Here is a 51,819-nt window from a genome sequence, read left to right as displayed (position 1 = left end):
CCAGAGATAAACCCATGCACCTATGGTCAACTAATCTATGACAAAGGAGGCAAGGATATACAATGGAGAAAAGACAGTCCCTTCAATAAGTGGTGCTGGGAAAACTGGACAGCTACATGTAAAAGAATGAAATTAGAACACTCCCTAACACCAAACACAAAAATAAACTCAAAATGGATTAGACACCTAAATGTAAGACCAGACACTATAAAACTCTTAGAGAAAAACATAGGCAGAAAACTCTTTGACATAAATCATACCAACATCTTTATTGATCCACCTCTTAGAGTAATGGAAATAAAAACAAAAGTAAACAAATGGGACCTAATGAAACTTAAAAGCTTTTGCACAGCAAAGGAAACCATAAACAAGACCAAAAGACAACCCTCAGAATGGGAGAAAATATTTGCAAATGAATCAATGGACAAAGGATTAATCTCCAAAATATATAAACAGCTCATGCAGCTCAATATTAAAGAAACAAACAACGCAATCCAAAAATGGGCAGAAGACCTAAATAGACATTTCTCCAAAGAAGAAATACAGATGGCCAAGAAGCACATGAAAAGTTGCTCAACATCACTAATCATTAGAAAAATGCAAATCAAAACTACAATGAGGTACCACCTCACACCAGTTAGAATAGGCATCATCAGAAAATCTACAAACAACAAATGCTGGAGAGGGTGTGGAGAAAATGGAACCATCTTGCACTGTTGGTGGGAATGTAAGCTGATACAGCCACTATGGAGAACAGTATGGAGGTTCCTTAAAAAACTAAAAATAGAATTACCATATGATCCAGCAATCCCATTACTGGGCATATACCCAGAGAAAACCATAATTCAAAAAGACACATGCACCCTAATGTTCATTGCAGCACTATTTACAATAGTCAGGTCATGGAAGCAACTTAAATGCCCATCGACAGACGAATGGATAAAGAAGATGTGGTACATGTATACAATGGAATATTACTCAGACATAAAAAGGAACGAAACTGGCTCATTTGTAGACACGTGGATGGATCTAGAGACTGTCATACCGAGTGAAGTAAGTCAGAAAGAGAAAAACAAATATCGTATATTAACGCATATATGTGGAACCTAGAAAAATGGTACAGATGAACCAGTTTGCAGGGCAGAAGTTGAGACAGAGATATAGAGAACAAATGTATGGTCATGAAGGGGGAAAGCCGCGGTGGGGTAGGGATGGTGGTGTGATGAATTGGGCGATTGGGATTGACATGTATACACTGATGTGTATAAAATTGATGACTAATAAGAAATGTATAAAAAAGTAAATAAAATAAAAATTTAAAAAAAAAGTGTGGGACACGTAGCCAAGGCTCAGATACATGTGCTGGTGTATAGTCAGATGATTACAGGGAGAAGTAACATGGGTATTGGGGTTTGTAGGCACAAGCAGAATCTGAAATAAGTTTAGAAGGGAATATTCAAGGTTTTTTACATCTTGCTCTTAAAAATATATTCATTTCTTGAGAAATTGAAGAAGTTTTCTTGTCTTTTTCCATTAATAATCAAAATAAGATTATATTTATATATATTTTTTTATATAGGCCATGAATTTAAACTGCAGTGAGTTAGCTGTCTTTTTTGATAAACTGAATAATCTGTTGTAACTTGTCTGGTGTTCTGTTAATTTGGTGTGAAGACAGTCTTCTGTTCTTTCGTTTACAGGGTCCTTTTAATTTTGTGGCTTCCCTGGAAGTAATTCTTTTTTTTTTTTTTTTTTTGCTAAAAGGTAACAGAGTTACAAGTGCAAAACATTTATTTAATTTGTTTAGATTTATTAAACCATGCCCGTTCTCTAGGCCTTTGGGGGCATGATCTAGATAAGAACATATGGCATAATTTATTATTTTCTCAACTCTAGTTATGTGGTAAAGCATTGTTTAACTGTCAATGAGAAAATCTCATATTGCTCTCCTTGGAAAAGTGATTTTTTGGATAATGTTCAATTAAATTTAATAAAGGAACATTTTATTTTCTTTTAAAAACAAATCTAGAAACAATAAATGCTAGAAAGGGTGTGGTGAAAAGCAAACCCTCCTGCACTGTTGGTGGGAATGTAAATTGATAGAACCACTATGGAGAACAGTATGGAGGTTCCTTAAAAAACTAAAAATAGAACTACCATATGACACAGCAATCCCACTACTGGGCATATACCCTGAGAGAACCATAATTCAAAAAGATATATGTAAAACAATGTTCATTGCAGCACTATTTACAATAGTCAGGACATGGAAGCAGCCTAAATGTCCATCAACAGATGGCACATATATACAATGGAATATTACTCAGCCATAAAAAGAAACAAAACTTAGTTATTTGTAGTGAGGTGGATGGTCCGTCATACAGAGTGAAGTAAGTCAGCATGAGAGAATGGACTTGAGGACACGAGGTGGTGGGGCAGGGGGAAGGTGGGGGGAAGTGAGAGTAGCATCGACACATATACACTACTGAATGTAAAATAGATAGCGAGTGGGAAGCAGCTGCATAGCACAGGGAGATCAGCTCGGTGCTCTGGGATGACCTGGAGGGGTGGGATAGGGAGGGTGGGAGGGAGGCTCAAGAGGGAGGGGATATGGGGACATACATACGCATATGACTGATTCACTTTGTTGTACAACAGAAACTAACACAGTATTGTGAAGCAATTATATTCCAATAAAGATCTAAAAAAAAAAAAAGTAAACCCAAAAAAGAAAAGGAAAGTAGTATTTGGAGAATTAATGGAAAGAAACAAAGTATCACTGGTTCAAAACATTTTCATTGATATCCTATCTTCCTTGATGCTACCATTAAATTTTTATTTGTAATTAAAAATAGCAATTTTTAATTACTTAATATTTATTCCTAGTTTTTTTCCATCTCCATGTGAATAAAAGTATTCCATATTACGTGCAAAAAAAAAAAAAAAAGGAAATAGTTTCTGGGAATTCCCTGGCAGTCCAGTGGTTAGGACCTGGTGCTTTCACTGCTGAGGACCTGGGTTCAATCCCTGGTCAGGGAACTAAGATACCACAAGCTGCACGGCCAAAAATAATCACTATCATCATCATCATCATCCCTTTCCCAGACTGTGTAAATGATGAGGGGAATAGTTCCCAATGCCCCAAGCCTCGCTCTGCAATGCTCAGAGAGTCAAAAAGAAATAAGGGGAGCAATGACACTGTAAGCTCCCCCTTCTCTTACCAGTTCAGTAATAGACAAATGTGCAACAAAACTGGCTTTCTGCTTTTACCTTCCAATGCCATGATCTACCCCAACAAACCATCATATTTCCTCACCTCTAACTGACAGCCAAACACATACTCATACAGGAGAGATGTCCCTGCAACCTGTTCTTACTGTCAAGGCCTGGTCAGCACAGAGCTGCCCCTTCTGGGATCCATGGCAGGAGTGGGGGGCCTGCATGTTCTCTTACTCATTCTTTTTTTTTTTAATTTCATTAATAGCTTTTTAATATGATTTTTTAATTTATTTATTTATTTTATTTATTTATTTTTGGCTGTGTTGGGTCTCTGTTGCTGCGCGGACTTCTTCTAGTTGAGGCGAGAGGGGTCTACTCTTCGTTGCAGTGCGCGGGCTTCCCATTGCGGTGGCTTTTCTTGTTGCAGAGCATGGGCTCTAGGGTGCGCAGGCTTTAGTAGTTGTGGCATGCGGGCTCAGTAGTTGTGGCTCACGGGCTCTAGAGTGCAGGCTCAGTAGCTGTGGCGCACGGGCTTAGTTGCTCCACGGCATGTGGGATCTTCCCAGACCAGGACTCAAACCTGTGTCCCCTGCATTGGCAGGCGGATTCTTAACCACTGCACCACCAGGGAAGCCCTCTTACTCCTTCTTGATTCTCCTTTTAATGGCCCTTCATAGTTTCACCTAGTAAATCTTTTTTCACCTTTAAATAAATAGTATAGGGATGTCCCTGGCAGTCCAGTGGTTAAGACTCCGCACTTCCACTGTAGGGGCATGGGTTCCCTACTTGGTTTGGGAACTAAGATCCCACATGCCCCACAGTGCAGCCAAAAAAAAAAAAAAAAAAGTATACAAAACAAACACTTAAACTTTAAAATATTTTCTCATTATACTATCAAAAATCATTTTGGACACCCCCAATGGTTACCACATACCACATGTGGTAGGCTGAAAAATGGTCCCCCAAGTCCTAATCCCCAGAAACTATATGTTACTTTATATGGTAAAAGGGACTTTGCAGATGAGATTAAGGGTCCTGAGATGAGGAGATTATCCTGGATTATGCAGTTGCCCCCACTGTTATCACAGATTATTTATAAGGAGGAAGGAGGGTGGGAGAGAAAAATGTGACAACAGAAGGAGGGTGAGAGAGGGAGAGTTTGGGAGATGCTATGCCGCTGGCTTTGAAGATGGAGGATGAGGCCATAAGCCAAGGAATGCAAGCAACCTCTAGAAACTAAAAAAAGGAAGAAAACAGATCCTCGCCTAGTGCTTCCAGAAGGAACACAGTACTACAACCCATTTTATTTATTTATTTATTTTTTATTTTTTTTTGCGGTATGCGGGCCTCTCCCGTTGCGGAGCACAGGCTCCGGACGCGCAGGCTCAGCGGCCATGGCTCATGGGCCCAGCCGCTCCACGGCATGTGAGATCTTCCCGGACCGGGGCACAAACCCGTGTCCCCTGTATCGGCAGGCGGACTCTCAACCACTCCGCCACCAGGGAAGCCCTACAACCCATTTTAGACTCTGACCTCCACAACTATAAGAGAATAAATTTGTGTTGTTTTAATCCACTAAGTTTGTGGTAATTTGTTACCGTAGCAATAGTAAACTAATATACTACCATTCAGCACTTAACTCATACCTAATAAACTACCCCCGTCCTGCTCAAGACACTTTACATAACAGATTCTTAACTTTTTACATAATAGACTCTAAAATATATTATTAGCTGTTGGAGGCTGTCATTGAAAGGACATGATCAGGACTTCCCTGGTGGTCCAGTGGTAAAGAATCCACCTTCCAGTGCAGGGGATGAGGGTTCAATCCCTGGTCGGGGAACTAAGATCCCACATGCCAAGGGGAAACTAACTCCTTATGCTACAACTACTGAGCTTGTGCACCTCAACAAGAGAGCCCGCCGCAAACTACAGAGCCCATGTGCCCTGGAGCCCACGCCACAACTAGAGAGAGAAAACTCGCACGCCACAATGAAAGATCCCGCATGCCTCAGTGAAGATCCCAAGGGCCACAACTAAGACCCGAGACAGTCAAAAGAAAAAAAAAAAGAAAGAAAAGATAAATAAGTAAATAATTAAAAAAGACATGATCATCCATGGAGCCATGAGCTGGACCCTGGCAATTGGATACTACACACCGCCTCCTCTGTCCTGGTAATGTACACTTTGCCCACCATGCCCACAGTGGGAGCTATTTTCAAGGACAAGAGAGTAGGATGTTGTTGAGACCACCTGGACAGTATACGTGACTGGCCCTGTTCTGGGCTCCATATAAACTTTTACGATTCTGGCAGGCGGGTAAGGAGATCTACTTGCTTGCGGCTGCCCAAGACAAGCCCGTATGTAAGTTCTCTTGCTCTGTAGGTACTTCCTACCACCTACCAATCTGGAGTGGCTGCCTCTTTCTTCAGTCTCTCCTTGCCCTCTGTGTATGGGGGGCCAGTGTGGGAACCAGCATGAGCACGGGCCATTTATTTATCTTGTTAATGAGAGAACCGGCAGGATGTTAAGGCTGGTTCAAAAGAGTTATAAGAAACTATGAACTATAACTAGTGTGGAAGAGAATGCTGGAGGGGGCTTCCCTGGTGGTGCAGTGGTTAAGAATCCGCCTGCCAATGCAGTGGACACAGGTTCGAGCCCTGGTCCGGGAAGATCCCACGTGCCGCGGAGCAATGAACCACAACTACTAAGCCCGTGAGCCACAACCACTGAAGCCCACACCCCTAGAGCCCATGCTCCGCATTGAGAAGCCACCACAATGAGCAGACTGAGCACCGCAACAAAGAGTACCCCCCGCTCACCGCAACTAGAGAAAACCCTCGTGCAGCAACAAAGACCCAACTCAGCCAAAAATAAATAAATAAATGAATAAATAAATAAATTTGTTTTTTAAAAAAAGAATGCTGGAGTAAGACTCAAATGTTAAATATCATACCAGTTAATATCCGGCAAGGCAATAAAACTGTCCCCTTTGGGATTATCTTTTCTATCAAAATGAAATCATCTCAACTGGACAAAATTAATTTGCAATTTAGCAATCTTCTACAAATTAACATCTAACTTTACTGAGTCTGGTACCTCACTAATAGTAAATACTAAGTCAAATAAAGTTGCCTCCCCTAGAACTTCAAATTATCCTGAAGCAGGCTTGTTAGACAATGTTCTTGTTATAACATAGAAGGGGCGCACAATAACCTTTTTTCCTTATTTCTCAGTTTTGTACAATTTTTCTAAACACACTTGTCCCAGTTACCTATTAGTGAGTAATAAACTACTCCAAAATTTTGTGGTTTAAAACCACAACCATTTGATTATAATACCACAATTTTATGGGTCAGGTATCTGGGAAAGGCTCAGCTGAGTGATTCTTCTGCTTCACATCGTGTTGAATGGGGTCACTCGATGACATTCAGTTGCTAGCTGAGCTGGTCTGGACAGCTTCATTCACATGTCTGGTGTGGCTGGTAAGCTGGGTATAGCTGGACCCCTCTTCCTCTTCACGTAGTCTCGGGGCCTTTCCACATGACCTCTTCAGCAAGGTAACTGGACATCTTACATGGACTTACACAGTCAATCTTCTTAAAGACTAGACACAGAACTGGCATAGCATCACCACCCCCCGCCCCCTGCTCCATTGGTCAAAGCCATCATAATCCAGTCCAGATTCAAGGAATAATGGAAGTAGAACCCACCTCTTGATGAGAGAACAAAGAATTTGTAGCCTTGTTTAATCTACCACAAGTTTCATCTTATACATTTTTATTTTCATTATATTGCTAACGCTTTTGTCTAAAGTCTGCTGCACCAAGAGTTCCCATAGCTTTCTGGGATGTCCGTCACAACTTTGTTGGCTACATGAGAAATGACCCTCTGGGCAGCCCACCATTCTTTTTCTCCCTCTCTATAACCCTTTGCAAGCACTCATGGACAATATCTTAAAGCTGCGGTATGCAAAGTGTAGTCCTAGAACCAATAGCATCAGCATCACCTGGGAACTTGGCATAAATGCAATTCTTAGGTCCCACTTCAGACCTACTGAACCAGAAACACCAGGGATGGGGCCCAGCAGTCTGTTGGAACAAGCCCTCTTGGCGAGGCTGGGAACCACGGTTGTAGAGCTGTACATTACTTAATGAAAATTAATACAACATCTGAAACTAGTCTCACAAGAAAGTACATTTTACGTTCTTTTACCATGGTCTAAAAAAAGAGAAGCATGTAGAGAATCTGTAAATACCACAGTGGATTATTTACAGCCTCTGGAGAAAGGACAGACAATACCAAAGCACAGTGGCTTTCACTAACTGATGTTCTCTCTCAGCTGTGAAAAGCCTTTTCCATATACCCAGGCTCACAGGAAAGACTTTTCTTCCACCCACTCGAGGGACACTCTCCAGGGGCCTCATATCTTATTTCTACAGAATTACTTGTGAAAAGAATTTGTATCCTCTCCATCTTAATAAGGGGCCTATTACACAGCTCAAAAAAATACATTATTCACCTAAAGGGACTCTCATTAATCCCCCTCAAAGACAGTTGGTGCATGGGAAAAACAGGTAATTTTATTGATTGTCTATATGACACCTTGTTTTCTGTTTCCTTCTCTGCTCTGTATTTTCTTTCCTTATCTTTTCTTTAAAATTATCCTACAGTTCATTTATATTCAAGCTTTCCTATTTTCTTATATAAACTGCTTTAGCTGTATCCTAAAAGTCTTTATATGTTAATAAGTTTATCATTCAGTTCTAAATATTTTCTGCTTCCCATTATGTTTTCTCAAGTAGTCCATTAATCAGAGGCACGGAGTTTTTTTTGTTTTGTTTTGTTTTAATTTCTGATCTCTAACATAATGATCAGAAAACAGGATCTGCAACATCAGGAATCAGCAAACTCTTTGTGTAAAGGGCCAGACAGTAAATATTTCAGGCTTCGCTAGCCAAATGGCCTCCATTGTAAGTATACAACTCGGCCTTGGTTACCCTAAAGCAACCAAAGACGATACGCAAAAAAATGAGGGTGGTTGTATTCCAACAAAACTTTACTTACAAAAACAGGCAGCTGGCCAGATTCGGCTGTGGGTCACAACTTGCCAACCCTTGGCCTACGTGGCACCAGTTCTTTGGTCATTGTGCTGTTACCCGTACTACATGAGGTTTTGTAATGTTCCATGCATGCTTGAAAGCTAATTATCATCTTACCCTTGGCCTGTTCCACTTTAAGCTTTAGGCCTGGCCCATGCAAACATTCGCTTTTGTAAAACCGGCACAGTGATTAAGAGATTGGATTTTTGGAATCAGAGAGAACTGGTTGCCACTTTCCACTGGGTGGTTTAGGATAGATGAATTAACATCTCTAATCCTCAGGTTCCACATCTATAGGGAAAATAACAGTACCTACCTCACAGGGTTGGCATAAGGCAGACTTCAGTCATTAGTAGAAGTAGTATTAGAATCATCACTGAACCACTACTCTGTGAGGCAGGTTTCATTAAACCCATTTTACAAAGAAATTAAGCCTCAGACGTATTTAGATAACCTGCTCCACATCTGACAGCCAGTGACAAAGTACTGATTCCCACCCATAACTTCTAGTTCCAAATCCAAAGTTTCCACTACTCAGACTCTGATTAATCAATCTGGTCATACTAACATGTAAGGAATTTATGCCACTCCTAGGCGAGGCTGCATTTTAAGACACCGCGAGAAAGGAGTTGCGAAATCCACTCCTCAATTCTTCGAATTAATTCTTTGTGGTCCAAGTTTAGTCCTTATGGGGAAAGAAAGAGTTCTCCAGGGCCGAAAGGGCATGCAAGGTGCTAGCGGAGGTAAACCCCCCAAACAGACTTCTGGAGGCAGGCTGCCGAGGCTTACACCCAGGACAAACGTTTTTCTGGGCTTGATCCTCTAAGCAGGTGGTGTCACCCAGCGGCGCACTCAGCCTCGATGACCTTGCTGCCCACGGCTGTGCTGCCCTTCTTGGCTCTCCCACTTCACCTGCCTGGAGCGCCTGGGACCTAAAAATACCTCCCTGGTGGAACCTCCCGGAACATGCATTCGGCTTTATTTTTTTTAATCGCCCTCATCACTTTGAGACACACAAATCACAACCCTGACCCGCTGTCGACTCAGCGGGTGACGTGCCGCTGAAAGCGGCGACGAATTCTGCCCATTTCAATGACCTGAACTTTTATTTTTTCCCCTCCACTCGGCGCATTATCGTATGTCGTGAGGAGTGCCAAGCAAAACCCGCGAAGACCGTGTTGGACGCTGGCAAAACAGTCTAGGAATCTCCATTTCTCCCAGTCCAGGCTAATCCCGGGACTCTTCAAAGCCTTACCCTGTGACAATCACAAGGCTTTTCTCCGCCCCGTCGGTGACGGAAAACTCGTGACTCGAAACTGAGCGCCGGGCGGGCACACAGAAGCCAGGGGCGGAGCTACAAGTCCAGATCGCGAGGAAGCCCCCGACGGGCGGCGCGTGCGCAGTGTCTCGCCATGGGACCTCCTTCCCGCCGCTGAAACTAGGAAGCGGGACGCCAAATCTGTCCCCGCGCAGCCGCCGCCGCCGGGCGCCGAACGGGGCGGCCGCCCTCCCCGAGGCGCGCCTGCGCACGTTCCCACGCACGCTCCGGCGTACGGCGGCGGCCAGGGGTCGCGAGCCGGTGGAGGACCCGCGCGCGGAGGAGCCCGCAGAGTCAGCGCTTCTTCCCTCCCTCCCCTATTCCCCTCCCCGCTCCCTCCCCCCCCCAAGAATGTTCCGCTACGAGGTGAGTTGTTTCGACCGGAAGTGACCCCTCCCTCCCTCCCTCCCGCACGCGCCCCTCTTTCTCCCTCACCCTCCGCGCGTCTGTCCAGCGCTCTTGGGGGGAGGGGGCGGGCGGCGGGACCCGCGGGACCGAACGGAGTGCGTTGGGTCTGGGGTCGCGGGTTTAATCCGAGGGCTGTGAGCTGGCTTCGGGGGGCGGGACTGTCCTATCAGTTGCCACTGAGGAGAGCTGACCTATGTTTTGGGGTGGGGAGGGCCCCTTACGTGCCTTAACCAGACCACCCCCCACCCCCGGAGGAGTGAGGAGTAGAGAGCGTTGCACCCACCCTCGGTGGCTCTTGAGGAAGCTTCACCCGAGAAAGCCCAGAGACGCGTTTCCCGCCCTGGACCCGGAACCATCTCCTCTCCAATTACTTATACACACCCCCTTACAAACCGGCGACCGTCAGGTCCCGGGGGCCTGGACTCGCCCTTTGACTGGGGCCAAAGACCGTTTACTAAAGAGGACTCCGAGTTGGGAAGGGGCGTGTCCAGCAGAAGTTCCTTCTGGGCGAGTGGAGGGGGACGTGGGTTTGGTGACGGTCCGGGTATGTAGCAACAGTCGAGAGTCCTGACAGTGTCACTGGTTCGTTGTATGACCTTTAGCGATTCCTAATCATTGGACAGGGTTTCTGGATTTGAAGAACCAAAGGGTTGGTTTAGATGACCCCTAAGAGTCTTTCCAGTGTAAAAAGCAGTGATTTGGTTAAGTAGATCTTTGTGATTTGGGAGTGCTTCTGGAAGTTGCCTGTGATGGGGAGGCAGTTGCATGCTTGCTTTGTGTAAGTTTGGGACACTTAAGATGGGTAGGATGGCCGTTTGACCTAACCTTTCATTTGGGAACATCCTGGCTAAGAGGTAGCCAGTCAGGGTGTATCCGAAATGTGACTGCAGAGAGCGTGTGGAATTCCGATCCTGAGTCTTTGAAAACTGGGGACACATATACTTGGTATTTGATAGGAATGGTTCAAGATCAAACTAAACTGCCTTTATGTAAACATGGAGAGAGATGATGAGATGCAGTAGGCAAAGTTCCCAAAAGAAAAGAAAACTTGGAAAATAAATCAGTTGAAAACTGAAATGGGGTTGGGAGGGTACGTTTAAGATAGAACACACCTAAGTGGTTAAACTGGTGATATCTAGCGTTGTTTAACAATACCCAATGTTTGCCTAAATCTTTGCCTCATTTGATCCTCACAACAACTTTCTGAGGTAGGTGGTATTGTCCCTGCATTACCACTTAAGAGATTGTGGCTTAGAGGCTAACACAGCCTGAGACAAAATAGATGCTCAGGGGGTATTGAATGAATTAATCAGGAAGGAGGTGACTTGCCCAAGTTGGTATCACTTGTAAGAGTAGAGACACAACTTAAACCTGTCACATCACAGCTTTTCAAGAGTTCACTTAATTGTGACTGAACACTTAGCTTTCTCCTTTATCACCAGAGTTTGGATCTGTAGGAAAACAGAAGGGGAAAAGGAAAATGAAGAGAAAGCTTTAAAAGGGAATAATAAAATAGTTGAAAAGGTGACATGAATATGGGGAAGATGAGAATTTCATTGAAAAATGTAGGTAGAACTCAAGCAAAATAATAAAGTGTTCATTTTCACTTGTCATTATTATTGTAACCAGTGATGGAAAGGAAGTTGGCAGGCCTCATTTCTTGGTTGCATGAGGAAATGCTGTTATTATATTCTTGATAAATAGAGAAATGGAAGTTTGGGGGAAGAGGTTAAATAAGGAATAGGAACGAGAAGCTGAAGGAAAAGGTACTGAAGTCTTCCAGTGTCAGGGAAATTGGGGGATAGAAAAAATGCCATGTGCACAAAAAGTCATAATGAAGCTATTGTGTTGATCGGGAAGATAAAAACATTTTTTTAGAGCGAGGTTGTGAACTTCATGAATAGCTGATCTCTTTTTTCTCTTTTTTTAGTCTTTGGAGGATTGTCCTCTGGATGAAGATGAAGATGCATTTCAGGGCCTGGGAGAGGAAGATGAAGAGATTGATCAATTCAATGATGATACATTTGGGTCAGGTGCAGTTGGTAAGTGATGTCTTTCTTTTATAATGTCATCTTGGTCTCTTGCTGTTTTCAAATGCTCTCTTTTATAAGTACTTTTGTCTAAGTAGGCGTAACCTCATTCACAAAGTTGGCAAACTGTTCTGTTCTTCAATCCAAGCATCTACCCTCCTCCTCTGGGCTTCTTTTTGCCTCACTTATAAAACCAAGTGTTTTCTAAGCCCTGTCCCTTCCAGCTTTATGATCTATGGCTCTAAGTTGACACTATAAGGAATTCAAATGATTAGAGAAGTGGACATTTTACAAAGGTTTAAATAATCCTAGAAGAAGGAAATTTTTATTTGTGGAACATGGAACTTAAGGAAAACTAGTGGACTAGGAGAAAAGTCAGATTCAGATGTATATGTTTTAAAATTCAGTTGATCAGTAATATATTGCATGACCCTGCTATTGCCCTATCGTATATTCAATAAATAAAGTTTTTTATTCCAAGAATTTTGGTGATAGAAAGTCTTCATAAGTTAGAAAAGTGTTGTGCACAGGTGAAATTTTCTCATCCTTGGGTATAGATAAATATTCCTGGTGTTGGAAGTGGTTAAAAAATTAAAGAGCCAAACTAAACTAGAGGCCACAGTCATAATTACTGAGATGAAAGGTTTAGGGAGCAAGCTTACATAAGAAAGTTTGAGAGTTAGAGATCCTGGAACACGTATACTAATAAGTTAAAATTAAACTGTACTTCGGAAAGATGAATAGGTAAGGGAAGTCCCTGGTGGTCCAGTGGTTAGGACTCTTTGCTCTCACTGCCAAGGGCCCAGGTTCGTCCCTGGTCGGGGAACTAAGATCCCGCATACCCCGTGCAGCCAAAAAAAAAAAAAAAGAATAGGTAAGGCCAGAAACTATAAAACCCTTAGAGGAAACATAGGCAGAACACTCTATGACATACATCACAGCAAGATCCTTTTTGACCCATCTACTAGAGAAATGAAAGTAAAAATAAACAAATGGGACCTAATGAAACTTAAAAGTTTTCCACAGCAAAGGAAACCATAAACAAGACGAAAAGACAACCCTCAGAATGGGAGAAAATATTTGCAAGTGAAGCAACTGACAAAGGATTAATCTCCAAAATATATAAGCAGGTCATGCAGCTCAATAGCAAAAAAACAAACAACCCAATCCAAACATGGGCAGAAGACCAAATAGACATTTCTCCAAGGAAGACATACAGATTGCCAAGAAACACATGAAAGGATGCTCAACATCACGAATCATTAGAGAAATGCAAATCAAAACCACAATAAGGTATCACCTCACACTGGTCAGAATGGCCATCATCAAAAAATCTACAAATAAATGCTGGAGAGGGTGTGGAGAAAAGGGAACCCTCTTGTACTGCTGGTGGGAATGTAAATTGATACAGCCACTATGGAGAGCAGTATGGGGGTTCCTTAAAAATCTAAAAATAGAACTACCATATGACCCAGCAATCCCACTACTGGGCATATACTCTGAGAAAACCATAATTCAAAAAGAGGCAGTACCACAATGTTCATTGCAGCACTATTTACAATAGCCAGGACATGGAAGCAACCTAAGTGTCCATCGACAGATGAATGGATAAAGAAGATGTGGTGCAGATATACAATGGAATATTACTCAGCCATAAAAAGAAATGAAATTGAGTTGTTTGTAGTGAGGTGGATGGACCTAGAGACGCATACAGAGTGAAGTAAGTCAGAAAGAGAAAAACAAAAAACAAATACCATATGCTAACACATATATATGGAATCTAAGAAAATAATGGTTCTAAAGCACCTAGGGGCAGGACAGGAATGAAAACGCAGATGTAGAGAATGGACTTGACACGGGGAAGGGGAAGTTGGGATGAAGTGGGAGAGTGGCATGGACATGTATACACTACCAAATGTAAAACCGATGGCTAGTGGGAAGCAGCCACATAGCACAGGGAGATCAGCTTGGTGCTTTGTATCCACCTAGAGGGCTGGGATAGGGAGGGTGGGAGAGACACGCAGAGGGAGGAGATATGGGGATACATGTTTATGTATAGCTGATTCACTTTGTTATACAGCAGAAACTAACATATCATTGTAAAGCAATTATACTCCAATAAAGATGTTAAAAAAAACCCCAAAACATTGTATAGAGGTAACATTTTAACGACAATTCTGTCAGTATTGTGGGGTTTTGTTTTAGTATTGTTTTAAAATAATTTCTGTAATTGTTTTAAAATATTATCTTGTAGCTTTAATTTTGTCCATTCCGTCTCAATAAGATTTGATGAACACATTTGGAAAAAAAAGAGATGAATAGGTAAGAGTCCATGGAACTCTCTTTGCTTTGACTGTTGGTGTTGAAAAGCAGCAATGACCACATTTATGTTGGGATGTGTGAATATGTGGGATTTCAAATATTCAAGTTAAGTAATAAGAAGAGGAAATTTATCAGTAGTGGGTAACCCTAAAATGGTCAATATCAAAAACAAATAAGAGGTCTTAAAAATGTTGTATTAGGACTTCCCTGGTGGCGCAGGGGTTAAGAATCCACCTGCCAGTGCAGGGGACATGGGGTCAATCCCTGGTCGGGGAAGATCCCACATGCTGTTGAGCAGCTAAGCCCGTGTGCCACAACTATTGAGCCTGCATGCCACAACTACTGAAGCTCGCCCGCCTAGAGCCCGTGCTCCGCAGCAAGAGAAGCCACCACAGTGAGAAGCCCGCACACTGCAACAAAGAGTAACCCCTGCTCGCCGCAACTAGAGGAAGCCCACGTGCAGCAACAAAGACCCAATGCAGCCAAAAATAAAATAAAATAGTTGTACTGGTTACTGGTTTTGCACTGACCTGAACAACTTAAGTTTATTTAAGCTTAGACTGAGTTGAATGAACCGGCAAAAATGAAAGAGTATACTGTTTTCAATCAGGGTTTACAGAATTCCTTGAAGAGCTAAAACTGCTGCTGTTGGAAGCAGCAAGAGAAGCATTTAAGGTAGAAGCTAGGCTTATTACAGAAGGGAACCGAAGACCTCTTGGATTATAGCCATAGTTTAGGGGATGAGATTGTCCAAGAGGATGACATGATCTCAGATGCTGTTCTCTATCCATGGAGATCACAGGGAAAGGGACATAGAATAGAATGACGAAAGCAGGGAACTGATGTGAATTGCAAATTATATTTGAAACTTTAGTAAAAACCTATAGAATACAATAGAAGCTATAAACAGTGTGTGCTTGTTTCTGGAGCTCTTTTTCTCTTAAAATATTGTACTGAATGTTACCATTTTTTAGCAAATTCATCTGTGTTAAAATGAAATTTATTAAAATGAAGTATGTTGAGGTTAGCCAGCATAGTAAATGTCCTCAGTTTTTAACCTGGACAGAAGAGGAATAGTTTGGCCTTCTCATTGACTTCCAGAGTGCTAGACAGTCTTTTTTTCTGAGTTCCTATGTTTCTCACAAGATGAGGAAAGTATTGCCTTAAAAAAATTTTAGAGTGTGCAGAACTGCATTTTATGTGATGGAAAATGAAAAAGCCCCTAGGGTTACACAGTAAAAGAACAGGTGATAAAAAGTAAAGGCAGTTGGGCTTCCCTGGTGGCGCAGTGGTTGAGAGTCCGCCTGCCGATGCAGGGGACACGGGTTCGTGCCCCGGTCCGGGAAGATCCCACATGCCATGGAGCGGCTGGGCCCGTGAGCCATGGCCGCTGAGCCTGCGCATCAGGAGCCTGTGCTCCACAGCGGGAGAGGCCACAACAGTGAGAGGCCCTCGTACTGTGCAAAAAAAAAAAAAAAAAAGTAAAGGCAGTGAAGTAGCATATGGTTAGCCCATTTTGTACCCTGAGGCACAAGGATGATTAAGGACTTCTTGGTCAACGAAGTTTATAATGGAGAAAAGATTTCCCAGTGTGAGCCCTTTCCATTGAGAGTATAATATACTTGAATTGTGAAGTTAAAACCTTAGTTCCTCATCTTGATATGAATACTATACGGGTTTATAAAAAGAAAATTGCTTTCTAAGTCAACCTGTGACTTGTTTAATATACTTCTAAGGGTGCATATGCAGCTGGTGTGGAGAATTTAAACCAGGAGATAAAATGTCAGGCCTATGACATACCTTTTGGTTTGTTGGTTTTTAACTCAAGGAGTGAGTATCTTGAGTAATACCTGTTAGTACAGTAGTTACTTTAAGTCACTGGCTACAGATGCTCTGATGTCACCTTTCCTTAAGAAACTAGTCACTGTCTTCTGCATGGAAAAATGTTTGCATCATCTTTGAGCAGTAAATGGGCCACAGTAATCTCAACTTGTTCTCAAAAAATAAAAGCTTACACTTACAAGGTGCTTATTATGTGCTAGGGACCATTCTGAGTGTTTCATGTATATTGTTAATCCTCGTAGCAGCCTTGCAAGGTAGGTACTATTATTATCCTCATGTTAACAAATGAAGAAGGAAAATGCCAGAGATGTTAAGTAACTATAAATACAGTCAATGTAAGCTACCAGTTATGTTTTAACAGTCTCTGGGGGATCTTTGGGAATCTCCTGCCTCCACATGGAAGGGCTCCCCATTCTTTCTACTTCCTTTTTATTGATAGCTGCTAAAATCTTTAGGGACTGAGATTGCTCTAAAATTAAATCACCTCTACTTCCTGTTCATTTTGTTTTTATTCAGAAACAAATATCTGAGACAGACTTGAGGGGAATTACCACAGCAAGCATACATTTATAAAAGCAGCCAGGAATTCAGTAACCCACCTCAGGGTATAGGTTAATTAGTTCAAGGAAAACAGTTGTCTCTTTCCCTTCATTTCTCTGTTATTTTTTTCCCCTACCCTTTATCATTTTGATCAGTGTGGGTTGAGGTCAAGCATTGGCATATCTAAGTATGTTTTTAGGTCATTTGAAAAAGATACAGAGTGAGGTATCCTTTTATACTAAGGACGTGTGATCTCTGACATTACTGTTTCAGATGATTTTTCGCAAGAGCAAGAAATATCTAAAATGAACACGATGGTGTTCTGTGGCATAGGTTTCTTTGCTTACATGTTTGAAAAAGTAACAATTCACAACAGAGCCTTTCTCACAGAATATGGCTACTTAACCAGCATTTTTTAAATTAATTATTAAGGACAAATAGATTATCATCTTTGGTGGGACCTAGTAAAGTTAGTAAATAGGATTATGAGAAGTGAATGAAATCAATGCAAATTAGAACTCTTTTGCATTAGAATCAATCTTAACAAATCAGTTTCTTAAATTTGGGAAATAAATGTTTTAAAAAATCCCTTAATTCAGGATTATAGACTCCCTTCCCCCCCCCCCCCCGCATTGTTGAGTCTAAAATTGCAAAAAGCAGTTAGTCCTTCAAAACATGCTTAGCTTACTCTTCTTTAGCAAAGATGATACAAATATTAATATCACAATTGATTTTTAATTACACTGTTCTTTAAGCATATTTTTAAAATAGCTGATAATTTAAATTAGTGCTGTAATTTTCAGCTAAAGTAGATTTTTCCCTTTACCACAAGTAGTACATTCACATCTACCACAGTGCTCAAAGACTAGACGGTGGTTCTGATCATACAAATTATAAATTTGGGAGTCCCACTTACCTCGTTTTTTTTGTTTTTTGGCCGCGGCATGCGTGATCTTAGTTCCCTGACCAGGGACTGAACCCGTGCCCCCTGCATTGGGAGCATGGAGTCTTAACCACTGGACCGCTAGGGAAATCCCTTACCTTGTTTTTGTTTTGGATCACTAGTGTTATATGATACATTGTTATATAATAAAAGTAGCAATTTTAAACGTTTATAATCTGACCCTGAAAGGGACTTAGGCTACTTAAATTTGTTATACATCTGAAACTAATGTAATGTTGTACATCAACTATACTTCAATAAATAAATTAAAAATTGCAAATAATCCAAAGTTCCATCAGTAAGGGATAAGTTAAATTACTTTATTAGTAGAGTAGAATCTTACATAGGTATGAAAAAGAATGAGATTATATTATCAGTAGTTATGTGTTCCCACTTTAAAAAATTTAACATACCTGAAGAATTATGGGGAACTTTCACTTTCTAAGTTACATATTTGTGTAATGTTTAAATTTTTTTAACATGTATTTTAACAAGTTGCATATGAGCCCTTCAGAAAGTCTAAATCTTTTTTTAAGTGGCTACCATTAATTACACCCTTAGTATATACCAGGGACTTTTTTTTTTCTTGTCGTGGTGCTCCCACTTCTTCCTTCTCCTTTCTTTAAATGAGGTATATAGAAAAATATGGGGAGGATTGTCATTAAGGACACTTTTTCAGAATTCTGTGTTTTTATGTTAGTAATTACCTGTTATCTCTCTGTTTTGAATTTTGCAGGACATACAAAACAAAACTAAAATAAGAATAAAAATGTATAACATTTACAAAAGAATACATGGGGTTTTGGTGGGTTAGAAAGTAGTGCATGTTCAGATGAGGTGAAGGTAGAATTAAAATGAAAAGATTATGTAGGGAAAGCTTCAGTGAGGAGGGAAAGGTATCTGAACGCTGAAAGGAGCAAAGTAGTAGAGCTTTTATGATGGAGTCAGAAGGGCATGATGAGCGATGAGGTCGAGGAGAACTGGAATGAGAGAAGTGACGGAAGTAAGGTCTGGTTCTAGAGAAGCTGATAGAAGGTTCTGAAGATTTTCATCTGTGCTATAGCTGGACCCAAAAACAATGCTGTGTCAGCATAAAAAACAAAAAAACAACAAAATAACCTAGTGCCAGTGCTACAGATTATATAGTAGTATGTAGAAATAGACAGTTAAAGCAGAAGAGGACCGACGCTGGCCCAAGTCACCCTCACCTTTCCTGTGGCATACTTGTAGTAGCCTCCTAACAGGCCTCCGTGCTTCCAATAGTGTTGCCCCCTTCTCTGCAAATCTGTTTTCAACACAGCAGCCAGAGTGATTCTTTCAAAAAGTCAAGCCACATCCAAACCTCCAGCGGCCCCCACTTCAGAGTGGCTCTAAAGGCCCTGTAGGAGCTCTCCCACTTTGACCTCATTTTTCTTCTCCTCTTCACCCCTGTTCATTCCAATCCAAGCACAGTCCTAGCTGCTTCTCAAAATCGTCAGTCTCTCATCTTAAGGCCTTTTTACTGACTGTCCCTCTGCCTGAGACACTCTTCTCCTAGATATCCACATGGCTAACTTATTCTGGATATTTTGCTCAAATGTCACCTTCTCAATGAGACATACCTCTGACCATCCTATTTAAAGTTTTCAATTTGCTTCTCTTCCACCGTATTCCTGTAGCATATCATCTTCTCATATAGTATCTAATTTACTTATTCGTTACGTTCATTATCTATTATCTGTCTCTTCCCTGCTTAAAAAGCCACAGGAGGGCAGGGATCGTTGTCTGTTTTGTACACCAATGTACCCCATGCACCTAAAACAATGTCTGTCACATAATAGATGCTCAAAAAATACTAATTGAATGACACGAATGGATTTAAAAGCTTGTAAAGAAGATGACACTTACCTAAGAGAAAGTTGTACGCTAGCGCGAGTTTTTGCCTGAAATATCACAGAATCTCAAACCAACAGGTTGTACTATATCACCAACTTAGAAATTGGTTTCAGAATATAGTTTGCACATCGTTGCTAATGTATTGAGCTATTACTCCAAAAGTCTGAGTTTATTCCTGGTAGGATGTTAGTTGTTCTCAATAGTGCAAAGCCCACTTTAAATGTGCCCCTTAGTTTAAACCTTATTTCATGACTCTAGATGGATAACAGAAGAATTTTATAAAACTTTTTTATTCCAATATGAACTCTGTTTCTTTTTTATGATTTCCTTATAGATGATGATTGGCAGGAAGCACATGAGCGCCTGGCTGAATTGGAAGAAAAGCTACCCGTGGCGGTTAATGAACAAACAGGCAATGGAGAAAGGGATGAGATGGACTTGTTGGGTGATCATGAGGAGAATCTGGCAGAAAGGCTCAGTAAGATGGTGATTGAAAATGAACTAGAAGATCCAGCTATCATGAGGGCAGTACAGACCAGGCCAGTGTTGCAAGTAAGTTACTGTGATCTGAGAGCTATAGCAGACTGATAATTAAAGCAAAGTATTGGGCTTGGCTATTTTATTCCACCTACTATACTGAGAGAATTACATGTGCTATAGAAATTTGGTAGTATAATTCCTGATGATAGCAATTCTAGAGATGAAGTCGGGAAATAAGGTAGATTCTAGAACACTGTAGTTTCTGTTCTCAGGCAGTGGAGGCGCTTTGGGAGCTTTGCTCACCGAAAGCTGGTAAGTTGCCCAGCGAGCCCGCCCTCTTCTAGACTTTGTGTGTGTGTTTTCCTTTTTTGTTAGCCCCGACCAGGAAGTCTCAATTCCAGCATCTGGGATGGATCTGAAGTTCTGAGGCGAATCCGAGGACCACTGCTTGCTCAGGTATTAAACATTTTCTCGTTGTATAAAAATCCTAATACCCCAAAGCTGGGTCCTGTTGTTGTCCTTTCCTTACTGGAACAATGTATGGATGTATATCCTCTGCCGGTCTTAACGTTGATTATGTCGCCAGCACCCATAGCTGGACCTGTTGACTGTGCCCTCCCCCAGACTCTGTGGTAATGCTCACTTGACTGTGCTTTCTTTGAAATGGTTGAAAGGAGCCATTGGGACTCAAAATTTGACAGCTTATGATTTGAATTACTTAAAGTCATTTTTAGGCAAAACTATCGGGACAGAGAACAGATCAGTGTTTGCCAGTGGTTGGGCGCGGTAGGAGAGGCTGACTACAAAGGAACATACAAAGGAAGTTTGGGGAGTAATAAAACTTATGTGTCTTGATTTTGGTGTTAGATCCAGGACTCTCTGCATTTATCAAAATTTAATGCTATACACTAAAGAGGGTAACATTTTTACTGGATGTGAAATAAAACTAAATAAAAATTTTTTAAATAATTTCTCAAGATATCTGGCATCTGTAAAGGTTATTAAAACATTTCAAGGTAGCTAATTTTTTTAACACTACTTCCTCAATTAGGAAATGCCTACAGTGTCTGTGTTAGAATATGCCTTGCCTCAGAGGCCCCCACAGGGCCCAGAAGATGATCGGGACGTTTCTGAGCGTGCATTACCGAGGCGGTCAACTTCGCCTATCATTGGGAGTCCTCCTGTTAGAGCTGTCCCCATAGGCACCCCACCTAAGCAGATGGCTGTACCCAGCTTCAACCAACAGGTACCTCTCATTAACAGGCACTCAGCCCAGGATATTGGGAATCTGGGCAAAATTATTTGGGAAATTGGTGATGCTGGGAGGAGGGTGGAAGTTTGGGGTAGGCATTAGATTAGAAAGAAAAGTAGCCAATTAGAGGAAAAGTTAGTACAAATAAGAGACACATTCCCCAATGCCCATTGCTGGTGCTACTACTGTTGCTGCTGCCTTTTAATTGGGGGAGAAAAAGGGTAGTGAACCACATTTAGTGTAAATGTCCTTTTTAAAGTGTTTTGCTGGCTGCCCAAAACATTGGCAGAGAGGTAACTGAAAGCTGGGGGGAGTGGGAACACACAGCATTGTCCACATCCCTTTTTACCTTTAAGATATCCCTGCTTTCCCTAGAGCCTGTGCAGTCCTGTTCCATAGACTTTCCTCCACCTGAAACCAGCAGCTGAAAAGGAAGGCCAATTTGGAAGGTATGGGGGGAGGGTGGTATTGGTATGGCCTAGTTAGGCTCAATATCCTATGAAATGGTGGAGTCACAACGTACACGAAAGAGCTGAGCATGGCGGCCATATCATAGGGACTTCAGAATAGGACTTAGTTAATCCTCCAGCTTTCTTATCATTCCATCTCCCTCACTGCTACCAAAATATATCCTCTTGGAGAGAATTTGCAAGTCAGAATATCTGCTGGTACCTCCCTCAGATAGCATGGAAGGGTGGGGATAACTGGAGAATTAGCTAAATCTTCCTCAGTTAAAAGTGGCACATTGCTTGATATTTGTGAGAGGAAGTGACCAAAGGTTCTGTATGTGGACCAAAGCCATAGCAATTTGCTTAGAAGTAGGGCTTTGCATTGAGTTCTGTGTCTCTGCCGGTACTCGAGGGGAGGAAGAATAGGTAGAGGAAAAACTGACTTCACTGAGTGTAGTTGTATATATGTTTGTCCTGATAGGTTCTGTGTCCGAAGCCTGTCCATGTTCGACCCCCAATGCCACCACGCTATCCTGCTCCGTACGGTGAGAGGATGTCTCCAAACCAGCTCTGCAGTGTCCCGGTATGTCACTTTACAATCTAATGAAAATATTTTCTGATCACTGCCTAGTATATAGACATCTCCTAAATCTTACATGTTTTTTATAATCTCCATACTTGAGTTTCTGGATCTTATAGTCCCCGGGTCAGAAGACATAGTTCATCATGTTCAGCTATTTCTTACCTCAACTCTTTTCTTATCTTAAAAATCTAAACTTGACATGATCCGGTTTCTTGCTATTATAGTCCCTCATTCTACTTCTTTCTCTTTCATGTTACATGATCATAGTGCTTTCTAACTTCTAGCATTACTCTTTCATATTCCTTCAGTGGACAGCTCAGCTCTACAATTTGAGAGTTTTTCTATCTAAGTTAATTCTGTATTTCTATTGAGTTCCCCTGTTATTTACCTGTTTTCATGGTATAAATATAATTTTTTTTTTTTTTTTTAGAACTCTTCCCTACTGGGTCACCCTTTCCCTCCTAGTGTTCCTCCTGTTCTCAGCCCCCTCCAGAGAGCACAGCTTCTTGGAGGAGCTCAGGTAAGCCTAGGGTTCGCTCAGCCCTTAAAGAGCTTTCTCACTTTCCAAAGGTTCACTAGCTGATAACCCCCTTTTTTGCTGTTAATCAGTCACTGCCGCCTCTTATTTTTTCCTTTACTTTCTCAAACAAAGTTACTGATGGAAGCAGTATTCACTTTTCTGTGGATAAAAGTAAGGGGACTTGCTGATCAACTGAATCTAAGATCTTGTGCCTCTTGTAGCTACAGCCTGGACGGATGTCTCCCAGCCAGTTTGCACGGGTCCCTGGATTTGTTGGTAGTCCACTTGCTGCCATGAATCCCAAGTTGCTGCAAGGGCGAGTTGGGCAGATGCTTCCCCCAGCACCAGGCTTCCGTGCCTTCTTTAGTGCTCCAGCCCCTGCTACACCGCCTCCTCCTCAGCAGCACCCTCCTGGCCCAGGGCCTCACCTGCAAAACCTAAGGTACACAAAACAGATGCTTCCGTTTATCCACTGTCATCTAAGCCTCCTGATCATTGACGTTTAGTGCTGTAACATAGAAGTCTGTTGATATTTGCAAGTGATATATTTTGAGATGTTATTTGATCCTCAAGTTGCCAAACACAGAAATGTTTGACCGTCTCCAGGCTTTCTTACAAATCACATTTCCCTCCAGTCACATGCTTCCTGTGTACATTTGCACATTACTAATCACCTTTTTTATTTCTCCTGAAGTTTCTTGTGTCTCACTTATTTTACAAACACACACATACTTACGTATGCACGAAGTGTTTGTCATTTAACAAGAATTATCATTTACTAAGGAACAGAGAGGAAGTTCCCTGGCGGTCCAATGGTTAGGATTCGGTGCTTTCACTGCCATGACCTGGGTTCAATGCCTGGTTGGGGAACTAAGATTCTGCAAGCCGCACGGCTCAGCCAAAAAGAAAAAAAAAAGGGAACAGAGATATAGATGTTGAGTTGTCAGCTAATCTCAGTGCTAGCTAGTTGCTTGCTTCCACTGTGATTTTATAACAGGAGGGGTTTAAGTTCCTGCTTCAGTGAAATTGTGTTTTATTACATATCGTATTGTATCAGTTAGGATTCTCCAGAGCAGCAGAACCAGTAGGATATAGATAAATAAGTAAAGAAGAAATTTACTGAAAGGAATTGGCGTGCATGATTGTGGGGCTGGCAGGTCCAGAATTCGTAGGGCAGGCCAGCAGCTGGACATTTTGGTAGGAGCTGAGGTTGCAACCTTGAGTCTGAATTTGTAGGGCAGGTGGGCAGGCTGGAAATTCAGTCAGGACTTCCGTGTTCTAGTCTTGAGGCAAAATTCCTTCCCTGGGAAACATGTTTTCCTTTCAACTGATTGGGCAAGCCCCAACCACATTATCGAGGGTCATCTCTGTTTTTCTTAAGGTCAACTAATTGTAAATGTTAGTCGCATCTACAAAACGCCTTCACAGCAACATCTAGTTGAGTGATTGTCCAAACAACTGGCCAGCTTAGCCAAGCTGACATATAAAATTAACTATCACACATATATGTTTCAATGTCATTCCCAAATACTTGAAACTAAGTACATTAAATCTGTTAGAGACTTCTCTTTAACAGGAGCAAAAAGAAAAAGAGTTAAACTGCTTTACTGCTGATTCATTCTAATTTTATGATTGTCCTCTTAGGAGTTGAGAATTGGCTTTTGTGGAAGACATAAAAATACAGTGGCGTCTTCCTTCTGAAAGATCTTAGAACAGACTTTAGCATTCCCTTGGGTGAACCTGTATGAAGTTATCCTGTACTGACCACATTGTTAAAAACTTCAAGTCATCAGGATGACAGAATTGCACATCTTTTCCCTTTTTGTTTAGATCACAGGCCCCAATGTTTAGACCAGACACAACCCACCTTCATCCACAGCACCGTCGACTCTTGCATCAGAGACAGCAACAGAATAGGAAGTAAGTACTTACCCTACTCCTTTGTGGTTTCTTAATTTAGCTTTCATTTTTGACTGATTTAGTTTACTTTTTAAGTAAATGTAATCAGTATTGCACTTATTTTAACTGGTTAAGTCAGATCATATATGCTGTTATTTTATGTTTCCACTGCACAAATTCTTTTTTTCTGAATTTTTGAATTTTACTTATGTTTTATACAGCAGGTTCTTATTAGGTATCTATTTTATACATATTAGTGTATACATGTCAATCCCAATCTCCCAATTCATCCCGCCACCACCACCCTTCCCCGCCACTTTCCCCCCTTGGTGTCCTTGTCCATATGTTTGTTCTCTACATCTGTGTGTCTGTTTCTGCCCTGCAAACCGGTTCACCTGTACCATTTTTCTAGGTCCCACATATATGCATTAACATACGATACTTGTTTTTCTCTTTCTGACTTACTTTACTCTGTATGACAGTCTCTAGATCCATCCACATCTCTACAAATGACCCAATTTCGTTTTAATGGCTGAGTAATACTCCATTGTATACATGTACCACATCTTCTTTATCCATTCGTCTGTCAGTGGGCATTTAGATTGCTTCCATGACCTGGCTATGGTAAATAGTGCTGCAGTGAACATTGGGGTGCATGTGTCTTTCTAAATTATGGTTTTCTCTGGGTATATGCCCAGGAGTGGGATTGCTGGATCATATGGTAATTCTATTTTTAGTTTTTTAAGAAACCTCCATACTGTTCTCCATAGTGGCCGTATCAATTTACATTCCCACCAACAGTGCAAGAGGGCTCCCTTTTCTCCACACCCTCTCCAGCAGTTGTTGTTTGTAGATTTTCTGATGATGCTCTTTCTAACTGGTGTGAGGTGATACCTCACTGGAGTTTTGATTTGCATTTCCCTAATAATTAGTGATGTTGAGCAGCTTTTCACGTGCTTCTTGGCCATCTGTATGTCTTCTTTGGAGAAATGTCTATTTAGGTCTTCTGCCCATTTTTGGATTGGGTTGTTTTTTTAATATTGAGCTGCATGAGCTGTTTATATATTTTGGAGATTAATCCTTTGTCCATTGATTTGTTTGCAAATATTTTCTCCCATTCTGAGGGTTGTCTTTTCGTCTTGTTTGTAGTTTCCTTTGCTTTGCAAAAGCTTGTAAGTTTCATTAGGTCCCATTTGTGTATTTTTGTTTTTATTTCCATTAGGAGGTGGATCAGAAAAGATCTTGCTGTGATTCATGTCAAAGAGTGTTCTTCCTACATTTTCCTCTATGAGTTTTATAGTGTCCAGTCTTACATTTAGGTGTCTAATCCATTTTGAGTTTATTTTTGTGTATGGTGTTAGGGAGTGTTCTAATTTCATTCTTTTACATGTAGCTGTCCAGTTTTCCAAGCACCACTTATTGAAGGGACTGTCTTTTGTCCATTGTCATAGATTAGTGTGTGGGTTTATCTCTGGGATTTCTATCCTGTTCCATTGATCTATGTGTTTGTTTTTGTGCCAGTACCATATTGTCTTGATTACTGTAGCTTTGTAGTATGAAGTCAGGGAGGCTGATTCCTCCAGCTCCGTTTTTCTTTCTCAAGATTGATTTGGCTATATGGGGTCTTTTGTGTTTACATACAAATTGTGAAATTTTTTGTTCTAGTTCTGTGAAAAATGCCATTGGTAATTTGATAGGGATTGCATTGAATCTGTAGATTGCTTTGGGTAGTATAGGCATTTTCAGGATATTGCTTCTTCCAATCCAAGAACATGGTATATCTCTCCATCTGTTTGTGTCATCTTTGATTTCTTTCATCAGTGTCTTACAGTTTTCTGAGTACAGGTCTTTTACCTCCTTAGGTAGGTTTATTCCTAGGCATTTTATTCTTTTTGTGGGATGGTAAATGGGATTGTTTCCTTAATTTCTCTTTCTGATCTTTCATTGTTAGTGTGTAGGAATGCAGGAGGTTTCTGTGCATTAATTTTGTATCCTGCAACCTTACCAAATTCATTGATTAGTTCTAGTAGTTTTCTGGTAGCGTCTTCAGGATTTTCTACGTATAGTATCATGTCATTGGCACCAGGGATGGGACGGTTTTACTTTTTCTTTTCCAATTTCCTTTTATTTCTTTTTCTTCCCTGATTGCTGTGGCTAGGACTTCCAATACTGTGATGAATAATAGTGGCGAGAGTGGACATCCTTGTCTTGTTCCTGATCTTAGAGGAAATGCTTTCAGATTTTCACCATTGAGAATGATGTTTGCTGTGGGTTTGTCGTATATGGCTTTTATTATGTTGGGGTAGGTTCCTTCTGTGCCCACTTTCTGGAGACTTTTTATCATAAATGAGTGTTGAATTTTGTCAGACGCTTTTTCTGCATCTATTGAGATGAGCATATGGTTTTTATTCTTTAATTTGTTAATATGGTGTATCACATTGATTGTTTTGCATACATTGAAGAATCCTGCATCCCTGGGATAAATCCCACTTGATCATGGTGTATGATCCTTTTAATGTGTTGTTGGATTCTGTTTGCTAGTATTTTGTTGAGGATTTTTGCATCTATATTCATGAGTGATATTGGTCTGTAATTTTCTTTTTTTTTAGTATCTTTGGTTTCGGTATCAGGGTGATGGTGGCCTCATAGAATGAGTTTGGGAGTGTTCCTTCCTCTGCAGTTTTTTTGAAGAGTTTGAGAAGGATGCGTATTAGCTATTCTCTAAATGTTTGATAGAATTCACCTGTGAAGCCATCCGGTCCTGGATTTTTGTTTGTTGGAATTTTTTTTTTTTTTTTTTTTGCGGTACGCGGACCTCTCACTGTTGTGGCCTCTCCCGTTGCGGAGCACAGGCTGCGGACGCACAGGCTCAGTGGCCATGGCTCACAGGCCCAGCCGCTCCGCGGCATGTGGGATCTTCCCGGACCGGGGCACAAACCCGTGTCCCCTGCATCGGCAGGCGGACTCTCAACCACTGCGCCACCAGGGAAGCCCTGTTGCAAGATTTTTAAACACAGTTTCAATTTCATTACTTGTGATTGGTCTGTTCATGTTTTCTATTTCTTCCTCGTTCAGTCTTGGAAGGTTATACCTTTCTAAGGATTTGTCCATTTCTTCCAGGTTGTCCATAGAGTTGCTTGTAGTAGTCTCTTATGATGCTTTATATTCCTGCAGTGTCTGCTCTAACTTCTCCTTTTTCATTTCTGATTTTATTGATTTGAGCCCTCTCCCTCTTTTGCTTGATGAGTCTGGCTAAAAGTTTGTCAATTTTGTTTATCTTCTCAAAGAACCAACTTTTAGTTTTTATTGATCTTTGCTACTGTATTCTTTGTTTCTATTTCATTTATTTCTGCTGTGATCTTTATGATTTCTTTCCTTCTGCTAACTTTGGGTTTTGTTTGTTCTTCTTTCTCTAGTTTCTTTAGGTGTAAGGTTAGATTGTTTATTTGAGATTTTTCTTGTTTCTTGAGGTAGGCTTATTGTATTGCTATAAACTTCCCTATTAGAACTGCTTTTGCTGCATCCCATAGGTTTTGGATTGTCGTGTTTTCGCTGTAATTTGTCTGTAGGTAATTTTTTATTTCCTCTTTGATTTCTTTAGTGATCTCTTGGTTATTTAGTAATGTATTGTTTAGCCTCCATAAGTTTGCGTTTTTTATGTTTTTTTCCTTGTAATTGATTTCTAATATCATAGGGTTGTGGTCAGAAAAGATGTTTGATATGATTTCAATTTTCTTAAACTAACTGAGGCTTGAGTTGTGACCCAAGATGTGATATATCCTGGATATTGTTCCATGTGCATTGAGAAGAAAGTGTAATCTGCCGTTTTTGGATAGATTGTCCTATAAATATCAATTAAATCTATCTGGTCTGTTGTGTCATTTAAAGCTTGTGTTTCCTTATTAATTTTCTGTCTGGATGGTCTGTCCATTGGTGTAATTGAGGTGTTAAAGTCCCTCACTATTATTGTGTTAACTGTCAATTTCCTCTTTTATAGCTGTTAGCATTTGCCTTATGTATTGAGGTGCTCCTATATTGGGTGCATATATATTTATAATTGATACATTCTCTTCTTGGATTGATCCCTTGATCAGTATGTAGTGTCCTTCTCTTTTGTAACATTCTTTATTTTAAAGTCTATTTTATCTGACATGAGTATTGCTACTCCAGCTTTCTTTTGATTTCCATTTGCATGCAATATCTTTTTTCCATCCCCTCACTTTCAGTCTGTATGTGTCCCTAGGTCTGAAGTGGGTCTCTTGTAGACAGCATGTATATGGGTCTTGTTTTTGTATCCATTCAGCGAGCCTATGTCTTTTGGTTGGAGCATGTAATCCATTCACGTTTAAGGTAATTATTGATATGTATGTTCCTGTTACCATTTTCTTAATTGTTATGGGTTTGTTTTTGTAGGTCCTTTTCTTCTCTTGTGTTTCCCACTTAGAGAAATTCCTTTAGCATTTGTTGTAGAGCTGGTTTGGTGGTGTTGAATTCTTTTAGCTTTTCCTTGTCTGTAAAGCTTTTGATTTCTCCATTGAATCTGAATGAGATCCTTGCTGGGTAGAGTAATCTTGGTTGTAGGTTCTTCTCTTTCATCACTTGAAATATATCGGGCCACTCTCTTCTGGCTTGTAGAGTATCTGCTGAGAAATCAGCTGGTAACCTTATGGGAGTTCCCTTGTATGTTATTTGTCATTTTTCCCTTGTTGCTTTCAATAATTTTTCTTTAATTTTTGTCAGTTTGATTACTATGTGTCTTGGCATGTTCCTCCTTGAGTTTATCCTGCCTGGGACTCTGTGCTTCCTGGACTTGGGTGACCGTTTCCTTTCCCATGTTAGGGACGTGTTTTTTGTTTGTTTGTTTGTTTTGTTTTGTTTTGTTTGCGGTACGCGGGCCTCTCACTGCTGTGGCCTCTCCCGTTGTGGAGCAACAGGCTCCAGACGCACAGGCTCAGCGGCCATGGCTCACGGGCCCAGCCTCTCCGCGGCATGTGGGATCTTCCCGGACCGGAGCACGAACCCGTGTCCCCTGCATCGGCAGGCGGACTCTCAACCACTGCGCCACCGCCACCGAGGAAGCCCTAGGGACGTTTTTTGACTATAATCTCTTCAAATAATCTCTTCATCTTGGATCCTTTCTCTCTCTCTTCTTCTGGGACCCCTAATGCAATTGTTGGTGCATTTAATGTTGTCCTAGAGGTCTCTTAGGCTGTCTTCATTTCTTTTCATTCTTTTTTCTTTATTCTGTTCCACGGCAGTGAATTCCACCATTCTGGGTTCCAGGTCACTTATCCTTTCTCCTGCCTCAGTTATTCTGCTATTGATTCCTTCCGTTGTATTTTTCATTTCAGTTATTGTGTTGTTCATGTCTGTTTGTTTGTTCTTTAATTCTTCCAGGTATTTGTTCTTTAATGCTTCTAGGTCTGTGTTAAACATTTCTTGCATCTTCTCAATCTTTGCCTCCATCCTTTCTCCAAGGTCCTGGATCATCTTCACTATCATTATTCTGAATTCTTTTTCTGGAAGGTTGCCTATCTCTACTTCATTTAGTTGTTTTTCTGGGGTTTTATCTTGTTCCTTCATCTGGTACCACGTCCTCTGCCTTTTCATTTTGTCTATCTTTCTGTGAACGTGGTTTTCCTTCCACAGGCTGCAGAATTGTAGTTCTTCTTGCTTCTGCTGTCTGCCCTCTGGTGGATGAGGCTATCTAAGAGGCTTGTGCAAGCTTCCTGATGGAAGGGACTGGTGGTGGGTAGAGCTGGCTGTTGTGTTGGTGGGCAGAGCTCAGTAAAACTTTAATCCACCTGTCTGCTGATGGGTGGGGCTGTTGGTTGTTTGGCTTGAGGCGACCCAGCACTGGAGCCTACCCACTCTTTGGTGGGACTAATGGTGGACTCTGGGAGGGCTCACGCCAAGGAGTACTTCCCAGAACTTCTGCTGCCAGTGTCCTTGTCCCCACGGTGAGCCATAGCCACCCCCAGCCTCTCTGCAGGAGACCCTCCAACACTAGCAGGTAGGTCTGGTTCAGTCTCCTGTGGCATCACTGCTCCTTCCCCTGGGTTCTGATGCGCACACTACTTTGTGTGTGCCCTCCAAGAGTGGCGTCTCTATTTCCCCCAGTCCTGTTGAAGTCCTGCAATCAAATCCCGCTACCCTTGCAAGTCTGATTCTCTGGGAATTCCCCCTGCCGTTGCCAGACCCCCCAGGTTGGGAAGCCTGACATGGGGCTCAGAACCTTCACTCCAGTGGGTGGACTTCTGTGGTATAAGTGTTCTCCAGTTTGTGAGTCAGCCACCCAGCAGTTGTGGAATTTGATTTTATTGTGATTGCACCCCTCCTACCGTCTCACTGCAGCTTCTCCTTTGTCTTTGGACACGGGGTATCTTTTTTGGTGAGTTCCAGTGTCTTGCTGTCGATGATTGTTCAGCAGTTAGTTGTGATTCCGGTGCTCTCACAAGAGGGAGTGTCCTCCATCCATTTCCACCTTCCAAAAACCGGAGCCCTGAACTTTAAATTATGTTATTAGATTTAATACCTGCCTGCATACCAATGCACAAGCTTTAAATGACAAGAGCTTATCAGCTTATTTCCAAGTTACTATAATTCTGAAGTACAATTTAGATCTGGGGGGTGCGGAATCAACATTTTATATTCACTGCTTACCAAGTTCTTACCATACTTTTAACTACCTTTTGTTGACCATCTCAGCTCAGACATAATCTTGAATATAGTCTCTAGCATTACATTTGGGTCTTACGTAAAGCCAACAGTCACTCTTTATCTTTGCCTCTGTTTAATCCTCATTCAAATATATATTTATATATGTGACCTCAGCTGTGTACCAGGCACTGTAGTCAGTTTTGGGGATTGAAAGAAGAACAAGACATATCAAACCCTTGCCTTCATGGAGCTTACATTCTACCACCATTCTTACATATAAAATAAGAGAATTAAACATAATTTTGAGGGGTTTTTTTCAACCTTTCATTTTATGGTTCTTTGTGTGTAATTTATTTTTTCTTTCAAAAAAATTCCAGAATATTTTTTTCAGGGGGAAAAAAACCAATATGGACTCTTAAGACACAAAAAGTACAAACCATAAAGGAAAAGATTAATACATTAGACTGTTAAAATATGAAACTTCTTGTGCCTGCAGTTAACATTATGGTATTATGTACTTCAGAATTTAAGAGTGTAGATCTCATGTTAAGTGTTCTTACCACCACCAAAAAAAGAGAAAGAAAGGGACACAAGGAGTAGGTGTTGGATATGTCCATTACTTTGTTTATGGTGATGATAACACAAATGTTTGCATATGTCCAAACTTACCATTTTGTACACATTAAATATGCAGTTCTTTGTATATCAGTTATCACTTAATAAAGCAGTTTAAAAGTATTTTAATAAAATTTCAAAAATATATTAAACTTCTGTGTAACAAAAGGCATCAAACACAAACGTGTAATTTTCAATAGAGGAAACCTACATGGCTCATAAAAGTGAAAAGATTTTTCAGATTCACTTGTAATCAGAAGAATGCAAATTAGATAACCATTTTATATCCTCGGGCAAAACGTGAAGTGTCTCAGCTGTCACTGTTGGCAGGAGTGGCATGCACAGCCTTTTGAGAGAGAATTTGGCAATAAATAATAAGATTGATAATGTGGATACGCTGCATCCTAGCAGTTCTACTTTTCAGTATATGCCTGTGTATGTTATCATCAACATGGATAAATATGAAAGGCATAATGTTGCATAAGAAACAAGGAGCAGAACTGTATGTCTAGTACCAGTTATGTAAAATGGAATAACACTGTATAATATTTAAAAGTAGATGTACAAGTAATAAAAGTATAAAAACATTTCATGGAGGTTGCATAACAAAGTCAGGATAGTGGTTCCTATAGGAAGGAAGGGAAGGTGGAAACCGTGATCTGGAGGGTATAGGTGGGCCTTCAACTGTAAATGTCACACTGTATTACTTTAATATTACTTTTTAAAAGTCTGAAGCAAATTTGACCAAATAATTTTTTTTTCATTAAGTCTAGATGGTGAGTAAATGGATTTTTTTTAATAGTATTTGCTGGGCTTTTCTATATGTTTGAAGTATGTCATGATTTTCATCAAGTTTTTTTAGAAGTATATAGACTTGGGGTCAAATTGGCATGCGTTCACAATCTCTCACTCTGCTGCCTGGTATCCTGCTTTAGGCTAGCTACTTGATCTCTTTTGGCCTCGGCTTGTTGTCTTAAGTGGAAAAGTAAATCTACCTTGTTACCTCATAGGGTTATTGTGGGGCTTATACAAAAGTCCATAGGTGAAAGTGTTTAGCTTATGGTAAGGCACTTGGATCTTAGTTTTATCTCCTTAATTATGTATTGCACAGCTCTTTCCTTTCAAATTCTGTTAAGATTCGATTCTTTTTCACTCCTCTTTTAACAGAAGCAAAGGGGAACCTTTTTTTCAATTGGCCTGGTTTACTGCAGTGCTGTTACAAGGCATAATTCATGTATCCACTTGGAGTGAATGTGGCGTGTATTTCTTTTTCAGTCAGCATCGGAATCTCAATGGTGCAGGAGATAGAGGAAGTCACCGGAGCAGTCATCAGGATCATCTCCGAAAGGATCCATATGCCAATCTCATGTTGCAACGAGAAAAGGATTGGGTCTCTAAAATCCAGATGGTGCAGCTGCAAAGCACTGATCCCTACCTGGATGATTTTTATTACCAGGTAAGTACTCTGTGCTAGTTTTGAGGATAATAGTTTAGTCCCTTACCCTGGTGAAGGTACTCATTTAAATATTGGTAGAATTAAATATTGATAGAATTTTCTTTTGAGGTAGTCTTCAAGTGGATAAGAATTGACTAAGCAAATTCTGTCCTCTTTTCAAGCTGAAGAACCTGTCCCACTATTCACTCAAAGGTTTGCATATATGCCTTTTATTTCTTACCTACAGAGGCTCTCAGACCAATATTTTCAAATCTTTCCGGCATCAATAATCTGGTTCTTTCAATGAAGAATATTGGCAGTCTAACTTTAAAGATATTTCCATTGATGATTATTTTGAAGGCTGGGATTTTTTGATAAAGTAAATTCATAGCAATCTAACAAAAATTAAAGATCAATATATTTATAGAGTACAAGTAGTGTTGTTACCACTAGTGTAAGTTAATTATTTCATGATAAAGAGAGACCATATTCTGTGCTTGTTGCAACTGAAATCATCTCTCATGTGGTAGAATTATTTTGAAAAACTGGAGAAACTGTCAGCTGCTGAAGAAGTGCAAGGTGATGGCCCAAAAAAGGAGCGCACCAAGCTCATTACCCCTCAGGTGGCCAAACTGGAGCACGCCTATAAGCCAGGTGAGGTCCTTATCCCCACAGCCATAATAGAGAGGTGTGGTGCTGCTGATAGGATAGAATAAAAATAACTGTAAAGATGATTGGATAGAGATGTTTGAAACTGATGTGTAAAGTATCATCGTCCTTGACAAATGCACAGGTCAGCCTTATTCAAGCATGGAGTGAATGGTTTGACAGATGGCCTTTTAGATCCTTTTCTACTTGAGATTCCATGACTTTTTAAAACCTGTTATAATTTCTAGTATCCATAAAATAGATAAGGGGGAAATACTTCAGAGTTTTATTTATTATTACAACCAAAAGAATGGGAAAGGATAGATGTTGATAAGAGATTGCTTTAGATAATACATAGATTTTTGTAGTAAATTGTTAGGCTCTGTGTAAAGAATAGAGAATATAAAGATCTTCTTTGAAAGCTGTCTGCCTGCATTTCTGAGTTTTTATTTGTTGGAAATTTTTTGTCCCTGCAGTGCAGTTTGAGGGCTCTTTGGGAAAGCTTACTGTCTCTAGTGTGAATAATCCCCGAAAAATGATTGATGCTGTTGTGACATCTCGGAGTGAGGATGATGTAAGTGTCTGTAGAATTGTGTGTTTAAAAAAGTCTGGGTCATCACCACTTCTTTGGGGGTCAGTGGATTGGAATCCTAAGGCAGCCAGGCGGGACCGGGGTGGCAGGAGCCTTTGAACTAGGTCAGTCTGGCTGCAGGCAGCATCAGCTATTGACTCCAGTTTTTAAAACTATGATTTTCTCTGTGTTTTAAGATTTTCCTATGATATCTTCATCTTCCACTGCATTGTGCAACTACCTCTTGCCTATCTGTGTATTCAGTTTATGTGTGGGTTGATTCAGTCAACTCTATGACCTTTGTCCACATTAGTTTTGTTTTAGAGTATTAACTTTCAAAGAGTCAGTATTCTCAAAGTATTGTTACAAATGGAATTACCTATGTGCCAGTAAGTTATTTTTAACATGGGTAAAGAGTTCACATTGAGGAGTCTTGTCTTTTTTTAGGAGACAAAAGAAAAACAGGTTCGGGACAAAAGACGAAAAACCCTTGTCATAATTGAGAAGGTAAGTTTTAGAATTTGTTACTGTAGTTAGTTTCAAATAAGGAACTATTAAATGTATGTGTACTCAACAATGGGAAAGTAAACAATCAGTTAGTGTTCCATGATTTTAATTAATGGATATATTTGTGTAAAGTGCCTATTGTGTGCAGGGCACACTAGAAAGGAATGTGGTATACCTCACCTGTGGTCTCCTGAAAAGAACACTGCAATTGGAAGTCCTGGGTTTTTTGTCCAAGCTTGTTCAGTTAACAACTGTGAATGTTTTGGGGCAGGTCATCTTCCTAAGAAAATGAGAATAAAAATTACACTGTTCTGCCTATGAATTAATTCAGGTCTATTCAGTCAGCTCACATATATTTATTGGACATTCTCTGGGTGCTGGGCACTGTCCTGGATTCTAAGGACTATCAGGTAATATATAAGCAGTTAGTGTTAAAGCATAAATACATATTGCAAGGCATAGAGCATAGGGGTTAGGAGCACAGACCCTGGAAACAGTCTACAAATCATGTCTTTTCCATTTCTCAGAGCTGTGACTTGAGGCAAGTTATTTAACCTTTCTATGCTGTCCTCAGTTTCTTTATCTTTAAAAATGAAAGCTATAAGAGTCTGTTGCTCACTGGGCTGTGGTGAGTTGGTATTCAGTAAATGAGTGCTTGCAAAGTGTGTAGAGCAATATGCCTGGCACCCAGTAGTAAAATTAGCTGTGACCGTTTTTATTAATATAAGGCATTATTGGAGCAGTGGTACACGTTGTTTATCTTACAGTGCTGTTGCCGCTGCTGGAGAATTTGGGAAGTGTGTAATCATTTCACTGTCTGCCTTCTGGATTAGAGGTCAAGGAGGTACAGGGAATGATGTTCAAAGAATTTTTTAAGTTATTGCACTATGTTTTTCTGGGTTTAAAAGAGCACTTTTTCCCTCTCAATCTTATTACAATGCGCTCTCACTCTTTTGTCTTTATCTGGTATTCCTAAACCGTGAAGTTGTTTATCTAATACTCTGAGCTTGCTGAGGCCTGCTTTGTCTCTCACTTAGACCTATAGTTTACTCCTTGATGTGGAGGATTATGAAAGGCGTTACCTCCTAAGTGTGGAAGAAGAACGACCTGCCCTGATGGATGAAAGAAAGCACAAAATTTGTAGCATGTATGACAACTTAAGGGGGAAATTGCCTGGACAGGAGAGGTAAGAGTAGTGTACTTTGGTAAAAACATAGACTACCTAGACTCCTTCCTCTGCTACATTGAACTTTATACATTCTACCCTTTGGATATCCTTCCTTACCATCTCAGTAAGCTCAAAGTCTTTCCTTTTGGCCTCAAATGCCACTTCATGTAAGATAATTCTTTCCAGCCAGGAAAAAAATCTGTTTATCCTGAATTCATTTTTTCAGCAAGTACCTATTCAGGTATCTGCTAGGAACTGTGCTGGGCACTGGAGATACAGTGGGGAGCATTATTTAGCTTGTGTTGTTGAGCTTACAGATTGCATCTGGTTTATGCTTACTAATGTTCAACGTTGTGATCTTTATGTATTTTCTTTCCTACTAGGAGGGAAAGTATTATAACACTTACACTTCCTTGGGATTTCCATACAATACTTATTTGCTATGGAAACCAGTTGGTTTTCCAGTGGAGACTAAGCTCCTTAATATAACTTCTCTATATCTCTCTCATCTCTCTCCAACCCAGTATCTGGAACAGAATCTTGCTAATGGTAAATGTTCTATAAATCACAATATTTATTTGATGAATGCGAGAGGACTGTGTCTCCTAATCACTCCCTTTCTCTTTGCCCATTCAAGAGAATTGATGATTCTTCTAAGCCAGGACACACGCAAAACAGAACTTCAAAAAAGGACCTTCTTTTCGGCACACCTTTTCTGGAGTCGGGCTGACAGGGAACTGGTTGAATAAGTTTGGGTTTATCCATAGATTTGACTGTTATGCAGCCATTAAAATGTATGTAGTTAAAGTATTATTTATTGCCGTAGAAAAGTGTTCACAAGAAGTTGTTGAGTGAAAAAAGTCAAGTAACAAAGCCATATAAATTACATGGACCCTTTCTTTTAAATGAAAGATAAAAATATACAATAGACAGCAAAAATGTCTTCAAAATGATAACACTAATAAAATATCTCTGCGATTATGAATATTTTATTCCTTTTTTCTTATATATATTTTCAGATTTTGCTGTTTTACCCATGTCATTTGTATAGTTGCTTAAAAGTTAATAAAGAAAATTAATGCAAATAGTTTGATCAATTCTTTAACATAACAGTTTTTGAAATGATGATTTTCAGTATTTATGAAACGAAGAGTTACTTTTTTTTTTTATTATTCTTTGAGACTATACCAAAACTCCACAGTAGCTTCTTTATTTATTTAGTCTTGGCTGCATTTGGGTCTTCGTTGCTGCACTTGGGCTTTCTCTAGTTGCAGCGAGCAGGGCTACTCTTTGTTGCAGTGCGCGCGCTTCTCATTGCGGTGGCTTCTCTTGTTGCAGAGCATGGGCTCTAGGCGTGCGGGCTTCAGTAGTTGTGGCGCGCAGGCTCAGTTACTCCGTGGCATGTGGGGTCTTCCCGGAGCAGGGCTCGAGCCCATGTCCCCTGCATTGTCAGGCGGCTTCTTAACCACTGCGCCATCAGGGAAGCCCCGAAGAATTACTTTTTATTATTTGGTTGAGAGTTGGAGAAGTAATTCTATTTTGTAGTACAGATAATTGTAGAGTGAAAATAAATGCAGTGTATTCACTCAGTAACATGTAAGAGGAAAAAAAGGGATTTTTTACATTATTCTTGCTGGCCTAAGTTAGCATTCTTCTTTCCCTGCAGGCCCAGTGATGACCACTTTGTACAGATCATGTGCATCAGAAAAGGGAAGAGAATGGTTGCCCGTATTCTTCCTTTCCTCTCCACAGAGCAAGCAGCTGACATTCTCATGACAACAGCCAGGAACCTCCCTTTCCTTATCAAGAAGGATGCACAAGATGAGGTGATCCGCCATGTGTGGGACATCTTTCCTTTGGGTCTTCATAGTTGAAAAGATTTCTAGAATCCAGGTTTCTTTTTGTCTCCTTTCCCCTTTTGTACTCTTTTATCTTTGGCAGAGTGATATGATTATTTAAGGCAAAAACTTTACTCCAGGCCTGTATTTTTAATGTCACTTTTTATCCAACAGACCATGTTCCTAAACAGGAGGAAAGCAGTAATTCTGTCTTACTTGAAGTAGTTGTAAAAGCTGTGGTCTGTATCAGAATTGCTTGGGAAGCAGATAATTCAGCCCTACGCCAATCTTGCTGAATCAGAATTTACAGAGAGACGATCAGGGCTTCTGGGTTTATAACAACATCCCCAGCTGAATCTGATGCTCACTAAATTTGCAACTTATGATCTTGGTTACTTTGTTGGATATAAAGTATCATTCATTGGGCTGTTATTAGTAGCTAACATTGACCTGTAGACTTAGTTGAATGGTGTCCCACAGGAATTGGGCCAGTGCTTTTAAATAATTTTATCTAACCTAAACTGGGCTGGAATTTGAAACATGATTATCAAGTTGATAAGTTAACTCTTGGTAAGAATTGCTCTCTGCAAGATTAGCACAATTTAAAATAGTCTTAGAATTTCAAAACAAGGCATTGATAAGGTTAGCACAAAGGGCTAGTATTACTCAATGTGAGATTCAGAATAGTAGAATTTATGAGCGTGAACCTGAAAGATGTGAAAATTATTCCTTCTGAAATGATAATAGGATTGAAAGAATTTCTTCATTCAGCAAATATTTATTGAATCTTCTATGGACCAGGCACATTTAGGTCCTAGAAATATAGCACCTAGTTCTAGGTGCTGAGAGTTAGGAATCCAAAGATGCCTGCTTTGGTAGAGCTTATCTGCCAGTGAGGAAAACTTGGTTAAGTGTAGAGGCTAAGTTTTTACCTGTATGCGTTAAAGAGTAATAGGCCACATCTCTAAACACCATTTTTTTGAAGTAATAGCGTGTTCCAGGTCCTGAGGCATAAAATGTACGAGACAATTCTGGAATATCTTGTATCAGAAAGCATGGAAGCTAAAAGATTGCTAGGGTCCTGTGTAGAAGATGCACAGACCACTTTGAAGGGGGCTCCTTTTGGCCAAAATGGGATAATTTGCATCAGAAAGAAAAATTATAGGAGTGGATTGAAGTAAATCAAATATATTTAATTTAATGAGTTCATAATGGTATGAAAAAAATATACTAATCACCTTCAGAGATTGCTAGGCTATCAACTCATTATTCTGAAAAGTGGTAAATAAAGGAAAAGAAGCATTTATCCTGCCGCATTACAACCAAATGTCATGGTGACCAGAGAGTGATAATAGAAAAGTTCTTCTTTATAGAAGGTATATCAGCTAATAAATTCAAAAGAAATGATAAAATTAGAAAATTGCAGTTTTACAGCTCCTAATGGAAAAGCAGTCAATCTAGGCAGCAACCATTACTGGTGCTACAAAAGCATTAGGTAAAAGGTGGATGGGGACCTTTACGGTGGTTGGAGCAGGCAGGCGACACCTGAACCCACTGATGACTGTTTTTGGTTTTATTTATGTATGTATGTATTTATTTATGGCTGCGTTGGGTCTTCGTTGCTGCGCGCGGGCTTTCTCTAGTTGCAGCGAGTGGGGGCTACTCTTCATTGCGGTGCACGGGCTTCCCATCGCAGTGGCTTCTCTTGTCGCGAAGCACGGGCTCTAGGCACGCGGGCTTCAGTAGTTGTGGCACGTGGGCTCAGTAGTTGTGGCTCGCGGGCGCTAGAGCACAGCCTCAGTAGTTGTGGCGCACGGGCTTAGCTGCTCCGCCTCATGTGGGATCTTCCTGGACCAGGACTCGAACCCGTGTCCCCTGCATTGGCAGGTGGATTCTCAACCACTGTGCCACCAGGGAAGTCCCCCAGTGTTGACTGTTAACACCACTAAGGGGGACAACCGGACACTATGTGCATCTTGATGTGATGCAGTAGAAAACACACAGCTCTCTCCATGAAGTTTTCTTGCCATGCACCACCCTGACCCCTCCATTGAACTTGAATTGAATCGAACCTCTAATTATCAGTTTTTATGGGAAAAAAGAGAGGATGGTGAAACCTGTTAAGTGACACCACAGGGGTGCAATTAGCCAGATCCAAACTATGGGACAAATGACCCAGTTTCTTCAACAAATAAATGGCATGAGAAAAGGAGATGGACAGTGACAAAGGAGCTATTAACAGATTTTAAAAGCCTTACCAGCCGAATGCAATGTGTGGATTTATTTGAATCATGATTAAAATAAATCAGCTACTGGGACTTCCCTGATGGTCCAGTGGTTAAGACTCCACTCTCCCAATGCAGGGAGCCTGGGTTCGATCTCTGGTCAGGGAACTAGGTCCCACATGCTGCAACTAAGAGTTCGCATGCCGCAGCTAACCATCCCGCATGCTGTAACTAAGACCCAGCGCAACCAAATAGATAAATATTTTAAAAATAAAAATAATAATTCACATTGCTGGTCCTAGACTGAATGTGCATCAAGCTAGATGGGCGTGTACCATATTGGCCAAAGCCTTTGCTGTGTTGGACTATATTAACTGGTGGCATTTTAAAAAAAAGAAAAAAAGAATAAATCAGCTGTTAAAAGACATTTTTGAGACAGTTGGACAGACTGAATTTGGAATAAATATTGGATGATAATTAAGGAATTAAACTTTGTTAGGTGTGATAATATTGTGAGAGATTTTGTTAGCGATGCCAATTGAAGTATTTATGGATGGAATGATCTTATATGGGAAGCACATAGATTTAATAAGGTTGGCAACCTGTTGTTGATTGAATTGTTGTTGAAGTTAGGTTATGGGTATGTGGACTTCACTGTACTGGTCTTTGTACTTTTGTGTATGTTTCAGAACGGTTTCATTTTTAAAGCTCTGTTTACTTAGAGTAGTAGATCATGAAAAGGAGTTTTCTGCATCCTTGGATGCTGTTTAAAGTAGAACCAGCCACCACTTTTTATGCCATGGGCATTGAGTGCTGGAAGCACCCTCAGTTTCCTTTCAAGTGTCATAACCTAGTTATACCAGTAGCTCTGTATTTTAACTTCCCAGTCCGGGCCTTAAGGCAAAACGGAATGAGTGGACCAGCAGGCTGGAATCCAGCAGCCTTGGAGTCTGGTTCTAGCTCCTAGCTTTGTAACCGAACACTTGAGTTTCTGATCACTTAGCTTCTCTAATAATCTATAAAAATTGATAATCATTTCCTCATTCAGCTTTTATAAAAAGATAAAACAAGGTACAGTTAACTCTGAAAATACTTCTCGATAACTCTGTAGCACTGAGAATTTTACCTGTGTTAGAGTCCCTCTCACAATACATTAAAGTTGCCAGTTTACTCATGGCTTCTCCTCTATGCCTTAGACCCCTGAGGGTCTGTCCTGTTTACTATTTGTTTTTACCTCACACGCAAAGCATCTAAATATTTGTGGAGGGAATACTGATGTTTTGTCGTGAATCTTGCTATGGATTTGAGAAGGGATGTTTACACCCTTGGTTCACACAAGTAATGCTGTTTCCTTTACAAGTTGAGTTGAAAAAGTTCTCAGTAGCTACCATAGAATCCGCTGTTAAGATGCTGGTAGTACCTGCTAGGCTTGTCAGCCCTTTCTGGTTAAATCTTGCCTCGGGAAGTTGAATATACAACTGAGCATCCTTCCATCCGTGCCCACTGATGGGGTGTGACTGAAGTAACAGTTGCCGAGATGTGATGCCTTTTTTTTTTTTTTTTGGTAGGTGCTGCCATGCTTATTGAGTCCCTTCTCTCTTCTCCTCTATCATCTTCCATCAGTGACTGTCACCAGCCTTCTGCAACAGCTAATGAACCTACCTCAGAGTGCAGCTGCACCAGCACCCTCCAATCCTCACCTCACTGCTGTGCTCCAGAACAAGGTGGCCTTGCCCTTTTATGTCCCTGAACTTCGAGAGGCATTTAAATTTGAGTTATGAGTAAAAATAATGACTGCTGTGGCAATTGTAAAAAAAAAAAAAAAAAAAGGCTTTCTTCAGCCTTTTACATTAAGCTTATAGTGATAAAAACTAGAAATAACAGTGGTTTCAACAAAATAGAACATTCTGTATCTATGTGGAATAAATCTGGTATGGTGACTGCATGGTGTCAGGGGTACAGGCTCCTTCAGTTTCCCTTCTTTGCCATCCTTAGCAGTGGCTGCCATGCTTGTGACCTCTAATGGTCCACGATGGTTGTGGAATTTAAGGTTCCACCTTGCACCAAGAAGAGAGGTGTGTTTAGAAAGCCAAGAGGTGTGGAGTAGCTGTCTGTCCTCCTTATTTGGACCTTTTCCAGGAGCTCTAACCACCAACTTCTACTTAATCTCAATGGCCAGATCTTAGTCACATGCCATGCCTAAACTGCAGGGAAGGCTGGAGAACGTCTTTTAGTTCACGCCATTGTCACCACAAATAAAATCAGATCTAATAGGAGAAGGAAAGCATACAGTATTAGGTAGATAATTAACAGTCTCTGTCATAAGAGACTATTTCATATTTCATCTATATCAGGTTAAAGACCCAGAGACTCCTAGGGGAAGCAGGATACAGAAGAAGAACATGAGCTTTGAGACAGAGCAGGTTTCCACTCCTTCTCTGCCACATCCTAGCTCTGGGACCCTGAACACATTATTTCACTTTGCTGAGCCACACTTTCCTGATCTGTAATGTGGAGGTGATGAGGTCAGTGTCAGAGTTGTCCTGTTTCTTAGATGAGAAAGCAGCCGTGAACGGTTCAGTATAGTGCCTGGTACACAGTGAGCACTCACTAAGGGCCGTCTGTTACAGTAGAGGGAAAAGCAGACCCAAGGCCTCTTTCTTCTTATACCTGAAAACCTGCCAAGCATGGCTCGGAAGGGCCGCGAGTACCTCAGAGGCTGAGAGGGTGATGGTGCCTCAGGGGACATAAGACAGGGGTTCTGGGGTAATCAGTTGTGTGCCTTCCATGTTATTTGGTCTCTTAGCTTTAATTTTGATAAAGACAGTAGAAAAGCATGAAGTCAGACAAGGTTATGTAACCCGTTGTTTTTCCGACAATGACATGAAGGGAGCTTTTTTGGAAAGGCAAGGTTATCCTGTATGAGGTGAACTCAGAAAGGAGGGGATGGAATCCCAAAATATCCCCAGCTTCTCTTTATGGTCCATTATAGCTGTGATTCATACATTTAACCTAGGACTTGGACATCCTCTCTAAGCCTTTATATTTCCAGATATGTGTGTCCTTTTTTAAGGAAATTTTCTCTTCATTCCCTGATCATCGCAGTTACCTTTCTTTGTATGTTTTCTCACAGGTCTTAACACCATTTTTCTTAATTCAAATTCTATTTAATGTCTTTTATTCTATGCACTTTAATTTTCTGTATCAAAATTTGTCTTCATTTAACTCCCCTTTTTAATCCATTTCTGTTCTAGTGAACAGGAGAAAAGCTAAATCCCACATTGCCCATGGCAAGGAGAAGTTGTCTTGCCCTGTCGGGGTGGGGTGGGGTGTGGAGGACTGCTGGGCACTGGGCAAGGAGAAGTTGTCTTGCCCTGTCGGGGTGGGGTGGGGTGTGGAGGACTGTCCTGTCGGGGTGGGGTGGGGTGTGGAGGACTAAATCCCGCATTGCCGGTGGCAAGGAGAAGTTGTCTTGTCCCGTCGGGGCGGGGTGGGGTGTGGAGGACTAAATCCCGCATTGCCCGTGGCAAGGAGAAGTTGTCTTGTCCCATCGGGGTGGGGTGGGGTGGGGTGTGGAGGGCTGTCCCGTCGGGGTGGGGTGGGGTGTGGAGGACTGCTGGACACTGGGGACTCCTGCTTCCTTTAGGGGAGCTTGTTGCTGCTGTGCCAGGAGAAGGACACGGCCTCTCGGCTCGGCCCGATTCCACAGAGCAGCACAGCAGTGGGGTTCTTTTGATCCAGCGCCGTTGCCCATCTAGCGCTGCGGTCTGCGCAGCAGCGGTCCGGGAGGACTGGGTGCAGCGCCGCGTGACGCCCTCTGTCTCCTCTCGCAGTTCGGCCTGTCACTGCTCCTCCTCGTGCTGAGCCGGGGGGAAGACCTGCAGGGCTCAGACCCCACTTCAGAATCAACGCAGAGCAACCAGTGGTCAGTCTAGACTGTGTTTCTTCTCTTATTTTAAGTTCTTTTAGGTAATCTTTTCATTCTTTTTTTATATTGTTATTTTTGATTTTCCCTTTCAGGACGGAGGTGATGTTCGTGGCAACCCGAGAACTTCTGCGGATTCCCCAGGCAACCCTGGCCAAGCCAGTCTCTATACCCACAAATCTAGTATCCCTGTTTTCTCGTTACGTTGACCGACAGAAACTGAACTTGCTGGAGACAAAACTGCAGTAAGTTGGAAACAAGAGAGTTCCACATCTCACTGAAGTTGGCACTTTAGAAGTTATGTTGAGGAGGCTGGGGCGGGGGCATAAAACTGCATTTGGTGGAAGAGATTAAAGATTTCTATCAAATACATGAGTATCTGCGAGATATAAAAGACTGTATTGGATGCAACAGAACCCTCATTGTTAAATAAATGCGAAGGGCACAAATATCTTAGGTGTTTTGTTATGAGAGTTCATACAAGGATGTAACTCTGATACAAATGACTGACTTCTGTTTTAACTCATTTATACAGGTTTCCTCTCTCTCTTTCTTTGTACCGTAGGCTAGTTCAGGGGATACGATAAAAGATCTCCACATGTGTCCTGTACCTCCTTTTGGCTGCCACCTGCACTGCTGCCACCACCAATGGAGTGTTGTTTTTAATGAGGGAGGGAAGGTAGCTTATTCCCCAGAGCGTCTTGTGGGCCCGGTTCCTGTTCGCAGGGGTTGGCTCCGAACGCCAGGTGTCTCCCCACTGGCCTGTGAAATGTGGCTGGGCGATGCCTCTGCTGGCCTCTTCTTACCGTCTGTGTTACAGTTCTGCATGTCCTACTTTTACCCAATTCTTCTCAATTTTGCATTTTCTTTGCCCTAGAAACACACATACAATCTCTCCCTTTATCCCACCGCCACTACTCCAGTTCAGAGTAGATTGTAGCTTGCCAAAGGATTCCTTCCCTCATCCTACTGAAGTCTTTTTTCATTGCCCCATATTAATATGACTGTAGGAGAGCCAGTTAAGTAGAAGTCTATATATATGCGCGCACACCCCCCCCCATACACACACTTATGTGGTCTCCAAAGGATGCTTAAAGAATGAATTTTAGATTGAGAAATATTTAGGTGACACAACCCTTCTTTAACCACAAACCAGTTGATGTATTTTTAATCTGATTCTCGTCCCTCTTGTAATGAATTTGGTGGGTTCTACTTGTTTTCATATAAATATAGGGTATGGAGCACGTTTAATAAAACCAGAACTCTTAATTGGCTGCTGCCCAGCTCTAGGCTGAGAAGTTCTTTATCTCCTCCCCACTTGTATTTCCTTTGGTTCTGTCCACCTCAGTGAAAACAGCACACGGTTAAGCCTTTTTCCTGCTACAGCTGCAGTGTACTTGAGCCTGTCCCCTCGAGTGCATGGAAGGTTGCCCAAGATGACCGTAACCTGGAGCCCGCTTCCACAGTGCAGCTTTTGCACACTCAGTCTGTCTTCCTGAGACTACTTCAGTAAGCCATGCTTTCACTTCTCTCTTTTCTGTTTTTATTTGGTGCCATGGGGAGAAACCTCCACACCTAACCATGGAAGCTAAGTCCGGCCTGTGCTGCTCTTCAGTTTCCTCCACACTGTGGGCAGAGCTGCCGTCCTCACTGCTTCATCTCACCCAGGTCCCATTCCCAGGCAGCCAGGGGCCTGGGTCTGAATGCGAGCAGGGACAAGCCTGCTGTGACCCTAGTCACTTATCCCTCCCCCATTCAGCGGTCAACCAGGATAAGGGGTTTTGATCCCTGGTGATTATAGCCCTCAAGAAAATTAAATCTGAATTAATTTCACATGACTGTCCTGATGCACATTTTGCTGTTCTAGCCTTTTCGAATGTAGTGGGGGACAGGTTATGATATTTAATGAGATTTAACATTTTGCACATAAATGCACAACAGTAAGGTCCTCAGTTATATCCAGCTCTCCTTGTTCTCCACCTCCATTTCTTCCCATTCAGTGGCCCTAGGTTCCACCAGCTGTTCCCCATGACATTCCCTAGCTTGCCCTCTGCCATCATTTTCCACTAGGCGCCTTTCCTACCTTCCCTTCACAACCGATCAAGTGAAGGCTTGATTATTATTTCTTCTTTTCTGTGCTTTATCTTTTTTGTTTGGTTTTAATTAATAAAAATTAAAGTTTCTAAATTTACATTTTTATAGGGTATTGTAAATAAAAATAAATTGTATACTTGAAAAAAAAATGTGCCTCCATTTCTATTTATTACTTCTGAGCTTTTTAATGTGTTTCTAGCATATTTAGATAGACCTCTTGGTGTTGTGGATGGGTAAGGATATTATTACCTAATTTTTTATCTTTTTTATTTTGTCATAAGGGAGACAACACATAAAGATCTTATGTTTACGTGATAACTTTCCTTTAAAAACCTAGCGTGCTTTCAGGACTTCCCTGGTGGCTCAGTGGTTGAGAGTCCGCCTGCCAGTGCAGGGGACATGGGTTCGAGCCCTGGTCTGGGAAGATCCCACATGCCGTGGAGCAACTAAGCCCATGCACCACAGCTACTGAGCCTGTGCTCTACAGCCCAGGGGCCACAACTGCTGAGCCGACGTGCTGCAACTACTGAAGTCCGTGCACCCTAGAGCCCGTGTTCCACAACAAGGGAAGCCACTGCAGCGAGAATCCCGTGCACAGCAACGAAGACCCAATGCAGCCAAAAATAAATAAATAAATTTATTAAAAAAACAAAAAGCCTTTTAAAAAAACCTAGGCTGCGTTCGACCATTGTCATTTGCCTGCAACTTTTTCTTTTATATAAATTTGTTTGTTTGTTTGTTTTTGGCTGCGTTGGGTCTTCATTGCTGTGTGCGGGCTTTTCTCTAATTGTGGTGAGCAGAGGCTACTCTTCATTGCAGTGCACAGGCTTCTCATTGTGGTGGCTTCTCTTTGTTGCGGAGCATGGGCTCTAGGCACGCGGGCTTCAGTAGTTATGGCTCGCTGGCTCTAGAGCACAGGCTCAGCAATTGCAGCACACAGGCTTAGTTGCTCCATGGCACGTGGGATCTTCCTGGACCAGGGCTCGAACCCGCGTCCCCTGCATTGGCAGGTAGAACCTAACCACTGTGCCACCAGGGAAGTCCCTCCTCTCCAACTTTTAACTACAAAGCAGAATTATAAATTTCAATAGATGGACTGCAGTTCATCTTCATCTCTAGACATATGAGACATTTTAAAAAAAATTTTGGCTGCGTTGGGTCTTTGTTGGCATGTGCAGGCTTTCTCTAGTTGCAGCGAGCGGGGGCTACTCTTCGTTGCAGTGGCTTCTCTTGTTGCTGAGCACGGGCTCTAGGCTCACAGGCTTCAGGAATTGTGGCTCACGGGCTCTAGAGCGCAGGCTCAGTAGTTGTGGTGCATGGGCTTAGTTGCTCCGCGGCATGTGAGATCTTCCTGGACCAGGGATCAAACCCATGTCCCCTGCATTGGCAGGTGGATTCTTAACCACTGTGCCACCAGGGAAGTCCCGGCATATGAGACTTTTTAAAGAAACTTCACGTTAGCCCAGTTTGGCCTTAAGCTGCCCTCATGGTTAGTATTTCCTTAGCTCTCATTCATATCTCCTCAAAAGAGGTGGAAAAAAGTTGGTCATTCTTTATGGTAAATTCATGTTAATTATTTCAAACTTATCACAGCATTATTCATAACAGAAAAATTGAAATAGCCTAAATGCCCAAGATCACAATAATGGCTAAGTAAGTGATAATCTGTGTCATGGACAATTAGAATATTTAACCATGGAAAGTGTTTATGATCTAGTATGGGGGAAAAGCAGAAAGTATATATGCTTTGAATCCAATTCTTTTTTTAAGAAAATGTATATATGATGAGAAAAAAATTGGGAGGATATGCCCCTGCAGTTGCCCCTGAAGGTGTCCATCTGTAGATGGCGGGATTATGTGGAACTTTCTTTTGCTTTCAGTATTTTCCGAGTCTTCTATAGAGAAAATGCATTGCTTATATTCTTAGAGGAAATACTGTCTTTGAAGAGCTTAGTTACATGGGAAAATACTTAATATAATGTTAAGTATAAATAGTTTTTATATGTGTATGTGACTTAATCTGTGTGGGGAAAAAAATGGGAAAGGAATGCAATCAAGGGTGATCAGAGAGCAGTGGATGCCTTTAAGGGGAAGGGTTGTGGAGGATTTTGTGTGTAGTTGATTGTTCCTGCTTTTCCATTGTCCAGATTGTCTTCAATGAGCATGTATTGCTGTTACAACCAAAAGGGGGTTATTCTCTATAAACAGCTAAAATTAGTAAACCCTCTACTTTCTGGTGAGAAAATAAGTTCTAGTGGGACAAAAATGTCTGACCTAGTTGTGCTTGATTTCAGAGCCAGTGCATTTGACTTTGTAGCAGATGAATGTGCTGAAAAATATGTGAAAGCAAGGCAATTATCCTGTGAGATGTGGTCAGGTATTCCACTATTGAACATTTAAAATGATATACTAGGGACTTACCTGGCTGTCCAGTGGTTAAGACTCTGTGCTTCCACTGCAGGGGACACGGGTTCAATCCCTGATTGGGGAACTAAGATCCCACATGCCCATTCAGCATGGTGAAAAAATAAAATGATGTACCAGTTGAGGGGGTCGAAGAACCACTTTGATAAATCCAAGCCGTATCTCCCAGTAAGCTTCCATATGTACACGAAATTGCATTTTTTCCTGACTGCTAAATCAAGATGCATGGATCCCAGCTCCATCTCCAGAAAGATCTGCTCAAGTCCATTTTGGTCTAAGTTCCAGTCAGCTAGCTTTCACCAAACCTGCCCTGTCAGTCGTCAGGAAGGCCAAGACGATCTTCTGAATTTGATAGAGGTCACTGGATGCCCTCCACCATCTGCTTTTGGAGAGCAGTAATGTCCATTGTGTGAAAAGTCCAAGTGGGAGATTGGAAGGTGTCTTATACTTTCCTTCACGCAGCTATATTTAAATATATTGATACTGTGATCCTTAAGAAATTTATATATGGGTTTTTAGGCAACAAGTCTTTAATCTGAGGAATCCGTGTCTTAAAATCACCATTTACCTTCTTGAAGCAGAGGCACAGTTGTGAATAGATTGCGGGTCTCATAACAGCCTCTGCTTTGCCTTTTATTTTGTGAATGTTGCACATAAGGCTGTTCCAAGGAGCTTGTCATTTATTATTCAGCGTGACTCTCTAAGCTCCCCAGTTGCGGCGAGTTCATTCTCCAAGGCAGTATTAACCTAAATCAGACCTGAGAGCTGGGAAACATCTAGAAGGGGGCTAGGTAATCAGTGATGTGTGCACTTTGCCAGTTGCGAATAGAATCTCTCCTAAGTTGCTTAGATTTTACCAATCTAAAAAGAATTCCACCACCACCACCACCCCGGAAAAACCATGGCTAACAGTTTGGCATATCGTCCTCTAACTGATTTTTCTATGCAATTGCATACATAGATAGAATGGTAGATATTTTTACTTTTTTCTGAGTACATTGTGGATATCTTTCTGTGTTAGTATATAGAGAGGTATCATGTTTGTTTTAATGGTTGTATGGTGTTCCACTGCGTGCCATAATTTATTCAACTGCTCCCCTATTAATAGATTCAATCTCCAAATATTTTTTGCCAGTCATTATTGTTCATCCAACAGTGAACAAAGGTAAACCCACAATATCGCCTTACATTTCTGTAGGGTTTTTTTATAGTGTAAAAAGAACACTAACATTCATTTACTAGTTCAGATCTTCTCTATAACTTTTTGAAATAGAATGGGCAACTGTAACTGTACAGTACCAAAACGAGATCAGCAAGACCATCCAGCTGGTAAGGGCTAACACTAGGATTTTACCCGTAAAGTTTCAAGGTCCACATCTAGCGTCCTGGCTACAAGAAGGCTCCTGTTCCTGGACTCAAGTTTCATGTAAGAGCCACCTGAGAAGCTACAAGCATTTAAGGACACATCTGCAAACCCTTTTGATTGGGTTTTAATGCCTTCATTTTCAGTAGACAGATTAAATAATTCCCTCTCAGTAATGTCCAAAAAGGGTAATTCAGGTTTTAACTATTGGAGCCAATTGCAATATATAAGGACCTGAATTACAGAAAGGCAGCTGTCAGGCATCTGTATGATCCTTTTGGTTTAAGCATCTTGAACAGGAGATTTAAGAAGAGATTTCCTTCCACACCACTTCATCCCAATATTTTGAAATGCATTTTTTATATTAGATATATTCGGTCACAGGTGGTTGGCTCACTCATTAGTTCACTGCGTTAATATGTGAACTCCACAAATGCAGCAACTGTCTTGTTCACAGCTGTGCCCCAATTCCCAGCACAAGGGCAACACCTAGCAGGCATCCAACAAATGTTCATGAAATAGTTGGGCTGTGAAGAAACAGCTTAAAGGGGTTATTCAGAGGACAGACCTTAATGTAATAAGTTAATCTGTGTGTGCAAGGCCCATTCCACACTACACTGTCACTCATTTTATCACAACAACCCCTAGGTCAGGAACAATTCGATAAGGTAAATCAGACGTTTGTGAATGTCCAGCGTTACTCCAGGTACAGTGGTGACAAAAACAAAGGCTCTGCCCTGGGAGGATAGTTGGTGATAAGTGCTAAGAAGAGAACAAACGAGGGTAAAGGAATGAAGAGTGATGGGATTTGTACTTTAGACAGAGAGGCCAGGAAAGGCCTTGATGGGCATATGATATTTAAGCAGGTACATGAATAATGAGAAGAGGACGGCCATGCGAAGGTCTCAGAAGAGCATCCCAAGTAAAATGCAGGAGATGGCCTCTCCCTGAGATGAGAATGGGTGAGGAGTTCATGGGACCACGGCGGGTTAATGTCGCTAGAGTGAAGGGAGCTGGTAGAGTGGCCACGCTACCTTGAAGGGATTTATTCACATTGCAATGGGAAGCCTTTGCGGAGTTCTTAAGGAAAAAGTACAAAACATCTGATTTATGCTTTTAAAAGTCACTTTGCTAGCTGGGGGGTATAAATTAGGAGTTTGGGATTAACAGATACACACTACTGTATAAAATAGATAAACAAGGACCTACAGTATAGCACAGGGAACTATATTCAGTATCTTGTAATTATAAGGGAAATAACCTGAGAACGATTAGATAGATAGATAGATGTATAACTGAATCGCTTTGCTCTTCACCTGAAACTAACACAACATTGTAAATCAACTATACTTCAATTTTTTAAAAATCACTTTGCTGGAAATTCCCTGGCTGTCCAGTGATTAGGACTCGGGGTTCAATCCCTGGTCGAGGAGCTAAGATCCCGCAAGTCGCGCTGCACGGCGAAAAATAAAATAAATATTAAATAAATAAAAAATAAAAATCACTTTGTTGTATGGAAAAGGAAATCGGCAAAAGAAGGGGCCACTTATGAGAAGGCCTCACA

At 41.2% G+C, this 51,819-nt stretch overlaps 1 protein-coding gene across 1 annotated transcript; it reads left to right on the top strand.

Moving 5' to 3' along the window:
• Positions 1–9,009: 9,009 nt before the first annotated feature.
• On the top strand, positions 9,010–45,070 carry PATL1 (PAT1 homolog 1, processing body mRNA decay factor; the record flags this gene model as incomplete). Its single annotated transcript, XM_082844072.1, is given in 22 exon segments — positions 9,010–9,064; positions 9,661–9,932; positions 11,978–12,089; positions 19,934–20,151; positions 20,455–20,535; positions 21,131–21,325; positions 21,688–21,756; positions 21,760–21,780; positions 22,262–22,363; positions 22,794–22,883; positions 23,105–23,325; positions 24,714–24,803; positions 33,333–33,513; positions 34,023–34,146; positions 34,617–34,714; positions 35,159–35,218; positions 36,256–36,404; positions 38,053–38,212; positions 42,018–42,173; positions 44,283–44,374; positions 44,470–44,619; positions 44,940–45,070. Coding segments are annotated over 22 exon segments (2,718 nt in total). The 3' UTR covers positions 44,962–45,070.
• Between the last annotated feature and the right edge of the window lie 6,749 nt (positions 45,071–51,819).

Source organism: Leucopleurus acutus, assembly GCF_964270905.1.
Source record: "Leucopleurus acutus genome assembly, chromosome: 8".
NCBI classification, from domain to species: domain Eukaryota; kingdom Metazoa; phylum Chordata; class Mammalia; order Artiodactyla; family Delphinidae; genus Leucopleurus; species Leucopleurus acutus.
The sequence above is the reverse complement of the archived record's forward strand: the minus strand, read 5'-3'. Positions and strand labels throughout refer to the sequence as shown.